Consider the following 72089-nt stretch of genomic DNA (forward strand, 5'->3'; position numbering starts at 1 on the left):
GAGATCATCCATTCGTTTTCGGCACTGGATGCCTGTTCTCCTCTGGGCGGAGTTGGTGCTCACTGCTGTGGATGGTTCCTCCCAAGGCGGGTTGGTGACCTTGATGGACCCCATCCAGCCATTGTGAGGGTAGGGTAGGTCACATGGTCCTCGACAGCATCCAGAATGTGAGCCAGTGACGTGTCAGTAAACTTGGGCCCGGCATGCTTCTTTGCTTTGGGGGCCATCTCTCGCCTGGAGCAGTCTTGGGCTGCAGACATTGAGAAAGCTGTGGGTGGGTGCAGTTTAAATATGGTGAACAGAGTGCAGATCCACTGAGGTCATGGTGGGGCAGGCAAATCACAGCCCACCCGCTCACGAGATGACGTGTTTCCTGGTAATGCATATTTAATGAGGCGAAAGGCAGGCATTCAGATGCGAAAACCCGCCATTGCGACTGGAGGGAAAAATGCTGCTTTTCCTGCCTGCCATTGCACTTAGTCCAGGAGGGGAAAACTGTTTCATTTTCCATCTGTAGAAATGGTAAGTGATAACTGTTCAGACGTATGGATGATAATCCAGGAACTATTGTCATCTTTCCTGGTCCTGTGACAGCTGGCATTAAAAACTGTTGGCTGTGTCTGGTTCAATTATTTCTGGATTTATTAGTAAATTGAAGGAAGCGGATAAGGGGCCCATGTTGAGTGAGATGTGACCGGCAATGTAGGCGCTGATAAGTAAAACTACAATCAGTTATAAGAACTTAAGTTTCCAAGTCATGTTTCCTTAGTCATAGGATGGTTCCAAGTGAGGTAATATGTTGATCAGCATAACCGTCAGCTAGTCCTTGCCTTCCAAAGACAGGTCAGCATGAATTCATGGAATTGGACTATTACATCAGTAATTGTATGATAGTTTGTCTTTTATCACTGAATCCACATTATTGTGAAGGTAGCTAAGCTCCAACTTGTCTTTTGTAAGCTGTTTTTAGACTCTTGTTAAAAAGAAATTATATCTTTTGTGAGTTTACAGGGAAATAACTCTTTTAACCTAATATTCCTGCATTATTATCTTATCTTTTTACTCTTATTCTTTCACAGCTCGTCATTCCTTTTTAAATCTAAGTCTACAGTCAAATTGAGTCTTTGATTGGTGAGCTCTGTTTCAAGATAATACTGAGAAATTATGCAGTGGAAAGTTAAATTTTCATCAATCCTGTATCTATTAAATCCATGAAAGTCATGCTAGGTTAATTCTGAAATATGTTGCCATCATGTCATCATCACTCAGACAAAATCCTGCAACTACCTACCAAACAGAACTGTGAGAGTACCTTCACCAAACAGACTGTAGCAGCTCAAATAGACGGTTCACCATCGCCATCTTCTCAATGATAGTTAGGGATGGGCAATAAATGCAATAAATCTTACAAACGATGCCCACATCTTGTTATAATTTTTTTAAAATGAACATCCCATCCCTTTCTCTTTCTTTCTTTGAAGTGGTGTCCTGGCAATATGGGAACCTTAAAATTCAATACAGCCTGTTAGTGGGCACGTGGATCATGATGAGTGATAACTCCACACCTGATGGACATGATAAAGGAAGCACACAAACTTCTGCTTCAACATTTGCTTATGTCCATGATTGCAGCCTGCAGCCCAACGCTAGACACAACCCTGAGCATGAAGCCAGTCAGCAGGGAGCTCAGGTTCAGCTGAGGCTAATACAATTAAAGCCAACTTGCTCTTTTTAAAGGGGTTTGTATTCCAGCTGTAGTAGGTGTTGCAATGTTTGTAAAAGTATTTCTCACAAGGAGGAAAGAGGAGCAATGGAGCATCAAGCCAAAGAGAGGGCTTCCAGGTTCTCTGATGCAGTCTTTTGGAGCAGAAGGTGAACGGTGGAGAGAGTTCAGTTTTACACAGGAAGCCCTTCAGACTTACACTTCGAAGGAAATGGGGGAAAGATAAAAACAGAGTTCAAAGTGAGGATTCTGGCCCTGAAGACCTGGCTGCAGTACTGCAAAAAAGTTCAATGACCTTACACAAGTTGTCAAGGTCAATGAATGAATCTTCAAATGCCATCTCCTGCCCGTTGCATCACTAAGCTCTCAATCTGCCACACCCCCATTGCTCAACAATCAGAAAATGCTAGCAATCAGGGCTCATGCCCAACATTCATATCCTCCACCTCACTCTCACATACTTACCAAATCTACAAGCCTCACATCCATATTTTGCAGCTTCCACATATTTCTATCTATTCAGCTTTGACAGGCACATCACCCAATCTTGTGGCAAATGCTGAGCTACTCAAATCTCAAAGGGAAACTTGAAACAACTGCCACAACTGTTTTGCAATTTGTATAAATTTCGAGATGTGGGTTTGAATTCAGTGGTAATAAGGCCACTGAGTCTTATAGCTTCCTCACAAGACTAAATTAAACCTTTATTAATAGAAGAAATGATTTAAAGCACATACAAAGATCTATAACTTACTACTATGATAACTTCTAAATCCCCTAGTTAATCTAACTCCCAGTTATGCTTTTGTTAAGGCAATGGTAAGACAGATAGATTTTAAAAGACCCAGGCGAAGTAACACAATACCCTGAACAGTCGAATTCAAAGTGAGTTTTCTCAGCTTCAGTTCTTTGTAGACAGCAGCTCAAAGCTTAGATGCTGGAGGCTTTTCACACTTGTGTAAGATCTTTGAATGCCTGCCCTTACACACAGCCTTCTCTCCTTTATACATATTTTCCCCTTTGAATGCAAATTCCCATTGTTTCACTATGTCTTTGGACTTTACCTCTCTAATAATAATAATCTCTCATAGTACCAATTTTACCAGTAATCTTTGGGAAAAATAAACATACTGTTTCTTAACTTCTCCTGGCTACGTGAAACATTTTCACCACCACCCTCACCACCCCACCACCCTGCTGCCCCCCCACGACACCACCACCCCACCTTTTGAATTCAAGCTAGTCTGGTTTATTTAAAAATGCAAATGTGCCCTTTACACCTTACATTCTAAAACTTCCTCCATGTTTACATACTTAACATCTCAAATCTAGCTTATCTTCTGATACATCAAAGCCTTCAGACCAGCTGCCTTTAAGTCAAGTAAGTCACATGTGCAGACATGGGTGCAGGCCGCTCTATTACTATACAAAAAATTCCAATAACTTTATGAAAATTATTCTATCTTCCTGACATCCCCCTCCTTATTAAAAAATGAACCGTCATAATTTAAAAAGACGGTTGCATTTTCTGAACCCATCTTACATTACCTCCTATACTCATTACTCTATTACATTTCCAGATGCATGTGTTTACATAACAATCTTGATACAAATCCTTGGTGTCGACAGGAGTCATTCCAGTCCAGTATCTAGGTTTTAAATGTCCAATTTTTCTTTTAAGCTTCAAACTCTTGATAATGCATCTGATTTTCTCACCCCACCACATGTATAATCTATAGATTAAAATTTTGCATTAATAAATTCCACCTGAATAGCCTTGCACTTCTGTATCAATATTTGTCCAGAAACTTCAAAGTATTGTGGTCTGTATAAACAATTGTTTCTGCAACATAAATCTCAAAAGGCTGCAACGCTAACACCAAACCCAAAGTATCTTTTTCGATCGTTGAATATCTTCTCTGTTGTACATTCAACTTCCGTGAAAAATACCCTATCAGTTTTTCAATTCCACTGTCATTGTCTTGTGACAGTACAGCCCCAATGCCTATATCATATGCGTCAATGGCCAACTTGAATTGCTTGATATAATTGGGTACTGCCAAAACTGGTATATAGTTTATACAGTTTTCAAACTATCAAATGCCTTCTGACACTCCTGTGTCCATTGAAACTTCTTGTTCTTTTTTAATATTTCAGTCAGTGGAGCAACCACACAGCTAAAATTTGGTAGAAATTTCCGATAGAACCTACTCATGCCCAGAAATCTCAAAGCCTCTCATTTTGTTGTAGGCACTGGGAAATCCACAATAGCCATTACTTTCACATCTCTCAGGGCCATGTCTAATGGTATGGCGCTTTTGCAAATTCACTTTTAGCCAAGTTCACCACCAAATTAGCTTCTTGTAATCAAGTAAATAATTCTTCAAGATGTTGTAAATGCTGCTTCCATGTCTGACTGAAAACTATCAAATCATCAATACACAGAGCACAATTGCCCACACCTGCAATTACTTTTTTTGTCAGTCTTTGAAATGTTGCAGGTACATTTTTCATACCAAACAGCATGACTTTAAACTGATATAGTCTATCTGGCGTCACAAAAGCCATTATTTCCTTTGCTCTCTCCGACAATGGTACTTGCCAATATCATTTTAACAAGTCAATCTTTGTGATAAATTTTGATTGTCCCACTTTCTCAATACAATCTTCCAACCATGGTATAGGATATGAATCTGCTTTTGTCACTGCATTCACTTTTCAATAGTCCACATATAGTCTTTGGCCTGGATTTTCCGGCCCCATCACGGGGGGGACCACTGCGGGTGAGGTGGCACCCTAGCCAGAAGTCCATTGACTTGCAGCGGGACTGGGAGATTGCAGCAGCAGGCGGTTGCAGAAAATCCGGCCATTTGTGTTCCATCCAGTCTTGCTACCAGCACATTAGGTGAACACCAACCATTGCAGCTAGACTCAATAATCTCATTTTGAAACATGAATTCGATTTTTTTCTGTACCTGTGATAACTTTGCCAGATTTAATCTTTTAGGATTTTGCATTAGCAAAGATGAAACTTCTACACATACATCATGTATAGCTAAATTTGTCCTCCCCAGCTTATTTCCACAAATGGATTTGTGTGACTGCAATAGCTTCTCCAAATCACTTTGACACTTGTCTGGAAGGTAACTCAATAATACATTTAAATTTTCAAGTGCCCCCTCATTATTCACTTTGATTAGAGGAAAATCAATTTCAGAACCCTGCATTTCTACTTATTTCTCATTATCTACTACCATTAATGCCTCCTTTTAGTCCTCTTCCCTGTCAATGTACCTTTTAAGCACAGTTACTTGACACACCCTCTGATTCTTTCTTCTATCTGGAATATTTATTAAATAATTTACTTCATTCAGTTTCTTTTCAATCCTGTAAAGTCCACTAAACTTTGCCTTTAATGAGTCACCCAGTATAGGTAACAGAACTAACACTTTCTCCCCAGCAACAAAACTATGAGCTATAGCTTTCCTTTCTGCCTTCACTTTTATCACTTGCTGTAATATATTTAAATGTTTCCTAGCCAAGAGATGGATGCTATATCCAATCTCTCTCTGAAATTTGATACATAATCCAGGAGAGTAGTTCCTGAATTTTGACCCAATAATTTCTCTTGAATTAATTTCAGAGGTCCCCTTACCTCATGACCATAAACTAGTTCAAAAGTATTATAACCAACAGGTGCATTAGGAGCATCTCTAATAGCAAGTAACAAGAATGGAACTCCCCTATCCCAATCCTGTGGATAATCCTGACTGTGCCATAGCTTTTAGAGTTTGATGCCCTCTTTCCAAAGCTCCTTGTGACTTAGGATGGTAAACTGTTGACTTAAATTGTTTTATCCCCAAACTGTTCATTACTTCCTTATGCAGCTGTGACGCGAAATTTGAAAACTGATCTGATTGTATTTCTTTAGGTAAACCATATCTTGTAAAACATGTAATTAACTCTTCCACAATTTTCTTCGTTATAATATTTCACAAAGGTATTGCTTTAAGAAACCTGGTGACACATCCATTATTGTCAGCAAGTGCTGATTTCCACTTTTATTCTTAGGGAGAGGTCCTACACAATCAATCACACCCTAATAAAAGGTTCTTCAAGTGTTGGAATTGGAATTAAAGGTGCTGGCTTAATCACTGCCTGTAGTTTTCCTATCATCTGACATGTGTGATATGTTCTATAAAATTTGACTACATCCCTATGCAATCCAGGCCAATAAAAATTGTTTTTGTGTTTTCGCCTATGTCTTTCTAATTCATAAATGCCCCCTCACTGGAATTTCATGAGCTATTCTCAGAACCTCATTTCTATATCCAAATGGTATTACAATCTGATGCACATCTCTCCAGCTTTAATTTGCTGAAGCATGATAAGGCCTCCATTTTCTCATTAAAACATTACGCTTAAGGTAATAACATTCTGGAATACACTTTGCCTCCATTTCTGAGTAAGCTGCCTATTTAATTTGCAAATCCTTTTTCGGTAACTGCACTAAATATCTTGTGTTAAACATCTCAGCTACATTGTCTTCCAGTCTTTCTTCCTGAACAACCTTATCAAACACAGTGCCGGCTGATTGGACTTCCACACCCTCTTCCTGCCTTTCAACTTCCTGTTGATCTTGTTTCAACCTATGAGCCTGTGATCTTGTTATCACACAATCTAGAAACAATCTAGGAAGCTCCCTCTGCAACACTTCTGTTGAAAACAACTCTACAGGCTGTTCAATTACCATAGGCATCACCCACATCTGTGACCCAGCTATATTATTACTCAAAATAAATTGAACCCCTAACAATGGGCAATGTTTCCACTATTCCAACAATCACCTCACCTGTTTTCCAGTTACTCTTTAAATTTCCTTCCACAATGGAATAGATTTAGCATCTCCATGAATCCCACTTATTATTACCTGTTCCTGCAATACTCCCTCTGCACAACAAATGTCACTACCCACAACATTAAGGATTGACTAGCCCCTGTGTCTCTTAACATTTTAACATCTTTACCTACTCCACCCTGAACACATGGAAAGACTTGCCTTTCACATGTAAAATCTTTAAATATTTCTGCAACGTTGCTCCTCAGAATTCTCCTGGGTAAATTGTGAACTCATTCCCGCTTCTTTACCTATGACTGATTATTCCTGTTTTACCTGCACACAAACCATTGGCTTTTCCTGTGCCTGAACCTCAGAACCCACAGTACTTTTACTTCCAGAACTTTTCTGCACCTCTATAATTCCAACAGATTTTCCCTGTAATTTCCAACACTAACTTCATGTGTCCAACTTTATTACAACAAAAACACTTCAATTTTCGATGTCACTTCTACCCTCAGAACCTTCCTTTTATTCTGAGAAAAATCTTCCTGTGAAGTTATGCTCCTTCTCTTCCCTGACTGCCCACCTTCCTTTACCTTCCCACTTTCTATCCTTTTCTGATTTAAAAGGGTGGTGAAAGAAAGATTTACCTCTATGGACTAACTCATAATCATCAGCTATCTCTGCGCCTGTCTCACCATTTGATACCTCTGTTCCTCCACATGAGTTCTCACTACCAAAGGAATTGAATCTTTAAATTCTTCCAAAAGAATTACCTCTCTCAGAGCTGAATATGCATATGTCATCTCTATCTTTAATGCCCATATCCACTGGTCAAAATCACTTTGTTTTACTCTTTCAGACTCAATATAAGTTTGCCCAAGCTGTTTTCTCTTTTTCCTAAATTTCCGCCTGTATGCCTCAGGAACCAACTCATATGCACTTCAAATAGCCTTTTTTTTATCACATCATAGTTCACCAACATTTCTTCTGACAGTGAAGCATAAATCTCTTGTGTTCTACCCACCAACCTGGATTGTAACAACAATGGCCAGTTTTCCTGCAGCCATTTCATCTGTTTAGCTATCTTCTCAGATTAAATAAAAAATGCTTCAACATCTCTTTCCTCAAACTTTGGAAGAACTTGTACAGATTTAAACATCTCCCCACTGGGTTTTAGGTTAAAAGGTTTTCTCATCGTCAGAACTTTCCACAGCATCTGATGTCTCCTTTTTAAACTCCCACGTTTTAAGCCAATACTCTCTGTCTCTTTCCTGCATTCTCTCTTCCATTGCTAACTTTTCACTCTGGAGATCAAGTTTTCACATTTCCATTTCTTTTTGAAATAATCTCTCTTTTTCCTTTCTTTTTCTGCTGTCTCTAGATCCAGTTTGTTTCATTTCCAATTCTTTTTCCTTTTTGTTTGCCTCCAAGTGAAGGTTTCTCAGTTCCTTTGTTTCAAATTCAAGCCTCTTCATTTGCAACTGAAGTCTCACAACCTCCAGCTGTGTCAGGTATTACTTCCAACTTTAAATGCTGTGATATACCTTCAATTATGTCTGCTTTTCTTACCCCTGCCATTGTAATTTAACTCCAATTCCATTGATTTAACTTTAGTTACCTTTTTGTAAACCAGCCAAAGTTATAACTTCAACTCCCAGAAAAGTCTTAGCAACTGCCAAAGCCATATTGCGGTCTCACCTTTTAAAAATACCTCACACCAACTCTTGAATTCAAAGTGCTTCTCGTACTCATAACCTTAAGATTCACCAACACCAAACCCATCAAGGAAACTCAAATATATCCCGCAAAGAGTACGGAGCTTTATTATGGCACAGCCGATGGTAAATGCTGAGCTACTCAAATCCCAAAGGGAAAATTGAAACAACTGCCACATAGATTTTGAAAGACCCAGTCAAAGTAACACACAATACCCTGAACAGTCGAATTCAAAGCGAGTTTTCTCAGCTTCAGTTCTTTGTAGACAGCAGCTTGAGGCTTAGGTGCTGGAGGCTTTTCACAGTTGTGTTAGATCTTAGAATGCCTGCCCTTATACACAGCCTTCTCTCCTTTATACATATTTTCCCCTTTGAATGCAAATTCCCATTGTTTCACTATGTCTTTGGACTTTACCTCTCTAATAATAAAAATCTCTCATAGTACCAATTTTACTAATAATCTTTGGGAAAAATAAACATACTGTTTCTTAACTTCTCCTGGCTATGTGAAACATTTCACCACCAACCCCCCAACACCTCCTACTCCCCGCCCCGCCTTTTGAATTCAAGCTAGCCTGGTTTATTTAAAAATGCAAATGTTCCCTTTACACCTTACATTCTAAAACTTCCCCCATGTTTACATACTTAACATTTCAAACCTAGCTTATCTTCTGATACATCAAAGCCTTCAGACCAGCTGCCTTTAATTTAATTAAATCGCACATGCAGACATAGACATAGACCCCACTATTACTCTATAATACATTCCAATAACATTATGGAAATTATTATATCTTCCTGACACCCAAAAAAATTGCAACACACTCACTAATGTTGGTCCTTCTGTCTTGCAGGATAAGGCGGCACAAAATTCAATAATTCAAAATGATAATTTGGGACAAAATTAAGGCCCAAATCTTCCAGTATACAGAGCAGCAAAACCTAGGATTACATCTGCGTTGCATGTTGGGGCCCTGTGAACATACAAATGTTCATACAAACATACAAATTAGAAGCAGGGATAGGCCTGATTGTGGCCTCTACTCCACTTTCCTTCCTACCCCCTATATCCTTTGACTTCCTTGTCAACCAAACATCTATCTAACCCAGCCTTAAAACTATTCAATGATCCTGCCTCACCCATTCTTTCTGGGGAAGAAAGTTCCAAGGACTCATGACTCTCTGAGAGAAAATAATTTCTCCTCATCTCCATCTTAAATGGGAGATCCCTTATTTTTAAACTGTGTCCCCTAGTTCTGGTTTCTCCCCTAAGGGGAAACATCCTCTCAGCATCCACCCTATCAAGTCCCCTGAGGATCTTTTATGTTTCAATAAGATCACCTCTCATTCTTCTAAACTCCAAAGGTTACAGGCCCAACCTATCCAAACTTTCCTCATTGGATGACCTCCTCATTCCAGGAATCATTCCAGTGAATGTTCTCTGAACTGCTTCTAATGCAATTATGTCCTTTATCAATAAAGAGACCAAAACTGTACACAGTACTCTAGATGTGGTCTCAAAGGTACCCTATACAACTGTAGCAAAGCATCCCTACTTTTATATTCCATTTCCCTTGCAATTAACAACATTCCATTTGCTTTCCTAATCACTTACTGTACATTCATAATAACTTTTTGTGATTCATGTACCAGGACACCTAGATTCCTTTGTATCTGAGTCCCGCAATCTCCCTCTATTTAAATAATATGCTGCTTTTTAATTCTTCCTGTCAACATGGACAAGTTCACATTTTCCCACATTATACTCCATCTGCCAAATTTTTGCTCACTCACTTTATCTATCCGTATTCCTTCACAGACTCCTTATGTCCTCATCACAGAATTGGTATGGTGCAGGAGGAGGCCATTTGGCCCGCTGTGTCTGTACAGCTCTCCGAATGACCAACTTACCAAGTTCCATTCTCCCACCTTCTCCCCTTTACCCTGCACATTCTTCCCTTTCAAATAACAGTCTAATTCCCTTTTGAAAGCTTCAGTTGAACTTGCCTCCACCACACTCTCCGGCAGAGTATTCCAGACCCTAACCACCCACTGCGTGAATAAGTCTCTCCTCATTTCACTATTGCTCTTCTACTAATTACTTTAAACCTGTGACCTCTCGTTCTCGATCCTTTTTGAGTGGAAACAGTTTATCCCTATCTACTCTGTCAGACCCCTCATTATTTTTAATACCTCCATCAAATCCCCTCTCAGCCTTCTTTTCTCAAAGAGAAAACAATCCTAACTTCTCCAATCTATCCTCATAACTGAACTTCCTCATCCTAGAAACCATTCTCGTGAATCTTTTCTGCAATCTCTCCAATACCTTCACATCCTTTCTAAAGTGCAGCACCCAGAACTGGTTGCAATACTCCAGTTGAGGCCAATCTAGTGACTTACACAAGTTCAACATAACCTTCTTGCTCTTGTATTTTATGGCATTATTAATTAAATGCAGGGTACCATATGCTTTATTAACCACTCTCTCAATTTGTCCTGCCACTTGCAAAGAATATGCACATATATACCCAGGTCCCTCTGCTCCTGCACTCACTTTAGAGTTGCACCTCCTATTTTATACTGTCTTTCCATATTATTTCTACCAAAATGAATCACTTCATATTTCCTTGTATTGAACTTCATCTGCCACTTGTCCAGCCATTCAACCAATTTGTCTATGTCCTTTTGAAGTTCTACACTATTCTCCTCATAGTTCACAATGTTCCGAATTTTGTATCACCTGCAAACTTTGAAATTGGGCCCTGTACACCAAGGTCTAGATCAGTAATATATATATCAGGGGAAGAATTTTCTCCCAGTCGGGTGGGCCAGTTGGGAACAGGCGCAGGCGAGTGTGTAGCTGATTACTGCCCGCGATCGGCTGCGCGCTGCCATTTTACGTGGGCAGGCCAATTAAGGCCCGCCCAGTGTGAGACGTGCCCAGTACTGCTCAGCGCTACCTCTGCAGGCAGGGGAGGAGGGTGAGTCAGGACTTGCGCTCTTTCGCAAAAGAGCGCTGAAATCTCCCTGAGGCACTGAGCTGCCTCAGGGAGATTAAGTTCAGTTTTAAAGATGGAAATTTAAAAAAAACAATATTCAGACATGTCCCCTCATGTGACAGTGTCAAATGAGCTGGGATATGTTTCTGAATTTTCATAAATTTTTTTATTTAATTCATAAACTCTTCATGAAACCTCATCCAGCCCGTGGATGAGTTTTCATGAAAAATGCGAAGGTCACCTGGGCTCTTCGCCTGTCCACCAACCTTAAGGTTGGACAGGCAGCCCTGACAATTGCTTTAATTAGTTTATTAATGACCTTAACAGCGCTTTGACAGTTCGGCGGGCCGCAGCCGACTCTGGTGCGCACCAGCCGAACGAAAGATCGGAATGAGGCGTGGTGATGTCAGGATGCACGCCTGATGTCACTGTGTGTCATTTTACACACTGGCACATATGCCGAACAGAAAATGCTGGCCCTGGAAAAGCATGAGTCTCAACACTGACCCCTGGGGAACTCCACTACAAACTTCCTCCAACCTAAAAACATCCATTAATTACTACTCTCTGTTTCTTGCCAAAACATATTTCTCTTCACAACATATTTTCCTATCTATCTTTGTATCATCAGCACATTTAGCAATTCAATCCCATTATCCAAGTCATTCATATAAATTGTAAATTGCTGAGGCTCCAGCACTGATCCCTGCTGCACGCCACTCATTACATGTTGCCAACTCAAAAATGACCCGTTTATGCCTACTCTCTGTCTCCTGTGAACTAACCAATCCTCTTTCCATACTAATATGTTACCCCCTACACCATCAGCTCTTATTTTGTGTAGTAACCTTTGGTATGGCGCCTTGTCAAATGCCTTCTGGAAATATAAATACACAACATCCACAAGTTTCCTCTTTACCCACGTTGCTTGTCACTTTCTCAAAGAACTCTAACCTATTAGTCAAACTAAATTTCCCTTTCACAATACCATGTTGACTCTGCCTGATTGCATTGAGATTTTCTAAGTGCCCTTCTATAACCTCCTTAATAATAAATTCCAGCATTTTCCCTATTAAAAATGTTAAGTTTGAGTTTTTTTTGATGAGGTAACAGAGAAGGTTAATGAGGGTCATGCCTTTGATGTGTACATGGACTTCCAAAAGGCATTTGATAAAATGCTGCATAACAGGCTATTTAGCACAGTTGAAGCCCATGGAATAAAAGGGAGGTAGCGTGAATATGAAATAGGCTGATTGACAAAAAACAAAGAGTATGCAAACGGTAGTTTTTCAGACAGGAGGAAGCTTTACAGTGGGGTTCCGCAGGGGTCAGTATTCAAACCACTGTTTTGCTTCATCTATATTAATGACTCATAGACTCATAGATGTTTACAGCACAGAAGGAGACCATTCGGCCCATCGTGTCCACACCAGTCAACAAAGATCTGAATACACTAAACTCATTTTCCAGTGGTTGGCCTATAGCCCTGGAGGTTATGTTATAGCATGTTATGGCAATGTAAGTGAATATCTAATTACATCCTAAATGTTACGAGAGTTTCTGACTCAGCCACCGTTACAGGCAGTGAGTTCCTGACTCCTACCACCCTCTTGGTGGAAAAATTTCTCCTCAACTCCCCTTCTTAATCTTCTACCTCCTCCCTTAAATCTCTGCCCCCTGGTTGACTCCTCTACTATTTAAAAAAGTGCCTTTCTATCCAACCTAACTATGCCCCTGATAATCTTATACACCTCTATCAGGTCGCCTCTCAACCTTCACTACTCCAAGGAACAACTCCAGCCTATCCAATCTTTCCTCATAGCTCAGACCCTCCAGCCCAGGCAGCATCCTGGTGAATCTCCTCTGCACCCTCTCCAGTACAATCACATTCTTCCTTTAATGTGGTGACCAGATCTGTGGTGACCTAGACCTTGGTGTACATGGCACAATTTCAAAATTTGCAGTTAACACAAAACTTGGAAGTATTGTGAACTAGGAGGATAGTTTAGATTTCAAAAGGACAGGCAGGCTGGTGGAATGGATGGACAAGTGGCTGATGAAATTTAGTGCAGAGAAGTCTGAAGTGATTCATTTTGATGGGAAGAACGAGGCGAGACAATATAAAAGAAAGAATGCAGTTCTAAAGGGGATGCAGGAGCAGAGGGATCTGGGGGTATATGTGCACAAAGCATTGAAGGTGACAGGGTTGAGAAAGGGATTAATAAAGCATATGGTATCCTGGGATTTTTAAATAGGAGCATAGAGTACAAAAGCAAGGAAGTTATGATGCACCTGCATAAAACCCTGGTTCAGTCTCAATTGGAGTAGTGTCCAATTCTGGGCACCACACTTTAGGAAGGATGTGAAGTTGTTAGAGAGATTGCAGAAAAGATTCAAGAGAATGGTTTCAGGATTGCGTCACTTCAGCTAAGTGTATATATTAGAGAAGCTGGGGGCTGTTCTCCTTGGAGAAAAGATGATTAAGCTTGGATCGAGATTTTCAAAATGGTAATGGGTCTGGGACAGAGTAGATAGGGGGACATAGGGAATTGTGGCCGAGGTCAGGTTTCTGACCCAACTGGTAAAATCCAACCCGTTAACTGTGAACTGGATCCACAAATGTTGCTAGACCTACTGAGCATTTTCATCCTTTTTGTTTCAATTTCAGATTTCCAGTATTTTGTTTTGCATTTGTGGCAACTTTCTGGAATTGTCAAAGATTTATTTTTAAACTTTGTGCTGGTTTCCAGGGGTGTCCATCGGCGTTTGGAAGAATTGACCTCTTCACCCTGTTAGCACTGAAGCAGCAACATGAACAGATCTCCCGATGGGACTGGGCTGCCCCAGAGTCACAAACAAGAATTAGCACAAGTCCGAGGACCTAAACACTCCTTTCAAGTGAAGCAGCATTTCACTTGCATTTCCCCCAACTTAGTCTATTGCATTCGTTGCTCCCAATGTGGTCTCCTCTACATTGGAGAGACCAAACGTAAACTGGGCGACCGCTTTGCAGAACACCTGCGGTCTGTCCGCAAGAATGACCCAAACCTCCCTGTCGCTTGCCATTTTAACACTCCACCCTGCTCTCTTGCCCACATGTCTGTCCTTGGCTTGCTGCATTGCTCCAGTGAAGCCCAACGCAAACTGGAGGAACAACACCTCATCTTCCGACTAGGGACTTTACAGCCTTCCGGACTGAATATTGAATTCAACAACTTTAGGTCGTGAGCTCCCTCCCCCATCCCCACCCCCTTTCTGTTTCCCCCTTCCTTTTTTTCCAATAAATTATAAAGATTTTTCTTTTCCCACCTATTTCCATTATATAAAAAAAAACCCCCACTAGAGCTATACCTTGAGTGCCCTACCATCCATTCTTAATTAGCACATTCGTTTAGATAATATCACCAACTTTAACTTTAACACCTATGTGTTCTATTGTACTATTGTCGTTGACATCTTTTGATGATCTGCTTCTATCACTGCTTGTTTGTCCCTACAACCACACCCCCACTCCACCTCTCTGTCTCTCTATCTCTCCGCCCCCCCCCCCCCCCACACACACACACCTTAAACCAGCTTATATTTCAACTCTTTCTTGGACTCGAACTCAAGTTCTGTCGAAGGGTCATGAGGACTCGAAACGTCAACTCTTTTCTTCTCCGCCGATGCTGCCAGACCTGCTGAGTTTTTCCAGGTAATTCTGTTTTTGTTTTGGATTTCCAGCATCTGCAGTTTTTTTGTTTTTAATTAGCACAAGTAGCTTAGAACTGTTGTGACCTGAATAAAACCATTGTGGGATATAAACAGGAAATGTTGGAGAATACACAGCAGGTAGGATTGTTGTGTGAAATGCAGAGTATTTTGTTCCAAAACACTTTTACAAATAAGAGCAGCTGCTACATGTGGATTTTATCAGTAGCCACTGAGAAGGCGCCAGAGTGAATGAAGCGGGAGCGGGCGGTGCCATGGCGAGTGGGGGGGTTAGGGGGGGCCATGGTGGGAGGCAGGGGCAGTCCTAGGCAACGGGCGCGCGGCTAATTGGGGAGGGGGCGTGGCCAGCCTGTGAGGGGCGGGTCATGGTGGAAGTGGGCGGAACAGAGTGGGAGGAGGTAAAAGCAAAATGCTGCGGATGCTGGAAAGCTGAAATAAAAATAGAAAATGCTGGAAAATCTCAGCAGGTCTGAGGAGCGAGAAACGTCAGAGGGGTGTGGGCGGGACAAGTGTGGGAGGTGTGGGCGGGGCCACGAAGGATGGGCGAGACCAGAGTGGGAGAAGTGGGCGGGGTCAGCAGCCCAAGCGCTTGCGCGGCGGCCTCACCACCCGCCCCTCCCCCACCCCTCTCCTCCCTCCATCACTTGATACGATCATGGCGGTGGAGCCGGTGAGGCATACGGATACCGCCACCTCCTCCAGCTTCCAACACTTTCGGGTCCGGCATTTCCACCTGGAGCTGCGGGTGGATTTCGACTGGCGGCAGCTGGAGGGTCGTGAGGTGTTGGAGCTGAGCTGCGTGCGACCCGATGGAGGCGGCGGGGAGCAGGAGCTCCGCCTGGACGCTCACCCCAGCCTCCGTGTCCAGTCGGTGTCGGCGCGTTGTGGCGGCGGAGATGCCCAGTCGGTGCCCCTGCGCTTCGAAATCCAGCCCTTCACCAGCTATGGCTGCACCCTGGTGCTCACCTTAGCCGCTCCATGTCGATATGGCGACCAGCTGCAAGTGGTCATCGACTACATGGCAACCGATGGACCCGGGGTGAGTGGATGCTGCTGCAGGTTGGGAGTTACCCCAAAGTTAAAAAATCGCCAAGCTGAGATTGATAGGTTTTTCTTGTTAAGAGGTGTGGGGGTAGCTGGAGTTAAGATATAATCTGGAGAGGCTGAATGGGCTCTTCCTGTGAATCAGCAACTTTCATTTATGGAGCACCCATTTAACTTATTAAACAAAATCCCTTCACATTGGTCTGAAGGGAAGAAAAGCGGGGGTTGAGTTAAGGAGAGAAATTGGTACGGGCAGGTTTGTTTCGTGATTGGACTTTAATGAGGGTTGTTTCTGGGAGGGAGAAGAAGGTGTGAGGGCCTCACATGATAGGGTCCCCCTTGTCCTCAATTATCACCCCACCAGCCTCCGCATTCAAAGGATCATCCTCCTCCATTTTGCCAACTCCAGTATGATGCCACCACCTAACACATCTTCCCTTCGCCCCCCCCTCGGCGACATTCCACAGGGATCATTCCCTCCGGAACACCATGGTCCACTCCTCCATCACCCTCTACACCTCAATCCCCTCCCACGGTATCTTCCCATGCAACCGCAGAAGGTGCAACACCCGCCCCTTTACTTCCCCTCTCCTCACCATCCAAGGGCCCAAACACCTTTCAAATGAAGCAGCATTTCACTTGCACTTCCCTCAATTTAGTCTACTGCGTTCGTTGCTCCCAATGTGGATTCCTCTACATTGGAGAGACCAAACGCAGACTGGGTGACCGCTTTGCAGTACAGCTTCGGTCTGTCCGCAAGCAATACCCAGACCTCCCTGTCACTTGCCATTTCAACACTCCACCCTGCTCTCGTGCCCACGTGTCCGTCCTTGGCTTGCTGCATTGTTCCAGTGAAGCTCAACGCAAACTGGAGGAACAGCACCTCATCTTCCAACCAGGCACTTTACAGCCTTCCGGTCTGAATATTGAGTTCAACAATTTTAGATCATGAACTCTCTCCTCCATCCCCACCCTCTTTCCGATTTTCCCCCTCCTTTTTGTTTTTTCCAATAATTTATATAGATTTTTCTTTTCCCACCTATTTCCATTATTTTTAATGTATTTCCATCCGTTGTTTTATCTCTATCTTTTAGCCTTTTTCGATTCCTTCACCCCACCCCACCCCATCCCCACTAGGGCTCTCTGTACCTTGCTCATCCTGCTTTCTACCCTTAATCAGCACATTCCTTTAGATAATATCACCATCTTCAACACCTCTTTGTCCTTTTGTCTGTGACATCTTTTGGTTATCTCCACCTATCCAGCTCTTGTCTCCCCACCCGCCCCAAAAACCAGCTTATATTTCACCTCTTTTCTATTTTTCCTTAGTTCTGTTGAAGAGTCATACAGACTCAAAATGTTAACTGTGCTCCTCTCCGCAGATGCTGCCAGACCTGCTGAGTTTTTCCTGGTGTTTTTGTTTTGGATTTCCAGCATCTACAGTTTTTTGCTTTTATCTTAGTTATGGGTGGTGTTTCAATCACAGTAATGCTGCACACCAGGCAACCTGTTGATGTTCCAATTCAGGCAAGCTGGTGGGGTGGGAACATTGAAACACTCAGTAGCTATGCAGTGAATACGTATGTGGTGGAAGGTTACACTTGAAACAGTGCCAGTCTTCTGAACAGGAGCCACAGAGCCTAACCTTACAGCAGTAAGAGCAGGGAGGTGTGTGATGAAAATTGAGCAGGGAGGTTGCTGAACCTCTCAGCTGAATGAAAGAATCGTTTTCACTTCAGCAGTCACATCAATGTTTACTAAAACATGGGCCTTTAACAAGACACTGATTAATTTTACATTCAGAAATGTAAATGTGCAAGAATTTCACTATCATTTAGATCAGGATCTGTGATTACCAAACAATTTGAAAAGTTGTCCTTCAACCAAGTTTCAGAACCACTGGCCTAGATGACAATAGTTTATGCAAAATCTATAGGTCGTAATGACTGAATTTGAACCGGCTGTTTTAGCTTACTGATTCAGTAAGACTTTGTTTCAGCCCTGCCTTCATAGAACTGATGCATTCTTTCCAGATCCACTGAATGGCACCTGTGATGGGGGCTTTAAAGATACAATGCGGAAATTAAACCATCGAGTGCCCCTGGTTTGCACGTTATGTTGGCAGTGATACAGTAACTGATTTTCCATTATGTATCAGTCTCTGATACATGTGTTTCACTTAACACTATCCATTGTGCAGCAGAGAAGGTTGAGGCAATTTAATTGAAACTTAAATATTGAGGTGTTTCTATAGGTTGATTGGAGATAGGTAGTTTCTTCTTGGGGAGTCGATGAGGAATTATCCACTTAAGATTGTCGCTAAGATTAAATTGAGAATACATTTCTTTGTGTATCATGGGTGTCTGGTCAAATGGTGTTTAAGGCTGACACTATTTTAAGGCAAAATTGGATAAATATTTGAAACAGGAAGGTGCATTGGGAAAGAGCAGGGCAGTGGCATTAGTTTTGAATTGCTCTAACAATGAGCTGGCACAGATTCAAAGGGCTGAACAGCCTCATCCTGTGCTGTGAACATTTATCCTTCTGATGGTGTACATAAATTATTTAGAACCATGTTTTAAAATTATTTTGTGATGTTATTTAGACAGATTTCAGACAGTTTTGGTGTGGAGTAATATATTCATTGTGGTGTGGATGATTTGTCAGCATTAGATTTTTTTAAAGTTTCATTGTCATGTGCCTTGCGCAAGATGCTGATGTGTTTCCTTTTAAAAATCCTTTGGTTCGGGTACAGAAACTGCTGTTGTAAGGCATCACTGATAAATATTACATCTTTGTAATCCTTCCCAAAACTAAAAATATTTACCCTATGCTAGGAATTCATCTTCTCAAACCAAACTCTCACTTTCCGATCGTTGAATACAGGTGCCAGTCGGCATGGTGTTCTGGTTATTGTATTTAAAAACTGAAATGTATCTATCAAGTTTAATTTGATTTAAAATTCATGTATCAAGTAACATGTTGCCTTTTTTGATACTTTGTCTAGTTGCTAAAAGTGTAGTAAGATAATTTTCCCCAACTTCAAACTTATTGTATATAGTAATGATTCATAACTGTTGTAGCAGTTGTAATATTTGTATTCGGTCTAATTGAATCAGGAAGTATTAACATTCTGAGTATAGAAAATGTGAAAACAAATGAATAGTTTTAAAATAAAAATACCAGGAAAAACTCAGCAGGTCTGGCAGCATCTGCGGAGAGGAACACAGTTAACGTTTCAAGTCGGTATGACTCTTGAACAGAACTAAGTAAAAATAGAAAAGAGGTGAAATATAAGCCGGTTTGGGGTGGGGGGGGGGATGAGAAAAGGAACACTCAATTCAGCACATCTGCTCCTTCTCCAAACCTTGTACTATTTATTGTGTCGTGGTCTCTACTTCACCTATTTAATCTCTTGAGAGGAAAAGTTATATACTACTTTTGAGAATTGTAAGTGAAAACTCCAGAACTCCTGTTCATTTACACTTCTCCATTATTCAGCTTTGGCCTTCACGGAGAACCAGACAACTACACCAACCACCAGCACCACCACCACCACCACCACCACCCCCCCCCCCCAAATCTGGTTCTTATCACTCTAACCTTTGAACCAATATTCATAAACTTTGGTACTGAAATTACACCACTGATTACTAAATCACTGAATATATTTGTCAGAATTTCCATCCTCCACTACTTTAGTGGAGGCATTAATCAATTTGTTTTAAATGGTTTAATGCAATCAAAGGGAGAAAAATTTCAAAAATTGTTAAATATTTGTATGCAAGTAATATAATGGTACAACAATGGGGCCTTTTTATTAAGTATTTATTTAAATTTTAGCCTAGACAATATTGAAAATTTTATGGTGCTGATATGCTTTTGTATTTTAATGATTAGCTAAATTAATTTGGTTTATGACACAGTTTCTGGTGGTTATGCCTGCAGCAGCTACCTAGAAGGACAGAGAGCACAAGAGACCCAATTCCTCTGATGACATGAAAACTATATGCAGTTCACAGATCTCTCATGATATTAAATGGAGTGGATTTCCTAATTGAACTGAATTTAATTGCCTTGGAAGCACTGTATTGTAAATGTCAAGAATCTACTGGATGCCCGCTTAAAGCAGTTTTGTTTTGTGGGTTGTTACTGGAGCCCAAAGGGAAGTGAACTGATTTTAAATACAATATCACTTTAATAAGGATCAATGTGATGAGCTGTTTTTAATGTCCATTTGGAGTAGATTTGCAGTATTGGTTCAGGCCTTGAAGTTAACGCTGATCCATCAAACTGGATTTTAATTGGTGGTTGAGTGATCTTGGAGATGTTTGGCAACCTGGCAGTCTTTGATTGGGGAAAAGAATCTGTAGGGTACAATAGGCCAAATGTGATCATTTTGAAAAAATAGCGGAAATTTAAAAAGGAGAGGGAAAGGACTTGGAATTATACAGCATCTTTCAAAACCATAGGATCTCCCAAAGCACTTAAAAGCCAATTGGTACTTTTTGCAGTGTAGCCATTATGCAGTTATTTTAGTTGTTGCTATACACATTTACCATGAACATTGTTGCTAAACCATCTTTAAAATCATGAAGGTTGTATACATGAAAAACTGTTGCCTGTTCTTAAATCTGTCATGATCCGCTATAGGGTACAACTCAGTTTGAGAACCGGTTGGATACTGTGCATTTTGCTTATTACTAGAGCTGCACAGTGTCAGTCAAATGTGATGAGGCACGGAGTGAGTGGGTGTAGATAACAGAATAAAAAGATGCTTTCCCCATTGGGTTTTCATTCCCTGCCAGCCTCGTTTCTCCCTATCCCCACAAAAACTGAACCTTATATTCCTTGCTATTTTGCTAATATTTTTTTCAATGTAAAATTTAATATATTGCTTTGCCTTTTGCTACTCCAGATTTCCTGGCTTCATCCAGCACAGACTGCCAATAAAGAGAAGCCTTTTCTGTATACATCTGGCTTTCCTGTGCTCAATAGGTCTTTCTTCCCCTCCTTCCACACTCCAGGCAGGAAGAGCATGTACTCTGCTGCTGTGCAGGTAAAATGCCTCAACTCTGCATGAATACGGCTTGTCAGTGTTTTCTTTTTGTTAGGTTGTTTGGCTGAACCCTGAACAGACGGCAGGAAAAGTAAAGCCATACCTCTTCACCCAAGGTCAAGCTGTCTTGAACAGATCCTTCTTCCCTTGTTTTGATACTCCTGCAGTTAAGAGTACTTACTCTGCCTCCATTAAGGTAAGGCCTATGATTATTTTCCTCTGTAAATTTAATGTAACTGAGGTGATGAGGGTTGAAAACTGCAGACACTGCACAGAATAATCATAGATCGTTTTGAATTTATTCTGAGGCTATGTGCATGATCTTCAAATGAAAAAGAATATTGAACAATTCTACTTTAGAGATGTTCAATTTGTCTGCTTAAGGATTGATAATCCTTTAAATCCCTGTTCCTTTTAATATTTTCAGGTGAGTTTATTTATCTAAATTGTTACGTGATTCTAAATGTTTTAAACTGGGATTTGTTTGCTCATCACTTTTTAATTGACAGTTTTAATGCTGCGAAGCTGAGGTCTGAGGCACACTTTGAGCAAATGATCTGTGCAGTGTTCCCTCTTTCAGTGGTGTCATGAAAGTGGTGCCATGAATTGGAATATGGACCCATTGCCCTCCATCCCCACCTTCATTCTTACTGGAGCAGGCTCATGACATTGAATGCAAGAGTCCACGCAAAGTGCCTGCCTCCAGAACTCATCTGCAAAGCAGTTTTAAGACAATGACAATGGGAAATGATAAACCAACTACAGCTATGGTTATTAAATATTTAAATTTTGTCAATTGCTACACCAGATGTGAATTTTGTAAAATGAGGTAAAATGATGTTGGAATAAAAACATTTCATGTGCTCCTGATCCAGGGGAATATATGAATTAAGAAAGTAGTCTGGGCTGAACAAAGATGTATTTGGCTGTGTCTGTCACTGGAATTTACAATCCAGCAATTTTCAGACAAAACCAAATTTCAATTGTCTTTACAGACTGAATATTCAGCACTGGTCATTTCAAAAGCAAAAGACAATTGGACAATGGCTTTCAAGTTCCACATTGAGGGAAATCCAAGTATCCTCTCCCTAGCAAACAGGTAACCAAAATTAGTTTGTCTTGGCAGAATATTTCTTTGGATTTATTAATTCTATATAAAACATTAAAAATACCAACTGCAACATCAGAAATCAGACACTGCTCACAAATGCCAGATCCCATGCTCTGGTGGCTCCTCTAGCCCAGCTGCTCCAGCACAGCAATGACACTATGATCTGCCTGACAATCTGACCAGTTACCAGGTATATGTTCTTCTCCACAAAAAAAAAGACACATCAACCCTTGATTTTTGCTTCAACGTGGATATAAACTGAAAGTATTTCTCTTAGACAAAGAAGTGTGGAATTTTAAATGTTAACTATTATTTGTCTTTTTAGGTTCCCGAAGGATTTGCAGCAGTTATGAGTGCAACTAATTGGGAGCATGATGAAAAGGAAAACATATTCCACTTCAAAATGGATCACCCAATTCCTTCATATCTGGTTGCTTTAGCAGTTGGTGACATTATCTCTGCAGAAGTTGGACCAAGGTGAGTTCTTTCTCTTTGTCTAGCTACCTTAAAGTGATTTGACTTTAAAAGCACCGACAAGTCATTTTTCTGTTTTTGCCAGCATGCTATTTCACCATTACTCAATTCCTATTGATTAAAAAATGAAAATTCTTTATGGTTTCAGCAAGTCCCTTGGGTAGTTATCTTGTTCAGAGGTTTAGAACATTTCTGCATTAAAATGAGTAAATTGTCAGATTACAATTGGGCATATATTTGAAGAATTAAGTGAATCTTGATTGTTTTCATTCGTAGTTATGTTATATGGTTACTTTTATGTGAGATGATGCACAGTGTATTGCTGTAGGATGTTTTTCAGGTATGATTCTCCAGTTGGGGAGTATGCAGTTGTGGAAGCCTGCAGATGTCACCAGATTCAGCAATGTCATCTAATTTAGCTATCTGTATCTATACTTTCCACGTGCACAGAGGCTATTATGGCAGCAAAAATAGAAAATGCTGGAACTGTTTTTGTTTCAGATTTCCAGCATCCGCAATATTGTGCGTTTATCTATTATGGCAGTAGGTGGGTGGAGAATGAGAAATGCAGCACTTCTGAAAGGATTGCTGTTCATTTTTCTGGCACACGAGTCTGGGGTGAAAACAGCTGGAGTAGCTGATTTTTACTGGGATAAGGAGAACCCTCCACCTTTATAGAAAGAGGATGTTACCTGAGTAAGTGTACGTCCCATGGTGCTCATTAGACTGAAGAAAAGTTTTATGGTAAAGTTGGCAAAAGTTTATCTGCACAGGATAGGAATGTATTTACTATGTTTGCACCAAGCACCTAGCCCACCACAATGAGATATCAAAGTGAAGTGTCAAAGCACTCAATTTGCATATCTCAAAGGTGCCACTTACAAGGGAGCATGAGACCAGGTACTTGGCAACACATACACTCCACACTGTTATCAAACTCCAGCAACAGAGAAGGAAACATTGAAGAAGGGACATTGAGTAGGTCAATAAACTGGATTCACCTTCTGTGGAACTTTTGGTTTATGTTAGATTTATTGTTAAAAAGGATGCATGAATGTTACAGGTGGCAGGAATCAAAGCGTTGACAGTAAAGCTCATGGTAATTAGAGCATATTGTTAAGGGATCTGTGTAGTAAAATGAGGGCTGTTAATGTAGGGAAACTGTAGTTTCTCCAAAAGGTTCTGTTTGTGATTGTGCAACTTGTCCAGTAGTTCAGTGAATCTTCCTTTCGTACATACTACAGGGTTGTTTATATGGGTGTCAATGGTCAAGTATTTGCCATCATCAAGGCTCTGCACTTCGCGGATGCTATACGCCTGTTGAGTAGCCTCTCCTGCTTTTCATGGGAAAAGTAGCAAATATATTTTTTGACATGGGGAATCTTTGACCTGATTCCAGTGGTGAATTGAAAGGTTCCAGTAGAATAACATTTCTGGTGGCTTTTTAGCAATGCTAAATGCTGTTCATGTGCTAGATCTTGAGCAAATTGGGCTGCAAGGGATGACAAAAATTAGGAGAATAACACCACCTACAAGTTCCCCTCCAAGCCACATACCATTCTGACTTGGAACTATATTGCTGATTACACACTGTCGCTGGAGCAACTCCCTCCTGAGCGGTACTGTGGGTGTACCTACACCACATGGATTGCTGCGGTTCAAGATGGTGGCTCACCACCACCACCTCTGGCAGTTAGGGATGGACAGCAAATGCTTGCCTTGTTAGTGATGCTCAGATTCCATGAAGGAATGAATAAAACAAATCACCAACCTATATATCACATTGTAGAGACAGTGATGGCTAGTTCCCCTGATATGGCCAAGATGTGTTCTGTGTCTAAAAGCAAAGCTCCTGGGCTAATTGAGTGGGAAATAGTTGTCTAAGGCAGACTTGCTTTATTGTCCTCTATATATGAACATTCGTTCCTGCTCCAAATCCATGCTTGCCTGCTTAGTTCTACACTACGAACACATTGCCTCCTGTGTGCGACAGTAGGAATTCAGTCTTTGTAGAATTTGGAGTTTGGTTCTTTCTCTTGTGCTTCTTTCTCTCTCACCTTTTCATTCCTCCTTGCTTGTTGTCTTTCATTTGCACTTTTTCTTTCATATACTCTGTTTCACTTTTGCTCTCATCTTTTACTTTTTTCTTCTTTCAGAAAAAGTGCTTTATGACATTAGTACAACTGAGTTAGTCTGGATGGTCCCCTATCTGGTTATTATTTGAATCATTTCCACAATGGATCTCAGTTGCTGACTTAGTAATGTGGCAAAGTATAATTAAACAGGTACTATTACTTCATGTTAATCTGCACATAACTTGAATGAATGCTCTCAACTGACTAGAATCACAGTATGTAGTAAAAGAGGCAATAATTGGATATAGTTGCCACTAGTCCTGTCTTCTGGAGGAATGGTAATATTAAGCTCATTCTGCTGTGCTAAATAGGTGTTACTTTAAGAATGATAAAGTCTGTCACTGAGTAGTGAAATTACATTGACTAAAGTGCATGGTTTTCATTGTTCCATTCTTACTGTTTGAATATTAAGAGAGTAATCTTATTTCTGGAACAGGAGTCGTGTCTGGACTGAACCCAGTCTGTTGAGAGCTGCTAAAGAGGAATATGATGGTGTGATTGAAGAGTTCTTAAAAGTTGGTGAGAAGCTGTTTGGGCCATATGTGTGGGGAAGGTAAATTTGTCTTTCTGCTATCTGATTTGATAAAACAATCTTATTTAGCTCCTGCCCATACACCTTGCTTCACATTCTTTTACATCAACACTTAATGTTGGAACTGCCTACATTAACGTTGTGTAATGGCCTTTCCCATGTAAACAAATTGCTTGTCACAGATTGTTCATGAATCAACTGAAACGCAAAGAAAATAATTTTTAACTGAAATTTCTAACGTCTAAAATAAGGCGAGCTGCCTTTCTTTCCTCTGCATGAGCATACTTTCCTCTTTCAAACCCATGCCTATTTGCCAATTCCAAGCTGCTTATACATTGACTGTTGTGCGGATCAGCCCTTCTGCGTGCCAGTTTGTTAATTTCACCATTTCCTCAGGCATTTTTCTGTCTCTCTTGCACACACTTTCTTACATGCCTCCTCCTTTGTCATCCTTCTCTTGTCCCACAAAATCTTCTAATTGTGACCCCTTTCAATCTCACTCTCTTGTCTTTCATTTTCTTTTTCCTTTTTGTCTTTTTTTTAAAGGTGCTTTGTAGCATTCATAGTACAACTATAAGCTAATCTGGCCCCCTCACTGACAGACTTTTTAAAATAAATGCATGCTTCACGATGAAACTGAAATTTAATCATTGAATCTGCCTTTTGTTTTTGTATATCTTCATAAAGTTCTTATTCAAACCTCCAATCTGTCTCATCAGTCTGGACTTTGGATATATTTAGCATAGAATAATAGGACAGAGTTTGGGTCACACCTCTACATTCTAAGCAAGTTTTGTAGCAAACATAGTAAATCAATGTCCATTGCCATCAATGTTTGGCATAATGCCCTGATGTTATAAAATCTTCAACTCATTGTGATTAATGGTTGTATCTAGAATAATGGGTGCCAAGGAAAGATACAGAATTTAATCGAAGGGGACTATGGTTATCATAAACCACTGATGATTAGATTGTAGGTTTAAACTTACTCTGTTATCTGCTATTTTCTATGACATTGTTCATTGATTAATGATTTAACATCTTGCTGTTCTGAAGAAAAACTTGTTTGTCTTCAGTTTACTGTGATATGAAAGCAACATCTCTGCTACATGCAAAGTCAGTAGATTAATTATCCTGTCTGTTCATTTCATACATACACGTGGTGTTCATATTAGCTGCAGCTGACAGCCTCCACTACACCGTTGACAAAGAACCTGATATAGTAATATGTAAACTTTTTACTCCAATATTACATTTTTATAATGTAGTTAATAATTATGATTTCAGTCATTGGCCCTGGGCCAACTGAATTGGAAGGCAATGTTGCACAAAAAATGAAAGGAATAGGAACTATATGAGGTAATAAGTCTATCTGTTTGACGAGATCTTGAGTTTATTAAAGCTTCTTTTCTGAAAACAAAGTTCACTTTATTTTCAGGGTTCTTGCATGTGTTCTAGAGTCTGTGTACTGGGCAGCACTTCTGGGTTTAATCCCCATTATAGATTTAAGCTTGCATACTAGGTTACCCCTTCAATGGAGTCTGGAGTACTGTGGGCAAGCTGCATTGACAGAGGCGCAATCTTTCTGATGAGATGTTAAATAGCAGCTGGCCCTATCTGTCCCCTCAGGTGAATATAATGGCATGAATTGGACAACATTTGAAAGTTTTCCTGATGCCATATTTGCATGTCAAAGGTAATTCATTGTTTACTGCGTGCTCTACAAGCCCTGAGAACATGATAAGCTGCATATCAACGCGTGTTTTTTCTTAATAAAAAACAATGATTTTCTTAATGCTGATTTTATATGTTCATTGTACATCAGCTGGTACTAGTGAAAGTACGAGTCTGTGGTGACATGTTTATATTTCTCTGCTACTAGCTAGATTCCAACTGATTGCACAGAGCTCTCAGCCTGAGTTGTGTAAAAGTCAAATTTAAAATAGGAGTACATTTAGTGTAAGTCAAAACTTTCAACCAGGATGAACAGTTCCTAGCAAAAATGTACCCAAAAGATTGCACGTCTTTGCAGTTACAAAGTGAAATGTTATGGAGTGAATTATTTTGTCATGGTGAGCTCTTTGATTTTGTTACTATGCTGGGCTAACTTTTGGGAATTGTTCTAGCCTGACGGGGCTGATCGGTAAGTGTTTTTTTTTGGAAGTTGGTGAGTTATTTTGGAAGGCAAGGGTGGAGCAAAACTGAATTAGGTTCCAGAAGGCGAAGATGAAACCACACAATGCAGTACAGAAAGTAAAAGCAAAATTCTGAAGATGCTGGAATTCTGAAATAAAAGCAAAATGTTGAAAACACACTCAGCAGGTTGGTCAGCATCTGTGGAAAGAGAGAAACTGAGATAATGAGTCCTGATGAAAGGTAAATAGTCTGAAATGTCAACTCTTTTTCTCTCCACAGATGCTGCCTGACCTGAGTGTTTCTAGCATTTTTATGTTTCTTCCTGTTAGCGCAGAAAGTAAACTGGGAGTGACCCTGAATAGGCAGGACAACTATTTCACCAGCACTGTCATTAAAATAGATTTTAGTAAGCAATCGCATTGCATTTTTTTTAACTTGCATGTCCTGTTGGATTAACAAATAGATTAAAAGGAGTTTACATGTTTTGAGACAGAACCAAATCACAGTGACTGCCCCGAGTCTCTGCCTGCAGAACTAATAGTTTTGGATTAGTGATGTATGCCACAATGAGTGAGGAGGAAGCAAAAACATGTGTGTTGAGTCGTGATATAGTTTGAGAAGACTGTGACTATACAGGTGGGATGGTGTTTTTATACGTTTTTTTAAAAATGTCTTGATAACTCTAGGTTTCTTGTAATATTCTAAGGTATGACCTCCTCTTCATGCCTCCATCTTTCCCATTTGGTGGGATGGAGAATCCCTGCCTTACGTTTGTTACTCCATGTCTGCTGGCAGGAGATCGGTCACTGGCTGACGTCATCATCCATGAGATTTCTCACAGCTGGTTTGGGAACTTGGTCACAAATGCCAACTGGGGAGACTTCTGGCTTAATGAAGGCTTTACAATGTATGCTCAGCGAAGAATTTCAACAGAACTTTACGGTATGCCTCTCTTGAGATTGTACATTATAATGATTCAGAATGCCAATCTCCCAATTCTCATTTCTGAAAATGTGATAAGTTGCTCACTAAGATGTTCTTTAGTGCATACCATTCAGCTATACTTCCCAGTAAGGTATTAAGCCTTAGCACAGCTTTTTTAAAGGTTTTTTTTAAATAATGCATTTCATATGGTTTCAAATATAAGTCTTTAAGTGTTATGTTATTTTGTTAGTGTCATACATGATTTTTGGTAAACGCTTTTTTTTGAACAAAGCCAATGAAGGGGATTGTTTGCCACAAGAAGGAGATTTTTGTATGTGAGATGTTGATCCAGAACAGACCCACAGGAAGAAACTGACTAGAAATTAGTCATACCTCCACCTTGCAAAGTAGCTGAGAGGAGTTACCACTCTGTCTCATAGCAGGTCATAGGACAGAGGCGTGTCTGAACAGGTTTGTCTGCTTTTTTAGTATTGTTAAGGTGTAGAAAACAAGGTTATTGGTAGTTAAAGCCTATTAAAAGTAGGATAGGACTAATCATGAACATACTTATTGTCATTGCCTGTGGCATTCCAGGAGACCTTGATGGAAGGCAAGCTCACCACTAAGCAAAAAGGTTGTTGTCTATTCCCTCTTCTTCTCTTGCCCCCTAAATCTGCCTCCCCTGACAAACTGGTGAATTGTCTGCTTTTAAAAATCCCAGTTTACTGTTTCGTCACAGATGGCTTTTATTCATAGGCAAGCTTTGTCATCTTGTGGCACAGATACTGTTACCAGAGTGCCTCTTGATCTATAATTTTACTTGGTAATGTTTATTTCTCAGGTGCAGCATATACTTGTCTTGAGGCTGCTACAGGGAGAGCCTTGCTTCGGCAACACATGGATAACACAGGGGAGGACCATCCACTCAACAAACTGAAGGTCAAAATTGAACCAGGTGAGAGCTTAGACTCTAGATCTGTAAACCTGATTTGGATTCACTTTAAATAAATCTTGGTACAGGATTGATTTCAGGTATCCCTCTCATTAGGAGAGCCTATTCTTCTATAATTTTTACAATTAATAAGTACATCTGAATCCACTTAAATGAATATTTCTACTAAGTGAACAGAAATGAAGGATTGTAAGCGATTAACTATTTGTTGTATTCCTATATGCTAACAAGTACTGTTTTGCTTAAATTCATGTTTATATGGTCATTACATAAATAACACAATTACATAAATAATATTTCTCACTTTCATAGCCTGTTTCTCGTCCTCAAAATTTTTAGTTTATTTCAGTTCTGTTTCAATTTCAACTGCTTTATTAATCACTAGTTTCGAACTTAGACTTTGCCAGTTCCTCCTCCTCCTCTAGTATATTAACTTAATTCCTTCCCTCCTACTCTAGTTACATCATCCACAAGGATGTGTGTAATTTTGATTCAGGTGAAAGGTTCTCTTTGAGCTACTCATCCCTTGTTCTAGAATTCACTCCAATGCAATGAAAATGTGAACTCTTTGTGCCAGCCCTGCATGTTGAGCTTTCCAATATATCGTTCCCTAAACCCGACACAGTTTCGGTATCCTTCACCGTATACTAGGGAAACATTTCATTCAGAGCTCCTAATACTTTATACAAAATAGGCTGTCTGTACCCTTGATTATACTTCCATGGTCATGGCCTTTATATTCTTGTAATTTACCTGCCTGTCACTCTCCTGGGTAGTCTCTTGTTCTCTGGTGCCATAATGTTCCTCAGGGCTACCTACCACTGAGTCGATGCCGCTGTTCACCTCATACTCGACACATTGCAGAATGCTTTGACTGTTTTCCCACAAAAGGATTGGTAAAATTGCTTTTAAATACTTAACGTTAAGAGTAAATGTGTGTTCTCAAGTTTTGTTTTAATAAAGGCACCTAGATGAAAGATGATTTAATGTGTTGTATGCAAGCTTTTTCCAGGAGCTAAACAAGTAGCAATTTACTAACCTGCCTGGGTTGTCAAAAAATACTTCACATCCATTATGTTGGAAAGCCCACCCCTCTTCCCCTTGTGTATGAAAGCAGGTATAAAACGGGGGATTGGCAATGGGCTGAGAGATGCTTTTGTAAAATCGAGAAAGCTGCAAATACTGGAGGCTTTCAAGCAGCAAGAAGGATGCATTGCAGGAGAGAGAAGTTAGAAAATTAATTTTAAATTAAGCAAAATGATTCATTGAAATGAGGTAACATAGCCTATTCATTATAATTGTATTATATGCATTGGAAATAAGTGAGCCTAATCAAGATTGGTACATTCTGCTGGAAAATAAAACTTGTGAATAATTCATGTTGAGTCTTGCCTAACCAAATGCTCGTTTGATCTATCTTGGGAGTGGTGTCAGCTGTGGTTTTGTGGTAGCATTGTTGTCTCTGAAGTAGGAAGTCATGTGATTAAACCCTACTCAAGGTACTGGGCGCTTTAGTGCAGTTGCTGAGAGTGTGTTGCACTCTTAAATTTAGCTAGTTTTATCCTGAACACTCGATAGCACAGAACTTTCTATTAACTTGGACTCTGCTTGCTCACTTCCAAGTATTAATTACAGTAAGTCCTCACTTTAAAGTTGTGGTTGTGTTCCTGAAAATCGCGACTTTTAAGTGAAACAACTTAAGTGAATCATGGGTTCCCATTGGAATCGATGTTAAAGCAGGAGTTCAGTTCCTTTGGGTATTTCTTGCCTGCAAAACCAATGTGCAAATTGAAATACTATATTGTATGTGCAGGACTGTGCATTCCTAGCTGAAATATCTAGTAAAATAAATAAGTCACTGAATATAACAGAAAAACTGTATAAGTCCACATTAGATAACACTAAATCACCCAACAAGCCTTGAGTAGCACAGCCTCTGTCTCACCCACACCACTCCTGAAACTCAGCTCTCTCTCTCTCTCTCTCCAGAGCCTGGACCCCTTCCTGATGGTCTGCAGAAGCAGAGACCCTGTACCAGGGAGTGCTGGAGATGGAGTTGGATTGGGTTGAGGGGGGTGGGAAAGGAGGAAACTGAAGGGGGTGATGGAGCTGGAGGGTTACGGAAGAAGCCGCACGGTGCCTGCTCTCTGCCCCTCCTGCACTGGATTACCCACAGTTCATTATCTGATTGGTGGCTGCAGCTCACTGTCCCTGCCCTGCATTCCTGCTCCCAGGATCTCGGGCCTCGCTCTCTCCCCACAACCTAGGCCTCTGGTGATTGCTCCAGCATCAGAACATGGTGGCAGGTGGCCCAGAATGCAGCATGGGTCTGTCTGCTCACTTGTCTATTTCAACTGCTGTCTGGCTTACATATTTACATTCAACCAGATGAGTGCTTCCTAATCCCCCATCCCTTGTACATCCCAATCTGCCTGCTCTGGCACCTGCCCCAAGTGTATTTTATTTTTGACTGACTTCCTGAAGCATGAACGAGAAGTACCATAGATACTGAGCAATTGATACTTTAAGGAAGAGAGTGGGACATTAAGAAGGACAGTGAAAAACAGGAACTTGGATCTATATAGGGCCTTTCACAACCTCGGGACAGCCCAAAGTGCTTTACAAATGGGTATATTTTTTGAAGTGTAGTCAGTTGTAATGTAGGATGAAGGGAAAGGCACAATCTTCAATGCTTCAGTGGCAATTTACATATTCCACCTGACCGTTGCTCTCAAATGTTCCAGGTTTGCTCTCTTCCCAAATATGAGTCCACTTTTATGGGAAATTATTTAATTCATTGTAACTGTTTCTTTTAGGAATTGATCCTGATGATACATATAATGAAACTCCCTATGAGAAAGGCTACTGCTTTGTATCATATTTAGCTCACCTTGTGGGTGATCAGAACAAATTTGATGCTTTCCTTCGGGTAAGAACCCTTTACTATCAGTAAATTTTTTTAAAAAATTGTGATGAACTGGTTAATAGTCATTTGCATGCCTGGTCCATTTTAGACAAATTTTAAGGGAATCAGACATGAAGTTGCAGCAGTGCTCCAAGGCACCCTTTATTTTGTGATGCTCAAGCTTAATTCAGGTTGCTTTTACTTTTTGATTCCAACTAAAAAGTCTTAAAATGTTGGCTTGCTCCCAGTAATTTTTTTTCTACTTTCATTAAAAGAAGTTGCCTCCATTGACAAGTCCACATTTTCTGTTCTGTCTTTTCAGCTTTCACCTAAATATTTGGCTGTGATCTGTGCTAAAGACCACTCCTAAATGTGAGCCCCTGCTTGCCACAAAGCAGAGTCTGAATTTATACCTGCAAATCTGATAATACAGTAATTCCTAGGTAATGCAACAATAACTTAGTAGATTTGAGACAAACCCTTGAACAATGTCCTTGGCTTCTGAACGAGGAACAATAAATGCTATTTAGAATGTAATTTATGATTTAAACTATATAACAGGTTAATTAAAACTAACAGATACATGGTAACAGCAGCTTACATTAGTTTTATTGTGCATTCTCCTCCACTATCTGACACTTCATTAACTCAATTGATATTACTAAACTTGGATTGGAGTTTTTACTGTAATTTATATACATGGCTGTTTGTAATGGCCTGTGGAACTTCCTGAGGACACCTCCATCCAAGCTATGATGCCGCTCTGGTAAACTGGAAACATGCTGCCTGGTATCACTCATTGTGCCCTTTTAATTTGATAACTGGAACAGAAGAAAATAAATTTCCTTCCATAGTCAAGATTATCAAATTAACATGATGGCTTTCTAAACTCCATCAGCAACTTATCTATCTTTGTCCTGAAATCAATCAAATTAAGCAATACTGTGCTTCGTGATTTCCACTAATTTTATGAAGTTTATTTGGATAGGAATAATGCCTTTCAACTAATATTTTATGTACCCCCAGACAATAATGTGTATCCATTCCAGTCAGGGGAAGGCAAGTTTGTGGTAATCAAATCTAATTATCTGAAACTTAACCTTATGTGTTTTAATATATGGAAAATATTGTGCCAGAGGGGAAACAATCCTCTCTTTCATTGCAAACTTGTTATTCGGTAGTATGTAGGATCCCACTATATTTCACAACACTTAGGATAACATCAGACATGCCTGACACTTCTTGAAACAGGCTTCAGTAGTTTCATGTATTCAAAATCATTAATTTATTTACAGAAACAAATGATTGAAGTACGATATTGAATAGTTCAATAGAGTAGTGGAAGTGTGGGGACTAAGCAAAGAAGAGCCCTTGGACTCTTGCAAAACCTAAGATGAAATGCAACTGAAAGAAATAAGTGATGAAAGCACAATATAATCTTTACATATTAATTGAACTACAGGCAAAACTGCTAATATATAAATGTGTTTTTTTTCTTTGTCATTCCTTTAAAGAAAAAGCACTAGCTTTGATTGTTGGCTTGGTAAACCGGGAATGCGCTGGCATAACTTCTGAAGAAGAGTCATACAGACTCAAAACGTTAACTCTGTTTTTCTCTCCACAGATGCTGTTAGACCTGCTGAGTTTTTCAAGCATTTTCTGTTTTTGTTTCAGATTTCCAGCATCCGCAGCATTTTGCTTTTAGCATATTTATTAAGTTACCTTCCAAGCTAATGGAGCCTGACCAATAACTCTTCTATGGTGGTCATAGTTATGGATAGTGTAACGTGGATTAAATTCTGTGGCAAGCAGGTTGCAGATATACTGTATAAAAAAAAAAAAATCGTGTCAAAATCCTAACGGACGTAGATTCTGCTAGATGAAGGAATCACATGGTGTAAACAGTAGCATGCGTGCAATACTTCACAGTGGAGTTGGAATGTTTGTCCCATGTATGAGTGCATTGCTAGTTTCTTGATGAAAACAAGTCATATGTAGTTTTTTATTCTTTCATGGGATGTGGACATCGCTGGCTAGGCCAGCATTTATTACCCAATCCTAATTGCCCTGTGAAAGTAGTGGTGTTCTGCCTTGAGTACTTCTGGTGCAGGTACATCCACAATGCTGTTAGGGAGTTGCATGATTTTGTTCAGCGAAAGTGAAGGAACGGCGATGTAGTTCCAAATCAGGATGGTGTGTGGCTTGGAGGGGAACTGGCAGGTGGTGGTGTTCCCACCTGCTCAGCATTCAGTTTTTGGCATTTGTTTTTATTCGAACAAACTCTTGACTTTCATGCATTCTTGTTTGGTTGCAGGCCTATGTGGACAAATTCAAGTTTCAAAGTATTGTAGCAGAAGATACCTTGAATTTTTATTTAGACTATTTCCCAGAACTCAAGGAAAAGGATGTTGAAAAAATGCCAGGTAATGCAGTTTAATTGAATGTTTATTGAATGCACACCTAAATAGAGGGAGGAAAACTCTTGCCATTGAAGTGCTATTATTTAGAATTCATCTTTCTGTTGTTACCAATGGGTCAATAACTTATGGTGACTAGTTAGTCAAGATATCGCTGCATGGTCTTATACTTGGAGACCAACCTGACCTTCATATAGATTTTCTTTTAAAAATAGTGGACAGGTTGTGATGCATTTAAGGGATTCTGATAACCTCAGATCTGGTTAGTTCTAAGCTTCATTTGACATCTTGCCATTTCATAATAACCGATAATTCCTTGGTACATAAACAATTTCCTCCATATCAGCAGATCATTAAAAATATACATTTCACAATCACAATTTTAATTGCACAGGAGGAGGCCATTCGGCCCATCGTGTCTGCACCAGCTCTCCAAATGAACATTATGACCTAGTGCCATTGCCCTGAATTTTTCCCCTAACTGTGCAAATTGTTTCTATTCAAATAATCATCTAATGCCCTCTTGAATGCCTCAATTGAACCGGCCTTCACCACACTTCCAGGCAGTACATTCTGACCCGAACCACTCGTGTGAAAAAGTTTTTTCTCACATCACATTTGCTTCTTTTGCAAATCACTTTAAATCTGTGCCATCTCGTTCTTGATCCTTTTGCAAGCGAGAAGAGCTTCTCCCCCTATAGTCTGTCCAGTCCCCTCATGATTTTGAACATCTCTATCAAATCTCCTGTTCAAGGGTTTGTCTCAAATCTAAGTTATTGTTGCATTACCTAGGAATTACTGTATTATCAGATATTGCAGGTATAAAGTCAGATTCTGCTTTGTGGAAAGCAGGGGCTTACATTTAGGAGGGGTCTTTAGCACAGATCACAGCCAAATATTTAGGTGAAAGCCTAAAAGACAAAACAGAAAATGTGGACTTGTCAATGGAGGCAACTTCTTTTAATGAAAGCAGAAAAAAAAATTACCGGGAGCAAGCCAACATTTTAAGCATTACAGAGGAATTGATTCATGGGATGGAGCAGAAGGGCCTCATTACAGAGCAGTGTATTATGTGGGTCTACAAAATACAAGAGGTGTTCCTGAAGGAGGCCCACATATTTGAAACAACTTAAGCTGCAGGACGTGTTTAAAAGTATGACGGACCTCAACATTCAACTTCCTCGGCCTGTGTTTGTACACCAGCTACCACCCAAGACGTTCCCTCTGATGAGTCTTAGGTTGAGATATAATTTAAGAAAATGAAAAAGTAAAATAATAAAACAGCAAAAGTAAATAAACCCCTTTTATTCTTTATTTCTCATAATTTATTTCATGTATTATAAATGCACTGTCCATGGACCCAAAATCCCCAAGTCCAGCATGTCTGGCCCTGAGTTTTGCTAACTGTATTATAATAAACTGTGAATATCAAAAACAGCATTCTAGCAACATTGAGTGCAGCAGAATCAAACAACAGTCAAGGTTGAGACAAAAACTCATACCAAACAGTCCTGGTCTAACATTCTAGTACACTAGCTGAACTATCTAATTTTCTTTTTGTTAAGGGTTTGAATTTGATTTTTGGTTGAACACACCTGGATGGCCACCTTACCTACCAGACCTTTCATCTGGTGATACCCTCATGAAACCTGCAGAAGACTTGGCAACTCTGTGGCTAGCTGCAGATCTAAACATGGATGCTATCAAAAGCATTGATATGTCCTCATGGAAAACCTACCAGATTGTGCACTTCCTTGATAAACTCCTGGAAAAATCACCTTTGCCTCAAGGTAACGGCGCATGATAATTATATGCATCACAAAGCTTAATATTTCTTAGTTACTTATAGCAACGCATGAAATGTACTCCACTTAGACAACATTTAGACTGGTATCCTTTAACATTAAAAATGTTTCCTTTCAGGAATTTAATCTTTTAAAATTGTGTATTAATAGCTTTGTTTCAGTAAGTCGAAACACTGCATCTAAAGTAAGTGCACATTACTTAAAAAGAAACATGTTAAACCCATGACCCTTGAGTTCAAAATGGTTCAGGTTCCTAGGAGCAGGAGTAGCCTATACGAACAAATGAATTAGGAGCAGGACTAAGCCACTCGGCCATTTGAGCTTGCTGCTCCATTCAAGGACATCATGGCTGATCTGACTGTAACCTCAACTCCACATTCCTGCCTACCCCCCATATCTTTCACCCCCTTGCTCATCAAGAATCTATCGATCTCTGCCTTAAAAGTATTCAAGGACACCTCTGCTTCCACTGCCTTTTGGAGGAAGAGTGTTCCAAAGACTCTTAACCCGCTGAGAGAATATCTCCTCGTATCTGGAGGCCCCTTATTTTTAAATAGTGGTCTCTAGTTCTAGGTTCTCCCACAAGAGGAAGCATCCTCTCCACATCAACCCTGTCAAGACCCCTCAGGATCTTATGTTTCAATCAAGTCACCGCTTACTCTTAACTACAGCGATACAAGCCAGTCCAACCTTTCCTCAGAAGACAACCCACCCAATCTAGGTATTAGTTCCCTAAACCTTCTGAACCAGCCTTTTGTGATTCATGCACTAGGACCCCATAATCCCTCTGCATCTCAGAACTCTGTAATCTCTCATTATTTAGATAATATGCTTTGTTTTTTACCTTTCCTGCCAAGATGGAAAATTACATACTTTTCAACAGCCCCTCGAGCCTGTCCTGCCATTCAGAGAGATCATGGCTGATCTGAATCCTAACTCGATCCACCCAACCTTGGCCCCATTTCCTTTAATACTCCTGGCTAGCAAAAATTTATCGACAGAGTGCAACTTGTACGGAGCGGAATTACTGCGAGTTTGGTAAGTAAGGGAGCACAGTGAGGAAGGGAGGTGCTTTTTTCTTTCTCTATCTTTCTAAACTTCCAGGAGATGAAACGTTGCACAAGAGGGCTGAGTTTGAAAACATCCAAGAGTGACACCACAGCAGTTACACAAGTTCATTGGTTGGTGAGAAACTGCTGTTAGGGAGGATCTTCAAGTAGCTGAAAATGAGAAAAACGCATTCTTTTTAAAAGAAGTAGTTACTTAGATTTAGGCAAGAAACACAAAAAGCAGGGAAGTAAAGTTAAGTCATGGCCAGGTAAAATAAAGTTGTATAAGTAAACCAGACTAAAATAAAGTTAACATAAGGGAAATAAATTGAAGCCATGGCAAGACAGCTTGGTCGTGTGGAGTGCTTGCCCTGTAATATGTGGGAAGTCGTGGACGCTACCGGTGTCCTGGATGATCACACGTGCAGGAATTGTCACTAGCTGCAGAAACTTGAGCTCCAGGTTTCAAAGCTCAATCAGCGGCTGGAGTCACTGTGGCGCTTCTGCGAGGCTGAGAGCTACATGAATAGCAGATTCAGAGAGTTGGTCACACCATAGCTTAGGAGTCTGAAGGCAGAAAGGGAATGGGTGACTGCTAGGTCAACCAAGAGAACTAGGCAGGTTTTGCAGGAGTTCCCTGTGGTCCTGCTTGCCAATAGATTTTCCATTTTGGATACTGGTACGGTGTTGATTACTTGGAGGAGTGCAGTCAGAGCCTGGTTTGTGGCGCCACAGGCGGCTCTGCAGTACAGGATGGGAGGAGGAAGAAAGGAAGACTAGTAGTGTTAGTGGATTCGTTAGTTAGAGGAATAGACGGGCGTTTCTGTGGCCATAGACGTGACTCCAGGATGGTATGTTGCCTCCTTGGTGCCAGGGTCAAGGATGTCACAGACCAGCTGCAGAACATTCTTCTGGGGGAGGGTGAACAGCCAGAAATCGTGATCCACCTTGGTACCAATGACTTGAGTCTGAAAGGGGATGAGGTCCTGAAAGCAGATTTCAGGGAGCTAGGAAGGAGGTTGAAAAGCAGGACCTCTAAAGCAGTAATCTCAGGATTACTCCCAGTCCCACATGCTAGTGAGTAAAGAAATAGAATTGAGTGATTAAGCATGTGGCTAGAAAGCTGGTGCAGGAGGGAGGGCATCAGATTTTTGAGGTTTTGGGACGGTGGTGCCTGTACCAGCTGGACGGTCTACACCTGAACAGGAGTGGGACAAATATCCTTGCAGGGAGATTTGCTAGTGCTGTTGGGGAGGGTTTAAATTAGATTAGCAGGAGGATGGGAGCCTGAGGCCAAATTCGAACAGGGAAAGAGGGATGGAGAATCAGTGAGTGACCCTGAAAGGCAGAAGCAGCACAGGTTAAAAAATGTACAGCTCAGGAATTTGGCAGCCTTAAAAGGCATATATGTAAAGTCAGGTATAGCAAATAAAGCTGAGGGCACAGACACGTGGCAGCATGATATCATCGCTATAACAGAAACTTGACTTAAAAAGGGGCAAAAATGGCAGCTCAATATCCCTGGATATAGTGTTTATAGGCAGGATAGAGAGGCAGATAAAAAAAAAAGGTGGGGGTATAGCATTATTGGTTAAAGAATCAATTGCAGTGTAAGGAGGGATGATACATTAAATGAAGCATCAAATGAGGCAATATGGGCTGAGTTCAGAAATTAAAAAATGGGGCAGCCACACTGCTAGGAGTGTACTATAGATCCCCAAATAGTGGAAGGGAGTTAGAGCAAATATGTAGATAATTTTGAGCATAAAAACAATAGGGCAGTAACAGTTGGGGACTTCAACTATTCTAATATCAGTTGGGTTACGAACAGTGTGAAGGGCACAAAAATTCTTGAACTGCATTCAGGAGAACATTTTTAGCCAGCATGTAACAAGCCCGACGAGAAGAGGAGAGTTCTAGATTTAGTCTTAGGAAATGAAGCTGGGCAAGTGGATGAAGTAGTGGAAGCCGATTTTTGCTGTTAGTGACTATAATAGTTTAGATTTAGCATCATTATGGAAAAGGACAAAGATAAAAAAGGAGTAAAAGTTCTAAATTGGGGCAAGATAAATTTTACAAAGCTGAGAAGTGAGCTGGTGAAAGTGGACTGGATACAGTTGCTAGAAGGGAAAACAGTGTCAAATTAGCAGGAGGCATTTGAAAATGAGATTCTATGGGCACAGTGTAAACATGTCCCCACAAAAAAAAAGAATCGTACTGCCAAATCTAGCGGCCCCTGGTTATCCAGAAGCATACAGGGTAAGATAAAGCACAAAAGAAAGCTAATGACAGTCACAAAAAGCTTAATACTGTAGAAATCCTAGAGGAGTATAGAAAGTACAGGGGTAAAGTAAAAAAGGAAATTGGGAAAGCAAAGGGAATACGAAAAAATATTGGCAGGTAAAATCAAAGAAAATCCAAAGATGTTTTACCAGTACATTAAGAGCAAGAGAATACTTTGGGAAAGGGTACAGCCTATCCGAGATGTACATGGTAACTTGTGCGCTGATCTTGAAGACATGGGCAGGGTTCTCAATGAGTACTTTGTCTCTGTCTTCACTAAGGAAAGGGATGATGCAGATATTCTAGTTAAAAGAGGAGTGTCAAATATTAGATACAATAAACATAGTGAGAGAGGAAGTACAGGAGGAACTGACATCCTTGAAGGTAGATAAGTCACCAGGGCTGGATGAAATGTATTCCAGGCTGTTAAAGGAAACCAGGGAGGGAGTAGCCGATGCTCTGACTATGATTTTCGAATCCTCACTTAAATACAGGCGAGGTACCAGAGGATTGGAGGTCTGCAAATGTACTGTTATTTAAAAAGGATGCGAGGATTAGGCCAGAAAATTATTAGGCGGGTCAGACTGACTTCGGTGGTGGGCAAATTATTGGAATCACTTCTGAGGCAGGATAAACCGTCACTTAGGCATGGATTGATCAGGAATGGTCAGAATGATTTTTGTTAGGGGAAGATTGTATCTTACTAATTTGATCAAATTTTTTGAGGAAGCAACAAACAGGATTGATGAGGGTAGTACAGTGGATGTTGTCTACATGGATTTTAGTAAGGCATTTGACAAGGTCCCACATGGCAGACTGGTTAGAAAAGTAAGATCCCATGGAAAATGGGAGAAGGTGCCAGGTTGGATCCAAAATTGGCTCAGTGACAGGAAATAAAGGTAATGGTCAATGGATGATTTTGCAAATGGAAAGCAGTTTCCAGTGGTGTTCCACAGGGCTCAGTGTTGGGGCTCTTGCTGTTTGTCATATATATTAATGATTTGGACTTAAATGTTGGAGACATCATTGGGAAATTCACAGATGACACAAAAATTGGCCGTGTAATTGACAGTAAATTGAATAGCTGTTGTCTCCAGAATGATATTAATGGTTTGATTGAGTGGGTGGAAAAGTGGCAAATGGAATTCAGTCTGGAAAAGTGTGAGGTAATGTATTTGGGGAGGGCTAATAAAGCAAGGCTATGTGCAATAAATGGAGGATATTGAGAGGGTTTGAGGAAGTGAGACACCTTGGAATGCATGTCCACAGGTCCCTGAAAGTGGAAGGACAGATGGATAAGGTGGTAAAGAAAGCTTATGGGATGCTTTCCTTTATTGGATAGGATATTGAATACAAAAGCAGAGATGTGATGATGGAACTGTATAAAACACTGGTTAGGCCACAACTGGAATTTTGTATACAGTTCTGATCACTGCGATATAAGATGGATATAATTGCTCTGGAGAAAGTATAGAGGAGATTTACAAGAATGTTGCCATGGCTTAAAAATTGCTGCTATGAAGAAAGATTGGATAGGCTAGAGTTGTTTTCCTTAGAACAGAGGAGGCTGAGGGTTGACCTAATTGAGAGGCCTAGAAAGGGTAGACCTGTATCCCCTAGCTGACAGGTCAATTACTAGGGGGCATAGATTTAAGGTGACTGAAAGGAGGATTGAAGGGGACGTGAGGAAAAACCTTTTCTGGTGGGTGTCTGGAATTCACTACCTAAATTGGTGGTTGAGGCTGAAACGCTCAACTCATTTAAAAGGTACCTGGATCTGCACCTGAAGTGCAGTAACCTGCAAGACTATGGACCAGGTGCCGGAAAGCAGGATTAAAATAAGCGCTAGTTTCTTTCCTCTTTCCTTTTGGCCGGCGCAGACACAATGGGCTGAATGGCCTCTTTGTGTCATAACTTTTCCATGGTTCTATGGATTTTAGATTTTAAATTATTAATTGTTAACATGTACTTCCTTCTTTGGGAGAATTCCCCACACTTAATGCCAAGGATAGAAGTATTGCCTTGAGAAGTGTATAGGTACTAAACCTAATGATCAATTCATAGTGAAGATTAAAGGTACAGATAATCTGTGATTGTACACTTTGTTTATCCTTAGCTCAATGGTAACACTTTTACTTGAGTTATGGGTTGTGCATTCAAGTCACATTCCAGATACATAAGCACATAATCTAAGGTGACTCTGGAATAAAATTTGAAACCTGCTGGTTTTCTGTAGGTAATATTGCAAAGCTGGGTAAAATGTACCTAAACATAGCCAAAGCTAAGAATGCTAAACCATGTTTTCACTGGGTGCAGATTGTGAAAAATAACTAAGGACCACTTTTCAGTGCAAAACTGAGGGAGCACTGCACTGTCAGATGTGCCATCTTTTGGACAGCATATTAAATTGAAGCCCCATATTCCCTCAGGTATATGTAAAATACTTATTGGTACCCTCAAAGAAGAGTAGGGGAGGTCATCTGATGTCCTGTCCAACATTTATCCTTTAACTAATGCATTAAAGTTAGTCAACTCTCTGCTATTTGGTGGGACCTTGTGTGCAAATTGGCTGTCGTTTCCCTACATTATAAAAGTGAAATACACTTCATCAGTACTTAGACTGAATTATGCTATATAAGTGCAATTCTTTTTTCCTCCCGTCCTTTGCTGCAGGCGTGCAGTTCCATGCCACCAGCAGCTGTCTGAAACCTGCATAAGCCAGGTGGTGAGTGTTGGCAGGTGATTCAGCTATCATAGTTAAACCATTCGTACCTTAACTTGATGTCCATACATATGCAATTGCTAAAACCATTTCAGGAGCGGATAACTTTGATCTTAAGTACGTTGCTTTTTATGTCTTAGAACTACAATGATAGTCACAACATTGTGTTCAGGAGTGAGAGCATTGACTCTTCACCGCATCCCACCCCCCTAACCAGTTCTACCTTCCAAACTTTCAGCCAGACCAGTTGTGACATCCTGCTGTTAGCTCGCTAACTGCAGTCCAAGAATTGGACTTGAGATTTTGCTGATCTGGATGGTTCAGAAATTTACTGATTAAACAGGAAACATTGAAGAAATTTCACTTCAGTGATTTCCCAAGGTGGTGGCAGTATTTGCAACCCATTATGACCAAATAAAAGTATCAAGTGTGTTCAGAAAAAATTATAGATAAAATATTAATTGCATCATAACTATAATATCTGGAATAAAATATAAAACCTGCTGGTTTTCTGTAGGTAATATTGCAAAGCTGGCTGAAATGTACCCAAAGATATCCAAGGCTAAGAATGCTGAACTGCGTTTTCGCTGGGTGCAGATTGTTGTGAAAAATAACTATGAGGATGCATTTGATGAACTCAGGAATTTCCTCCATAGTCAGGTATGTAAATGAGTATACTACACAGATTGAGGGGAGAGAGAGACTGGGCCACATAGGTTGGGATCACCGCAGCAAGAATAAGATTCAAGAGACACTGTGGTTTATGAAGACAGCGAGTGTGTACTGGGAACAAAGTCATTGCAGAGACAAAAATAAGTTGAGAAACAGACAGCTTAGAGGTGCAAACAGCAAACAAGATTGTTGCACAGAGTAAAAGAAATAGAGACTGGTGAAAGTCAAAAAGATTGACAGACGAAGAAAGGTTAACATTTCTGCTAATTACCAGGTTGTCCTGTCCTATTACTTCAGTATAGTACAAAAATGTTCATCATAACAAAAAAGTTGTTATACCACTGGAATCCTTTTTTAGCAGAAATGGTTTCCAGGATAGCCATGAGCTGAAGAAGATCACTGCTTCACTAGTTAATCTGTCTCTAAACCTAATGTTAGTTCTGAGCCCTGCAAAATGTTTAAAATACTAATGCTTCCCTCAAGACTAAAAATTGTTTTGTCATTTTTGTCCTCTTCATAGGGAAAACAAAAGTATACTGTTCCTGTTTATCGAGCCATGTGGTCTGAAACTGAAGGGACACGTAAACTGGCACAGGAGATTTTTGCAGCCACGGGGAACCAGCTCCACAAAAATGTTCAAAATTATGTGAAGAAAATCTTTGTCTGAAACTATTATGATTCATCCAATAATTCTTGAACAAATTACTTAACTATTTCAGAAAATACAATTTTTTACTTTCCAGCAGAATATTTTTACTTCAGAAATGTACGGCTGTGTTATAAACATGATTGCTGCCTTTCAATTTGTGTTTATAAAATCAGGAAAATCATTCAATGTTTTTGAATCTCTTGTCTCCATATGTGAATGTAGTAGACATCTCCGTGCTTCAGCAAGGAATTATACAATGCTCACTTCTTGGGTATTTTCCAAAATAGGTCTGTGTCAAATCTAATAAATTCAACTGCTTGTGACAAACAGATCCCACAGAATCATTTGTAATCACTTGATATTTTTCCAAGTTAAAAGATAAATATAAATGTCAAAGTGTAACCAAGATTGACATGCTCCTGGATCTCAGCTATTATAGCCTCTTTAGCAGTGTATTTATTTAGAATATTCCTATTTTTTAAAATCGAACCACCTGGCTGCAATTGAGTTTCGACAGTGGTGTTAAACTGCCTTTGACAGCTGTCTTTATTGTGATAGCTAAAGCATGTTGGGAGAATCATAGCAAAACCTTAACTGCTATGATAGATGCATTTCCTACACAGCTAGATTTCTGCAGCATTCAAGGTTCAGCTCAAGTCCAGACACATTCCTAAAGCTATAGAAATTTCTTAATTTTACAGGGAAGCCATTACATTCAAAAATACAACCAAGTTAGCAAATTATTCAGAGACCTTTCATATGAAGGAATGAACATCCTACCAAAAACTTATGATGCAAGTTTTTCTGATAACTCACCAGCATGAATTGTCTTAATGATTGCTGTTCATTATATTGCAAGTGTGCATCTAATTTGCTGGCAAACATTGATCAAAAATAATTGTTTGCAATAGTACCTGAATTTTTTTTATTCTCAAGTTGTGGGCTAAGATACATGATCTCAGATATATCTATGGATCTAGGACAGCCCTGATCTCATTGAATGTTAAGAGCTTAAAGGCCTGTTCCTATGTTAGAGGTAGGTAACCTACAGCTCATGGGGCACATCTGGCCCTCACTCTGCAGCATATTGCACCTTTTACATCGCAGCTTATTTCCAAAAGATTTTCACGCACTTGCTTTTCAGCTCATCTATGGTGCAAAGTTGACTTCTGACAGCGATGCCTCCACAAAATCCAGCAAATTCAATAGCAGGGTAGGCACTCCAATATCAGCATCCTTTCTCAGGCCAACCTTTGGTTAAGGTTCATCAGCTACGTTGAGTGGGCCATATCGTCCACACACCTGACACGACTCCCAAAACAAGCTCTCTACAGCAAGTGATTACCAGGAGGGCAGAGGAAATGTTTCAGGTCCTCAAAGCCTCCCTGAAAAAATGTAACATCCCCACTGATATGTGGGAATTTCTTGCTTGAGACCACCCAAACTGGAAAAGCAGCATCTGTGAAGGTGACAACCGTTTTGAACATCTCTGGCAGGCCAAGGACTAAAAGTCTAATCTTCAATTTTAGCAACTAACTAGAAGTTGCCCTTTGGGTTGGGAGGTGAATTTTAGTCCAGCTTTAAAACAGGGGTTACACAGGCTCTGCTTGCAGCTGCAGCTAGTAAATTAGTTAACTGGCTTAAACAGATTTTCAGAAACTAGATTCAGACAGCATAAAAGCAAACCATCTACAGTGCTGCTTTGGGCTTCAGTGGGAGCTTGGCGAGAGAGGGAGTTCACTGAAGAGGGGGAGGTGATCCTTTCATTTTCTACCTTTCCACAGTAAGAGCAGCAGCCTTGGTAAGTATTTCTTCTGTCCTTAATATCCTCTAAACTAGAAGTAAAAGTAAAGGGAGTAATGTCAAGTGCAATACTACTGCGATGTGGGAAGTCAGGGTCACTTCCAATGTCCAGGGTGACCATGTGTGCAGGAAGTGTCTCCAAATGCAGCTACTTGAGATCAGTGCTTTAGAGCTGAAGGCGTGCTTGGAGTCACTGTGGAGCATCCACAACGATGAGATCTTCAATGGATAGCATGTATAGTGAGGTGGTCACACCACAGGTAAAGAGTGAACAGGCAGAAAGGGAATGGGTGACCGCCAGACAGAGTAAATGCACCAGGCAGATGGAGCCAGGGCACTCCTGCACTATCTCACTCTCAGATTGTGTGTTCTGGATACTTCCGGGGGAGATGGCTCTTGCTGCATTCCCTTGAGAAACCAAATCCGTGGCACCACGAGTGGTTCAGTTGCTCAGAGGGGCACGGTGGGGTTTGGAGGAAAGAGAGAGAGAGCAATAGTGATAGGTGATTCTATTGTAAGGAGAACAGATAGATGTTTCCGTGCCGGCAGACATGACACCAGGGTGGTATGTTGCCTGCCTGGTGCCAGGATCCAGGATGTCTCAGTGGATGCAGAATATTCTGAAGGGTGAGGGTGAACAGCCAGAGGTTGTGGTCCATATTGGTACCAATGACACAGGTAAAAAGGGATGAGGTCCTGAAAGCAGAATATAGGGAGTTAGGAAATAAACTGAAAAGCAGGACCTCAAAGATTGGAATCTCAGGATTACTCCCAGCGCCATGTGCCAGCGAGATCAGGAATAGGAAAATAGACCAGATTGTGTGGCTGGAGATGGTGGAGGAGGGAGGGATTTAGATTCCTGGGGAAAAGGAGACCTGTACAAGCTGGATGGCTTGTACCTCAGCAGGATTGGACCAAAATCCTCAATTGCTAGTACTGTGGGGGAGGGTTCAAACTAGATTGGCAGGGGGATGGGAACCTGAGCAAGGAGGCACAAGAGAGGGAAACAAAGATAGGAATGAAAGACAGAAAAGTAGAAAGCAAAAGTGGAAGGCAGGTGAAACAAGGGCTAGCAGCAAATAGGGCCATAGTACAAAAATGATGTGTAAAAATGTTAAAACGACAAGTCTAAAGGCACTATCCAAATGCACAGAGCATTTGCAATAAGGTAGACTAATTAACAGCGCAAATAGATGTAAATGGGTATAATATGATTGCGATTACAGATCCATGGCTGCAGGGTGACCAAGGCTGGGAACTGAATATCCATGGGTACTCGATATTTAGGATAGACAGGCAAAGAGGAAAAGATGGTGGTGTGGCATTGTTAATTAAGGATGAAATCAGTGCGATAGGATATTGGCTCAGAAAATCTAGGCGTAGAATTAGTCTGGGTGGAGCTAAGAAACAACAAAAGGGTGGAAAACACTAGTGGGAGTTGTCTATAAGCCTCCAAATAGTAATAAGGTTGGGGAGATGGCATTAAAGAAAATTAGAGATGCATGTAACAAGGGTGCTATAGTAATTATGGGTGACTTTGATCTACACATAGACCAGGCAAACCAAATTAGCAATAATACAGTGGTGAATTAATTTTTGGACAATGTACGGGATGGTTCCTTGGCATACTGGTCTACAAAACCAACTAGGGAATAAGCTCATGAGGACTCGAAACGTCAACTCTTTCCTTCTCCGCCGATGCTGCCAGACCTGCTGAGTTTTTCCAGGTAATTCTGTTTTTGTTGTGGGGAATAAGCTTTCCTAGATTTAGTATTATGCAATTAATAATCTTGTGTGGGGTCCTTAAGGGAACAGTGACCATAACATGATAGAATTAATTTGGATGGAAAGTGAAGTAGACTGATCTGAAACTAGGGTCCTAAATCTTAAAGGAAACTATAAAGGTATGAGATTTGAGTTGGCAAAGATAGATTGGGGAACTTCATTAAAAGGCATGACGGTGGATATACAATGGCTAACATTTAAGGAACGAATGTATGCATTGCAACAGTTATACATTCCTTTCTAGTGGGGAAACGCAACAGGAAAAGTAGCACAACCATGGCTAACAAAAGAAATTAAGTATAGTATTAGATCTAAAGAGGAGACATACAAAGTTGGTAGAAAAAGCAACAAGCCTGAGCATTGGGAGCAGTTTAGAATTCAGCAAAGGACCAAAAGATTGATTAAGACAGGGAAAATAGAGTATGGGAGTAAACTTGCAAGGAACATAAAAGCTTTTACAGTCTGCTTTTGCGTATGTAAAAAGAAAAAGATTAGTGAATACAAATGTAGGTCCCTTGGTCTGAAACAGGAGAATTTATAATAGAAAACAAGGAAATGGCAAGGCAATTAAACAACTACCTTAGTTCTGTCTTCACAGAAGAAGACACAAATAACAGAAATACTGGGGAACCATGGGTCTAGTAAGGAGGAATTGAAGGAAATTGGTATAAAAAAAAATAGAGCTAGAGAAATTAATGGAACTGAAAATTGATAACTCCCAGGGCCTGAATCTACATCCCAGGGTACTAAAGGAAGTGACAATGGAAATAATTGACGCGTTGAGTTATCATCTTCCAAAGTTCTGTAGCTTCTGGAACAGTCCCAGCAGATTGGTAGGTGGCAAACATAACCCCGCTATTTAAAAAGAGGGAGAAAACAGTAAATTACAGACCAGTTATCCCAACATCAGTAGTAGGGAAAATGCTAGAGTTTATTATAAAGGATATGATAACAGGACACTTAGAAAATATCAACAAGATTAGAAGACATCAACATGGATTTATGAAAATGAATTTATGAAAATGAAACCATGTTTGACAAAGCTACTTGAGTTTGAGGATGTAACTAGCAGAATAGATAAGGGAGAACCAGTGGTTGTGTATTTGGATTTTCAGAAAGCTTTAGATAAAGTCCCACATAAGAGGTTAGTGTGTAGAATTAAAGCACATAGGATTGGAGGTAATATAATTGGCATGGAATGAGAATTGGTTAGCAGAGAGGAAACAGTAGAATAAACGTGTCTTTTTTGGAGTGGCAGGGGGTGACTATTGGGGTACCACAGGGATCAGTGCTTGAGCCCCAGCTATTCAGAATATATATGTCAATGGCTTGGATGAAGGAACCAAATGTAATATTTTCAAGTTTGCTGATAACATGAAACTGGTAGGAACGTGAGCGGTGAGGAGGGTGTTAAGAGGCTTCAAGGTGATTTGGACAGATGAGTGAATGGACAAATAGATGCACTATAATGTGGATAACTGTGAAGTTAACCACTTTGGTAGGAAAAACAATGGCAGAGTGCTTTTAAATGGTGATAGATTGGGAAATGTTGATGTATGAAGGGACCTGGGTGTCCTTGTACACCAATCACAAAGCAAGCATGCAGGTGCAGCATGCAGTTAAGGCAAATGATATGTTGGCCTTCGTTGCAAGATGACTTGAGTAGAGGAGCAAGGATGTCTTATTGCAGCCGTACAGGCCTCTGGCTGGGGGGGCCTAAAACAAGGGGTCACAGTCTCAGGATACAGGACTGAGATGAGAAGAAACTTCCTCACTCAGGAGGGTGGTGAACCTATGGAATTCTCTATCACAGAAGGCTGTGGAGGCCAAGTCACTGAATATATGTGAGGGAATAGATAGGTTTCTGGACTCTAAAGACGTCAAGGGGTATGGGGAGTACACAGGAATATGGCATTGAGACAGAGGATCAGCCATGATCATACTGACTGGCAGAGCAGGCTCGAATGATCTATTCCTGCTCATATTTTGTTTCTAAGATGGAGGTCAAGTTCAAACAGCAGAAGAAGCGCATCAAACTCATCATCCCAACCACCCATCTCATCAAACACTACCTGCCCCACCTGTGGTGGAGTGTACAGATCCAGCATTGGACTTTTCAGTTACCTCAGGACCCATAGCCCCAGAGTAGAAGAAAGTCATCCTCGGTCCCGAGGGACTGCCTAAGATACATCTCTCACCAGCGTTCCAATGTCCAAACACAAGGGGACTTTTAGGAAAGAACATGACTTGAAACCATTTACAGTTTCTTTGCATTTTAGGCTTCGTTATGAAATGGGATAGTTGAGGTCAGACTTCTATCAGCTGTCAGGTTCTCCTGTAAATAGTTAATTTATTTTCAAATAACCCAACTGAATTAATTTTGATTCAGCAGAGATGAGTACTCACAGTATTGGAGGCTAAAAGAGAGATTGCACAGGAACACTTCAATTGCATCTCCTTGCAGCTGATTGCAAATCAGCTGTTGGCTGGATTATCCCGGCCATAATAAATTCTAGGAATGAGGTGTTAGGGGAAAACTGAACCAATAGTTCCATACTATGACAAATATTTATTGCAGATATACACTTTCAGTCTGATAGAACATTTATTATTCAATGAGTGACAAAACACAAGATCTTCTCATCACATACTGGTATTCTTCACTGCTGCCACTGTAACTCCTAATGGAAACTTGGTTAGGTACAATCAAGTGACAAGTTGCTTCATGCACAATTCAACACAAGATGTTGAAGGAGAGCACCAAAGCGACATTTATAAGTAAACATTAGATTTGAAAACCCAATCATTCTAGGTCGAAATAAGGGTTTTCTTACAAATATTGGTGTCTCAATTCCTATCCTTTACTTGTTAACATAAAGGAGTAGTTTCTCCCCTGCTCAAATTCAACCATAAATAAAGTAGCTCAAATAGTTATCACAATTTATATTAACCACTTTAATTTCCAATTAGGATGCCTGGAGTCTTAGCAAAACACATTCAGCTCACAGCAAGTGTATTCGTAAATCTGGCACCCAAAGTAATAAATAAACTAAACCCTTAAAATTCCTACCAAGATGACAATTTGGCTGTAATTTTTTAATGTAATGAGATGAAACAACAACTTCTCTCACAATAATGTTTTGTGCCTTTACTAGTTAAAATCAATGTCTGAAAAATGTCCTTCTAAAGAGGAGGCTGGACGCTGTGATTTATTTTGTTGGATTTGAAATGCTAAAAGGGACACAATGTCAATAGATTATTTTACCATACAGTTTACAAATATATTCACCAGAGAACTCTATAAAACTCAGGCACAAAATAATCTTGGATTTAATAACAGTTCTGATACAAGGGCCTTCATATCAAGGTAAAATATGGTAGAAACCATATATACATATATTCCAAGGCCACTAGCAGAAAGTTGTTTTATACATTAAATTTCCTACAATGGCCTTTTCTAACTGCACCAGCCCTGCAATAATTCACACCAGCCACCTTAAAAAAATGGTTACGTACGACTACATAGATGACAGTGTGCTCTTCACAGGATGTCTGGAGTGACTTTTTTGTTCCCTTAATAACACTATTAGTCCTTCAGCATCCATAAAGTTAGAGGTATTGCAATTGATTTGTCACTGATATTGTCTATATTCACCAAATGATGGAGTTTGTAGTTGAGTTGGGTCATCTGCAAACTGTGGACCTATAAGGGGAAAAATATACTTAAGTTTAAAAAATACTTTCATATATTCTCCTGCAATTGCACGACAATCTGATAACTGGTTTTAGTTCAATTCTCCCAAATTAATTCTTTACACTTTTAATATGTTCCAATGCCACTGAAAGTAGGTCACTTTCTTGCAGTTGTTTTTAACTTTAGAATTTTGAGAATTAGCGCATTACCAAACTTTATTGCACATGGTGCCTTATAGAGCTCCTGTCAGTCTTTCCAAATCACTTTTTACGTAGCAACCAGTTTTACATTTAAAAATTAACATACAATAATTGGGGTTGTTATTTTATTCTTCACTTTTTAATATAGTGGTTAATTTTCACATAATGAATCATCTAAATCTGGCCCACAAAGCTCTGTGTAATTCTTTTGATCTTTTATTTCTATTTTTGTTAGCATCTAATCTTTCCTGGCCTGGATCAATCAGGAATTGTTCATTTTTACTTGACTAGGGCAGTTTAAAGAACCATGGTGGAAATTTCTGACCAATAGTTTCTGCTTTGGGTGTAATTGGTGATCTGGGCTCAAATTGCACTTGTTTTCAGAAGTAGGGTTTTTTTTCCCTCAAGTTTCCGCTCAACTTCATTAACGTATTGATAAAAGCAAAATACTGCGGGTGCTAGAAATCTGAAATAAAAACAGAAAATGCTGGAAAAACACAGAGGCCTGACAACTCTGTTTCTCTCTCCACAGATGCTAACATTTTGAGTCTAAATGATCCTTCTTCAGAGCTAAAGAGAAGTAGAAATATGATGAAATGTGGAGGCTGGTGGGGTGAAAAGGGAGGACAAGGGGGACCCTATCATGATTCTGGGTATGGGGGAGGGAGTGTGAGGGCAAAGGCACGGGAGATGGGTCAGACACAATTGAGGGCCCTGTCAACCACTGAGTGGGAAACCTCGGTTAAAGAAGAAGGAAGACACGTCAGAAGTGCTCTTTCGGAAAGTGGCATCATCGGAACAGATGTGATGGAGGCGAAGGAACTGAAAGAATGGGATGGAGTCCTTACAGGAAGTAGGGTGTGAGGAGCTGTAGTCGAGGAAGCTATGGGAGTCGGTGGGCTTGTAATGAATATTGGTGGACAGTCTACCACCAGTGTTAAGGAACGCAAGCTCCAACAACTTATTGATACCAATGCCCATCCAGGTCCTCCTTCCCATCCCTCCGACCCAATCCCTTCTTCTAACCCCACTTCTTGCCATGTATTCACCACACACTCTGACCTTTCCCTCTCTGATTCTGAACATTCTGTACTCAGCAAAGGACTCAGTTTCATACCCTTACGCCTTCACCACAATGAATTTTGGGCTCGGTACGATGCTGAACTCCTCTTCCACCGTCTTCATCCCCATGCTCACTTCTTTGGGCAGGAGTCCTTCCCCCAGTTCAATGGATCCTTTCACCCACCTCCAGTATTCACCCTCCACATGGACCCCTCCCTCTGGCCTGCTCTTGATCTTTTCATTGAGAACTGTTGGCGTGACATCAGCTGTCTCAATTTCTCTGCTCCTCTCACCCACTCCAAACTTTCTCCTTCTGAACTTGCTGCACTCTGTTCTCTTAGGTCCAACCCTGACTTTGTTATCAAACCTGCCGACAAGGGTGGAGCTGTTGTTGTCTGGCGTACTGACCTCTATCTCGCAGAGGCTGAGCGCCAACTCTCAGACACTTCTTCCCTGGACCATGACACCACCACCAAACATCAAGCCATTGTTTCCAGGACCGTCACTGACCTCATCTCCTCTGGAGGTCTTCCCTCCACAGCTTCCAACCTCAGTCTCCCAAACCCGAATACCCGCTTCTACCTCCTTCCCAAAATCCACAAACAGGACTGTCCCGGTAGACCCATCATGTCAGCTTGTTCCTGCCCCACGGAACTCATTTCTTCCTATCTTGACTCCGTTCTCTATCCCCTTGTCCAGTCTCTTCCCACCTACATCCACGGTTCCTCTGATGTCCTACGTCATATCAACAAGTTCCAGTTTTCTGGCCCTAACCGCCTCCACTTCATCACAGATGTCCAATCCTTCTACACCTCCATCCCCCACCAGGATGGTCTGAGGGCTCTCCGCTTCTTCCCTGAACAGAAGCCAGAACAACCCCCATCCACCACCACCACTCTCCTCCGTCTGAACCTGTCCTCTCACTGAACAATTTCTCCTTAAATTTGTCTCATTTCCTCCAAATAAAAAGTGTAGTAATGGGTACCCAATTATGCCTGTCTCTTTGTGGGCTATGTGGAACATTCCAGTCCTACTCAGGCCCCCTCCCACAACTCTTTCTTCGATACATCAACAATTGTTTCGGTGCTGCTTCATGCTCTCATCTGGACCTGGAAAAATCTATCAATTTTGTTTCTAATTTTCACCCCTCTATCACCTTCACATGGCCCAATCCAACACTTCTCTTCACTTCCTTGACCTCTCTGTCTCCATTTCTGGTGATAGTCTGTCCAATATTCATTACAAACCCACCGACTCCCACAGCTACCTCGACTACAGCTCCTCATATCCTGTAGGGATTCCATCCCATTCTCTCAGTTCCTTCGCCTCCATCGCATCTGTTCCAATGATGCCACTTTCCAAAAGGGCGCTTCTGACATCTCTTCCTTATTCCTTAACCAAGGTGTCCCCCCCCCCACCAACAAACTGTGGTTGACCCGGCCCTCAACAGTGTCCAACCCATCTCCCGCACCTCTGCCCTCACACCTGCCCCTCCTCCCAGAACCATGATAGGACCCTCTTGTCTTCACTTTTCACCCCACCAGCCTCTGCATTCAAAGGATCATCCTCCACCTTTTCCACCAACCTCAGCATGAAGCCACCACCGAACACATCTTGCCTCAACCCCTGTCAGCATTCCTTGGGGTCCATTCCCTCAAGACACCCTGGTCCACTCCTCCATCATTCCCAACACCTCATCCCCTTTCCACAGCACCTTCCCATGCAATCATGGAAGGTGCAACACCTGCCCCTTTACCTCCTCACCATCCAAGGACCCAAAGACTCCTTACAGGTGAAGCAGCACTTCACTTGCACCTCCGTCAATTTGGTCTACTGCATTCGCTGCTTCCAATGTGGTCTCCTGCACACTGGGGAGACCAAACGCACGTTGGGTGATTGCTCTGCGGAACACCTTTGCTCAATCCGAAAGCATAACTCAGACATTCCTGTTGCTTGCCATTTCAACATATCATCCTGCTCTCATGCCCACATGTCTGTCCTTGCTCTGTTGCAATGTTCCATGTAAACCCAACGCAAACTGGAGGAAGAGCACTTCATTTTCCAATTAGGCACTTTACAGCCTTCCGGGCTTAACAGTGAGTTCAACAGCTTCAGACTGTGAACTCTCTCCTCTATCTTCACCCCCTTTTCAACACCCCTTTTTAGAATGTATTTTCATTCATTGGTTTATCCCCTTTTTCCAACCTTTTTCCCCAACCCCACCCCCAAAAGGGCCATTTGTTACTTGTTCCATGTTGTTCTTTCAGAGTGCTGACTCTTGTTCTGCTATTCACACATTCTGCTTTACCTTTATGCCACTATCAGCACCCTTCCCACTACCATTAATACTCACTTTGTCTTTTTGTCCATGACATCTTTGTCAATCTTTCCCTTAGCCCACATCTATCGCTGGCCTTCTATCGAGCTTCACCTGCTCCACCCACCTTAAACAGTATAAATTTCATCACATTTCTACTTCTCTTTAGCTCTGAAGAAGGATCATACAGACTCGAAATGTTAACTCTGTTCCTCTCTCCACAGATGCTATCAGACCTGCTGAGTTTTTCCAGCATTTCCTGTTTTTATTTCATTAACATAGTGTTGATTGGAAAAACTTCAATGAACCTGCACAACTGAATAGTGTTTTAGAACTTAGTTATTTTTAAAAATTGCTTTAAAAAATATTCCTTGATAAATTTAGGAGTAGTAATCTGGTGCAGTTTTATTTATACAGCTAGAAACGAGCTTAGCACAAAAATAGCGTTTTTAATCTGTGTCAAGATCACCACTTGTGAATAGCCCAAACTTTAGTGGAAACAGACTTAAAACTTCAGGACCAATTACTGGTAACATTGATGTACCACAGCCAGTTTCTCAGCATGTTAAAATTTATATTACAAGCTTTCAAAGCATGTCTATTAGTGTTCTTCCAACTAATAACAAACTTCAAAAGCCTCTTTGAAAGCCCGTAACTGATGCAGTTAGCAAAAATTCACAGTGGTGATTAATTTGATCTGGGGGTAGGACAGTTTTGTGGCGGGACTGGGGACTGGCTTCTAACATTAAGTACTTTGAGCTAATGTGACACATCATGGAAACCTGATTTGCATTGGACATTTTTGGTGCCCGAAATTCCTTGCTCTTTTGTGCTTGTTTGATGGATTTCAGGCAACTTGCGCTAAAAAAAAAGCACAGCCTAGCAAAAACTCCAGTTCCATGTGTTCGAGGGTTCTGGTGGTGGGGAAGAGCGCTTCTCAATTTTTGTTTATAGATCGTATGTGGTGCAATCTGTCGCACGTATTTCTGAACACCAGCTGTAAAAGTTTGGACATCCCTGACCTACAGCTGTTTAATTTTAGTTAATTCTTTTGTCAGTAGAAATATAACAGAAAAAGTGAAAATTTACAGAAGTCCAACCAAAGTGATTCCATTAAAAATACTAACTACATAATTATTTTTGTTTTCTAGATAGTATAAAACCTATTGAAAATTTCGGCTACAATTATTCTAACAAACCTATATAGAAAATGCCATATAATACAGGGTTATTAGATATAAACTAACATTAACTTATTTTTAAAAATGTACTCTTGTGCATTTGTGTACAAAAAGTTTGTTTCCAAGTTCTTTTATACTTCAGAAAGCAAACATCTGTTATTACATTTGCAATAATATTGAAATTTGTGTACAAAGAAACTTTTTCATCACCCCAATCTTAATGAAGTGATAACAAGGCATAACTCAAATGAGGAAGCTGCACAAATGTCAACCAGATCACCTGCAAGAGGAATGGAAAACTGCCTGAGGGAAGAACCTGGGTCCCCTTCTAGTGGGCTCACTAGGGTACTTATCTCTGGAAATTAACCATCCGTCCAGGCAAAACAAAATGCTGTTACACTTAAGCATACACATATGTATATTATATTAATAATACTTTTATATATTTGTTCTCGGGTAAATGTGCAATGCTGGCAATACTGTATCTGTATTCACAATTTACCTGTTGGGAATTGGGTTGAAGCAAATCGTGTCAACATTATTCCAGCTCCTTCAATCAAGGCTAGAAGTATACCTCCCATTGCAGCTGATCCCACCATTGCCATTGGACCATCTAAATGAAAGTGCCCACACAGTTAATGAATTATAATAAATGCTTTAGAACACAGTGAGAATATATCAAAGCAGATTATACTGATGTTTTAAAACGGATTTCCTTTCTTAAAGTGAAGGAAAAAAAACTGGCATTCTTGTTTTGGTAATTGAGGGAAATGCAGTGGATATGATGCACATGGACTTTAAGAGAACCTTTGATAAAGTACCACATAGAAATTATTGGAAAACGATTAAGGAGTATGAAGTTAGAACAGTAGTAAATTGGACGAAAAGCTGATTAGAAGGGAGGAATCAGAGTACAAGTCGAGTAGTTTCTCAATGGTTGGAAGTAGATACTCACGTCCTACAAAATTTTGTTCTAGGATTACTATTGTTCATTATATATATCAATGATTTGAATAAAGGGCTAGGGAACTAGTGTTCAAATTTGCAGATAATACTAAAATATAATACATACAAATGAATCCGAGGACCAAAGGAGGCTTCATGGGCAATAATGATCAAATGATTCAATGGACCAAAACATGGGAAATGGATTTCAATGTCAGCAAGTAAGAGGTAGTACATTTTGACTTTAAAAAAAACTTCAATTAAATTGGAGATTCATGGATGATGTGGCAAGAGGGGGATCTGGGGGTTCAGATTCTCAAAACATTTAAAGCCGCAAGTGGATAAAGCCATAATAGGCCAACGGAATATAGTTTTATGGCAAGAGCTATAGAATATAAAAATCAAGATTCAATGGTGAACCTATATAAAATCATAGATGACTTAAGTTGGAGTCCTATGTCCAGTTTTTGTATCCAAACCATTGGAAGGATGCCAAGGTAGTATAGGAGGATAAAACTTAGACCCACTGGGATGTTTCCTGTTATGAGGAAATATAATTACAAAGGAAGACACGTAAAATTAAGTCTAATGGAAAGAATAGAATGATTTTATAGAAGTGTTTAAAATGGTGAAGGAATAGAAGAGAGCAAACAGAAATATAATGTTTCCAGGGTTAAATGGGTCAACTACAAGGGATAGGGTTACAAGATTAAAAATTTAGGCCAAAGAACAAAAGAAATTTGTAAGGCTATAGAATGCATAATTTAAATTACTGATTGAGCCTTTGACCATGCCGGTTTTTGATAGGTAGGTGGATGAAGCAAAGTGGGATAAAGGCTAGTGGGAATGCAGCATTTTCATGTGATATTTCCAACATCACAGTATTTTGCTGCTGTAAAACAGATGGAACAAGATTAAAGAAGGGGCATAAGGAGACAGCATTTTTATTAGTTTCCTGTCGTTTGTCCCCGAGAAGAGTACATGAAATCAAGATTCCAGGGGAGTTAAAAATAAATGGATGTTGTTGTAATATCATCTTCAATAAATGCTTCCCATTATGACCATCTCCTAGAGCATTCGTATAAACTTATACATCTGACAAATTTAATTTTAAAGCAGTAAAATAGAAACTTTGGCTTCCACAGCTTTTAGGCATATTCAAACATTTTAAAATCTACATGTTTGTCTAAAGGGATCAAAACAATGGAAATCTATACTTCAGATGCCAACTCATACTATAAATAAGGTGCTACAAGACAAATTCAGAATCAAGGATCAGAATGTAATCCCTCCCAAACTGCATCTCACTAATGTGCAATTAAAAGCATTCTAAGAGAATTCTTTGTGCACTTTGGAATCATACGCGACTGTAACTGAAAGCCAAACTAGTATAACTGAAAATTCAGTGATGCTGGAAAGATGATTGGCAGCCAGATTATGGCATTGTTAAACCAGGAATCAATGACAATTTTTTTGGGGAGTGGGGAGGGGGGGATTGGAGGGTCCACTTGCAATATTAGGCAGATTTCAGAGTCAAATGCTATAATCCACTCAAAACCCATTCACAGTGGAGAACAGGAACATTTATTTACCAGTTTCCAATTTGGATAATAGAAAGGTAAGGGGTGGGTTTACAGCCTACATCCACATTACAATAGGAAGTGTGCACACACTTTTGGACTGCAATCAACAGGTTTCCAAAAGATAGTATTCATTAGATTGTGTTACCTTTGTATCTCCATGAACAATGTCTCTGGAAGATACATATTTTGAATGTGAAAAGTTGTCTGCAGATTCAATAGATCAATCACATTTCAAATTCTGGATTGTGTAAAATGTTCTTTTAAAACAAGGGTGACAGCTTCAAAAACTTCCTGCAGCATATAAGCAACAATATTTTTGGATGCTAGTATGTTTTGTCTTCTTGGATTTGTTATAGCTTTGAAATGTTTGTATAAAAACACAGCTAAGTAAAATGATCCTGGTTAACATAAAATAGGTTCACGATTTTTACTATAACCGTCATGATAGGGGTAAATGGTTTTGACAGAATGCAGCAATATGTGCAAAGAGTACTACAACAGCAATTTGCAAAATTCAAGTTGCCCTACTGACGTGTATCCCAAATTCAGGGCAGCAAAAAAAACAAGATTCAAAATTGCAGACTTCTGAGAAGTCAAGGTATTTATATTTAAAAGTCAGCTATTTAGCAAAATATGAAGGAACATCTGTGAATCTAAAGCCTCTTAAGATTTCTATTATTTTCTAGCACTATCATTACCTTGTTGCATGCCAAGTTGAGACATCACACTGATTCACTGTTACAAAAATTCAGACTTTCACTTACTTCGTGCAGCTAATATGGCTCCTGTTAAGGCTCCACTGGTTATAGAATTCCATGGATCTTCTTTCCCTCTGACCTTCACTAAGCCACAGTCAATCATTGAAAACAGCCCACCCCAAATAGCAAAGCTTCCTAAAACCATAAAATAATGAATGTGAGACTGTTAGATGTCTAAAATAAACTGGTCTAAATTATCATAAACATTTTGCAGCAGAAAGCTGAAAAATTCTTAAGTATGTTACTTAATCAAAATGTACAGTGAGTACTTATGCCCCTGAGTGCGGGAAGTTCCATCCCAATAGTGAAATAGAAGCATTATATTTTGAAAATTAATAATCACATGAAACCCTCGATATACTTCTGCCTGGTCTCAATGGAATAGGAGCTAGGAATTCATTACAATAATTTATAACACTAATTTATTTTAATAGTTTGGTTATATTGTTAAGCAGTGAAACTGCCTCAACAGAGGTCATTTTTTCTTTCAATCAGGTATTCGTTTTCCTCCTGAGTTTTTCATGACGCTTGGCAGGCAATAGTAGTACCTAAAAAGTAATATCTGAAATATTCCAATCAAATAATAGTAAATTATATAATTAAAGTTGTCTCGTCCAGGTCAGCTTAGAAAAGCAACAGTAGTTGCGTTAGTTGGTCATGATAAGGATTACCAGCAATAATAAATATAGTATTCCTATAGCACAGAATAATGACAGCTCTAGATGTTGGCAACAAAAACTTTGTAGAAGAATAGTCCTTCTAGGTGTTTCATTCAAAATTTGACTTTTATTGTTAAAAGAGGCAAACATACAGTGCAGGCAATAGATTGGCCACTTTGCAGAGCTCTGCAAAACATTTCACAAGCAATTAAATATTTTGGAAGTACAGTGAGTTGCCACAGAGGCAAATGCAGTTTCTAATTTTCGCACTGATGTAAGGAATGTTAAGGAAATAGGATGAATAAAATAGTCAATCCATTTTAGTGGCGTTGAGTGAGAAGAATGTTAGCTAGAACACTAGATGATCTCCCTACTTTTCTTCCAAGTTCTTCCTCTTTATGTCAACCTGAAAAGGTAGGTGATGCAATGATGCCTCTGTTTAACTTCTCACCCAAAAAGTGGCATCTCTGACAACACAGCACTCCCTCAGAAGGCGTCATCCTAGATTATGTGCCCAAAACCTAAAGTGGGCCCTAAACTCAACACAGGTGAAAGTATTGTGAATTAAGCACGCCAAAAAAGGATAGCTCTGTTGGTATAATTTATTAAGTGGTCTGTACTCCCAAAACATGGTAAAATAATTTAACAGAATGACTTTTAGAAAACCTTACAGAATCCATTTTTTAAAAACAAACTTTGCCACTACAGATAAAATGTCATCAGAAACTGCGCATTTGCTAGAAAGACTGTAAAATTAGGCCACCATTGTTTGACTTGTGGGATTTAGATGAGTTTGTTTCCCTGCGCTCAAAGTGTCTCAGTGCCCATCATGCTACTCCAATTAAGCAAGTGTGCTCTGCCTAGGATGTTTCATGTCTGAACAGCCTGGAAGTGTACCAGCAAAGAAAGCCTTCTTTACACTATGTTTATACAGTTCAGTATTCAGCTATAATTGAAACAGGTTTGCCATTTGCTCATCATGCATTGACTACTTCTGTCTTGTGAGAACCAACATGATTCAAATCAAACTTTTATAGTCATCTCATTAATTTTAGGAACAAAATGCAACTTATATTGTTGTATAAATATAACTAACATACCTCCTAATTGTGGAGCTCTGGTCTTAACTGCTGTCAGACTTCCACGAAGTCTGTGACTCATTCCCTGTTTTTAACCAACAAAAAGGTAAGTTAATAACAACTGAAAGCAGTGCAAAAGGCTTAAAGAAATGCAAGCAAATACGAAATGCAAAAGTACTTGTATTATTACAATACCTGTACTAATAATACAGGTACTTAAAAAAGACACTGTGTTATAACAATGCGACTCACCTAATACCAAAGTAAGTTAGAATAGATATATATGTGGGTCACTCTTCACTTATGTGCTTGTACGCATATTTGTGGAAGGCTTAAACCAAATTGAAGACTACAAGCGTAATTCACACAATCTGTAGGGAATCAATTGTTTCACAGCCGCCGACATTGGCACTGCATACCAAAAATACTATTCTCATTATTTCTATAAAAATAGTGGATTATGAAATTGATGTTTTGACATATAAAAGCAAAAACTTTTATATGTCAAAATATAAAATACACTGAAGATGAAATACACGCACAATAACAACTTCGATACATATAGCATTTTTAACACATAAAAAACACGTCCCAAGGTTTTTCAGAGGCACGAGAAAAACCAGATGTTGAACCAAGGAAGAATTGGTAGGTCTCAAAGGAGGAAAATTCAGTGGAAGGAGCGTAGGAAGGGAGTTCAAGAGGATGGGGCTTCAGCATCTGAAGATATTGTTGTCAATGCTGCAAAAGAGAAAGTTATGTCAGAATCAAAAAGGAACAACATGTTCAGGGATAGAGGGATAGATAGAGCCAGAGAGGATTACAGAAATAGGGAGAAATGCAACCATTGAGGGATTTATAACACAAAAATTCAAGAAGGAAAAAGAAAGAGAAACCAAGTACCTGCAGATCTGACATTTTATAAAAAACGAGTTATTAAAATCTATTAATTGAACAAATATCAGTTAATAAAACAGACAGTATGAATTTGTAAAGAGTAGGTTATGTCTGACTAGATTATTTTTTTTTGAAGAGCAATCACCTAGTGGATGGGGGATTTTTTTACGGATGTTGTTTAAATTACCTTCCAGAAGACAGTTGATAAGGTTCACATTATGACATGGATTGGCAATTGATTGGCAGTCAAGGGCAGATTAGGGATAACTGGAAAGGTCACCAATTGCCAGAATGCAACAACTGGTGCCTCAGCTTTTTACCTTGATGAGTTTCTGCAGTGCATCTTGTAGATCGTACACACTGCTGCCATTGTGCATCAGTGGTGGAGGGAGTGAATGTTTGCGATGGGGTGTCAATCAAGCAGCTGTTTTGTCCTGGATGACGTCAAGCTTCTTGAGTGTCGTTGGAGCTGCACTCATCCAGGCAAGTGGAGAATATTCTGTCACATTCCTGACTTGTACCTTGTAGATGATGGACAGGCTTTGAGGAGTCAGGAGGCGAGTTACTCACTGCATAATTCCTAGCCTCTGACCTACTCTTGTGGCCACAGTCTTTATATGCTAGTCCAGTTCAGTTTCTGGTCAGTTGTTACCCCCAGGATGTTGATAGTGGGGGATTCAGTGATGGTAATGCCATTGAATGTCAAGAGGTGATAGTTGGATTCTCTCTTGTTGGAGATGGTCATTACCTGGCACTTGTGTGGCACGAATGTCATTTGCCACTTGTCAAGCCGAAGCCTGGATATTGCCCAGGTCTAGCTGCATTTGAACATAGACTGCTTCAGTATCTGAGGAATCGCAAATGGTGCTGAACATTGTGCTATCATCAACATCCCCATTTCTGACCTTATGATGGAAGGAACACTGTCTTAAATGGCTAGAGCTGTGGAGGAGCAAAGAAATTTAGGACTCTATATACAAAAATCACTTTAAGGTAGAACAAGTAATGGAATATTGGTCTTTATCCCAAGGAAGCTGGTATTCAAAAGTGAGGAAGTGATGCTTTAGTTGTACAAGAGCTTTGATCAGAGTGCAGCTAAGTATGATGTTCAGATCTGGGCACTGAACCTCAGAAAAGGGAAGAAAGGTGTAATGCAAATTCAACAGAATTGTACAAAAGCTTAAAGGATTAGAATTGGGTCAAAATCCTGGAACTCCCTTCCGAACAGCACTGTGTGTACCTACACCATATGGACTACAGCAGTTCTAGGCAGCAGCTCACCACCACCTTCTCAAGGACAATTAGGGATGGTCTTTAAATGCTGACCTAACCAGTGATGCCCACATCCCATTAATGAAAAAAATGAGGAGAGTTTGCATAACTTTGGTCTGTATTACCTTAAATTTTAGAACATTAAGGAGTGATGTGAGGTTTTTAAAAAGAGAAAGGGAATTGATAGGATAAATACAGAGTAACAACAACAGCCCACATTTATGTAGCAACATTTACTAGTAAAAACATCCAAAGGTACCTTACAGGAGGGTTAGAAAAACAAACTTGACACAGTCACATAATGAGATTATAGGATAGATAACCAAAAGCTTGGTCAAGGAGGTAGGTTTTAAAGGCTGTCTCAAAGGACAAAGAAGTAGAGAGGTGGAGAGATTTCGAGGAAAAATTCCAGAGCTTAGGACAAGGCAACTAAAGGCACAGCCTTCATGGTGGAACAATTAAAATAGGAATTGGTAAGAAGTCTAAATTGGATATGCACAGAGATTTGAGGGCTGTAGGTAGTTACAGAAAGAGAGGGGCGAGGGCATAGAGAATTTCAAAACAATGATGAGAATTTTAAAACTGAGTCATTACTTAATGGAGAGACAATGTAGGTGAGCAAGCAAAGGGGTGGTAAGTGAACAGGACTTGGTGCAAGTGAGGATATGAGCAGCAGAGCTGAGCTCATTTATGAAGGGTGAAAGATAGGAGGCCAGGCAGGGGAGTATTGGAATAGTCTAGAGGTAACAAAGGCATGGATGAGGGTTTCAGCAGCAGATGAGCTGCAACACGCGTTGTGTTGGGTGATGTTACAGGGGTATGTGGTCATGGCGATGGAATGGATATGTGGTTGGAAGTTCATTTCTGGGCCAAACATGACAAGATTTTGAGCAATCTGGTTTAGCCTCAGACTGTCATCAGGGAGAAAGATTGGATCAGCAGCTAGGGAACAGAATTTGTAGTGGGAATTGAAGACAATGGCTTCAGTCTTCCCAATATTTAGTTGAAGGAAATTGCTGCACACCCAGTAGGCCAATTAGCCTAACAAATCAGAGAAAGAGAAGGGTTTGAGAGAGTTGATGATGGCGATGTAGAGCTGTCACCAGCATTCATATTGAATCCAATGTGTCTTTGGACAAAGGCACTGAGGTGCAGCATGCAAATGAGAAAAAGGAGTGGGGAGGAGGCAAGAATAGATCCTTGGGATAACAGTACAGGAATGGAAAGAGAAAACATTGCAAGTGGCTCTATTTAGGGATATTCAGATAGAATGTATAATCTTAAAATTAGAGTCAGGCCATTTTGGAGCAAAATAAGGGAACATTTGTCATGCCATGAGTAGTGGAAATCTGGAATACTCTCCCCAAAAAGGTTGTGGAACTAGAGTCAACTGAAATTTTTAAGACCGAGTTCGATAGTGTAGCGTAATGAAAACATGTTTTATATTCATTCATGATTCTTCAATCACTGGTTGGAAACCTAAACTGAACTTTTTAAAACAGAAACTGAAATGTGACTTGAGATCGCAATCAAGGATGGCTATACAATTTGCATTACTGTACCTTCCACATGATAACCCATTGATATGAAGACCCCATGTCTGCAAAGACCCAAAGACAATGGCTTCAGGGGAATAAGAGAACCACATATCCTGCCCCCATTAGCAAAGAGTCAAAACAAGCACCTGGGGTACTCAACTGGATTGAGGCGAACTAGGGTACTCAACTGGGTAGAGGCAAGCTAGTAAACCTAATCACTTGGACAAAAGCAAAATACTGCGGATGCTGGAAATCTGAAACAAAAACAAGAATAGCTGGAAAAACTCCGCAGGTCTGACAGCATCTGTGGAGAGGAAGACTAGAGTTAACGTTTCGAGTCCGTATTACTCTTCATCAGAACAGCAGGTTGGACAATGCGACCCTGGCTGAGAAAGGGAGTCCCAGACATGAACTAATCAAGTTACAATGAGAATACACTAGTCATAAACAGGTTTGAATCACTGGGAGAGAGTCATCTGACATGCCCATTCTGTGTTTAAGCATCTGCCTTCGCTGCAGTACAGGACAAGCAGCCAGGGCACTGAAGGACAATGACCTGAATAGGGACCCCTCCTTTCTCTTGCTCTCCAACATGTAAGTTTTCAAACTGTTTTCTGATTGTAACTAACCAGGTATTGCAAACAGAGACTTCAAAGGAACTCAACCCTACACTATCATCTCCAGAAGAACAGACAAATCATCCGTCTACATTTTTAAATTGTCTGAACGAGGAAAGCAACAGGACCACCTTATTCAGCCTGAAGCCAGCCAAGTCACCAACCTCCACTGACTCTAGCTTGCTTAATCTCTCTTTCCCTGCTCTTACCTTTTTGTGTGTGAATTTCCAACTGTGTGAGAGCGAAAGTCAAAGCGTATTTTATTATTTTTAACTTAGGTTAAGTACAATAAAAGCTCTCCTCTTTTCCTTGTTAAAACTCAAGAAAATCTGCCTGAGTGTATCTTTTACGATCATAGTGTGCAAACAGTTAAACACTCACTGAATTTGCAAGTGCATACTTTTCAAAACTTGTTGTGGTCAAACAAGGAGTGGGAAAAGAGGGGAACCACTCAAGTCTTCCTCACCTGATTATAACAATAGATTGTCAAATAAGGGGATTAGGCATATGGAACAACTGAGGTATAGCTCAGCTATCTTAACTGGATGACAGAACAGGTTCAAGGAACTATACTGCTTACTCCTGTTCTATGTGATAGGCAAGCTGGACTCAGCTTAGGGCATCAGCATTTTGGATGAGTTGAAAGTTATAGAAGGTGGATGGTGGAAGGTCAATATTGGAGTAAACACAGCTACTGGCAATGAAGCGATACTAGGGAAAGTGAAGAGAATTATAGAAACTGTTCCCTTCATCAGCTCAAGATACATTTCACATTGAAATTAACAACCTGACATTACAAGTCATCCAGCAGGAGCAAAACAAATGATGGCCATTGAATTATACGAAACAACTGAACATTTTTAAGTCACAAAAATCAACACATCTAAATTTTATCAGGGCTGTGAAATGACTTACCACTGGAGCATTTCTGAAGCCTTTAATAGACTGAAAAATTCCACCACCAATGGCGCCCATTGTAAAGGCACCACCACAATCATCAACTATCCTCCATGGACTAAAAGAAAAGAATGAAAACATTACTCAGATGCTGCACATTAGAAATTATAACTTGACCCATGTTAGCCATCCAACCAAGGAGGAAAGGCAAAAGCACAGATTGACATGGCTATTCACCATTACCTCCTAATGGCCAATTTCACGGCTGCTATAATTGTAGCCATGCAGAGTCATCCTCAGTTCAGTTTAGAATAACCACAATGGACTGTACTTTTTTAAAAAAGCTCTCCACAAAGTTTACTCATAATGTTACAGTAAACTATCAATGAAGTCAATCTTCTTGGAAACTTATTCCACAGGGAAAATGGCAAAACAATTACAAAGTCTGTTGTTCTTTATATCCTCAGTCCATTGAGCAGCTTGATATTTTTCATGCCATAGCTAACCCAACTTCATTTGCACTTCATGCCATGGCAAATCAAAAACTTTATAGGTATTATGACAAAAACAACTGCATTTTTACGTCAAAAGTTTCAGTAAATTTGCGCAATTACTAAAGTAGTTCTGGAAACTCTAAGGATTAGGGACGTCCACTTTAACAGGTTCCATGAATTTTGTATAATCAACAAGGCCCTGTGAAATCAAATCCACAAAAAATCTTTTAAACAAAAATCGGCAGCAGCTTCAATAGATGCCCCACCACCACCACCACCACCAGATCATTCAGACACATCTTTTGCAAAGGATAAAATCGCTTGTCTCAGAAACATCTCAAATATAAATTACTTCTGAAACGCACGGAGCAAATGGCATAGTAATTTTGCATACAGCAAAGTCCCACAAACATCAATATCTGGTTAATCTAATTTTGGTAGCACAGGTTGAAAGAGGAATATTGGTCAGGACACATTACTCTTCCATCAATATCACCATGCACTCTTAAAATATCCATCTGAATCAGTGGAATAAGCTAAAGGGACATCAGTTTAACATCATATACTAAGGAGAGCAACTCTTAAGGATGCAACACTCCCTCAGCTTGGCACTAGAGTGTCAACCAAGGGTACATGCTCAAATTTTGAAGTGGGTTCAAACCCACAACCTTCCAAAACGCTGACAATTCAAATTCAGAATTCTCTCCAGACCAAGGGCGACTTAGGGTGTGCAAAAAAAAAATCTGTTGTAGCCAGGCAAAGGTCATACATAGACTATCATAAAACCATACAATAGTTGACCAGGTTCAGCCGCAGCAATCAGTCCAACACCAGCACACCAAAATAATGGAACCTGAGCAGGCCTAAATTACCTGGGCAACACCTGCATTCCTACTGATCAACCCCTCCTCCCCATCCCCCAGCAGCAACAGCCCCCCTAGCACCATAGAAAAATCCGTCAAGGACCTTCCATCCTCAAGCAAAACAGGCTCCTCCACAGACCATCCACCCCCTTCCCACAGGGTCAGAACACTCTCCCCACTCCATCTTCCTCTAAAGGCCAGAAATAACCTTTAGATCATCACCAGGCCCAGGCCTAGGCCCAGGCCCAGACCCCACTGGAAGCCCCAAGGCCGAGGACTCGCGCCCCTACAGCTTCATCGCCCCAGCCCCCCTTACAGGCCCTGGCTGTACCACCCGGAAGGTCACAAGCACGGGCGCTAAGCCCGGGGTCTACAATGGAAGCTTCTGGATCCCCTGCTCCCACCAGCTCCTCGCCTTTCTAGGCACCCCCCCCAGTCCCTAACTGTAAACCTGAGCCTTGACCTGGACTCTTTCCAACCCCCACCCCCGAGACCAGCTTACCAGGGCTCGCGTGCGTATTCCTCCATCTTCTTCTATGACGTGTCTCCCTCTCCACCGGGGAGCATGCGCCGCGTCATTGGTCATTAGGGCGCATGTGCAGGAGTGTAGCGATACAACCTGAAAGTGCGTTTTGTTTCGAGTCCACTGGGCATTTGCAAGTTCTCTCATTTAATTTTTCTCAGTCAAAGCAAGATTTTGAAAAACAAAAGATGACAATTATATGCTTCAGAAATAAGTTAAAAGTCAAAGGATTCTTAGGAGCAGGAAAATACTCAGAGGTTTGAAGCAGCCCTTTCTTTCCCTATTGGTCCAATGAGCCAACGTTTCCCTCTGTCCCTATATAAATGCTGTCCCTTAATGGGTTATCTACAGGTTAGCTCTCATAAGTATACAGCCAACAACCAGCTCTCTTCGATCTTTTAATTCTTTGTTAGTGCCAGGCTCCCAACTCCCAGGCTGACAGCAAATAATAGATGAACAGAACTTCCTACAGAAACATGGATGCTGCCTTCTTCCGTTCTCGCTAAAACCCTTACAAGCCAGATCTAAATTTGATCTATAGTTCTAAATCGCTAAGGCTAAGTCTGATGAGAGTAAAATCTTTTTGACTCAGAGCTGCAACTCAGGATCTGCATCCAGTTCACCATCAAGTCTGTCTATTTAAATTAAAACAAGAACTTGCATTTACATAGCACATTTAATGATGAAAAGTGTCTAAAGAGGCTTCATAGACGTGTGATCAAGACTGATCGCGACACTGTGCTAAAGGAGGAGATGTTAGGAGGGGTAATTAAAAGCTTTGACAAAGTGGGCTCTAAGGAAGATCTTAAAGGAAGGAGGTGGTGAGTGAGAGGAGTTTAAAGGAATTCCAGTGCTAATAGCCTAGACGGCTGAACATGTCGGCAATAGTGGGGCAAAAGATTTTCCGGAGGAAGCCAACATTGGAGCAAGCAAAATTTTGGTGGGCTGGAGAAGGCTATACGGAGAAGCAGACAATGAAGTGATTTGAAGACAATAATGAAAATGTTAAATTTGAGGCATTGGAGAACCTGCAGCCAACGTAGGTCAGCGCACAGGGATTATGGGTGAAAATGACCTGGTGTGAGATGGTATACGGGCTGCAGAGTTTTGGATGAGCTAAAGTTTATGGAGAGTGAACGATGGGGGCCAGCTCAGAGGGCATTGTAATAGTTGATTCTAAAGGTATCAAAGGAATGGGTGAGAGGTTTCAGCAGTATATCAGCTGAAGCAGGGTGGAGATGGACAATGTTACAGTGGAGAAATAATGATGGTCACTGTGATGAAGAGGATATGGATTAGGAGCTGAGCTCTTGGTGAAATAGGGTACCTGATGTTGCAGTCAGGTTCAGCTTAGGCAGTGGCTGGACAACAAGATGAAATCGGTGGTAAGAATACAAGTTTTATGGGTTCAGTCAGAAGATGATGGCCGAGTGTCCCGATGTTTAACTGGAAGAGATTGTGGATGTCGGACAAGCAGCCTGACAACACAGAGGTAATGGAAATGTCAAGAAGGTAGTGGAGAGACAGCAGTAAGCGACCTCATGTCTTTAGATGATGTTGCCAAGGGGCAGCATGTAGATGAGGAAATGGAGTTGGCTAAGGAAAACAAGTAACTATGTGGGGACTGGAAGAGCAATCATTGCTACCAAACTGTTTCCACCCCTACTTCAAACTTATTCCTGTTCCAGTGCATCAGGTAGATGTTAAAGAGCTTAAAATCTTTAATCAAAGGCCATGGGGTTCTCCCAGTCCCCTCATGGTCAATATGTTTTCTTCAAACAACACAACCAAGAGCTTACATCACATCCAGCTTAACTCCTCCAACACTTTCCTCAGTAGCTTACTAAAGCTCCACTATACACAAAACTGCAGCATATGCAGAACACCTCCAGTTTCATCCACTCTTTACCAAGTTCCACTCACCTATTATCCCTTGTTGAACTTGCTTTCAGTTATTTCCACTAACTTGTCTTTGAGTTCCAGATTAATGTTCAAATTTCCTTTTCTCCTTCACACGAAGCAGCTTGAGATATTTTGTTACATTACATGTGCTACATAAGTGTAAATTGGTTTTTCTAGACTCTATTAAACTTTGGGTAAAAAAGGAGTTACACCTAGTTCCTTTCATAATCTTGAAGCTTCAACTAGATCACCCTGAAGTTTCTTCCTAAGGAAGAAAACACAGCTTCCTTAATCTTCCCTCATAACTTAAATTCTTCATGCTTGGCATCATATTTGTTGCTTTGCTCTATAACGTTCAACCTCCTTTCTAAAATTAACTGACCACAAAAAACCCCAGTTGAGGTCTGATTCAATGCCTTGTATAGCAACAAATACAGCTGCTTTGGATTTGTACTGTGTTCCTTTGTCAAAACAACAGCTGATAGGAATTCACTTTCTTCTGCCAGCATTATGAGAGCAACTCTGCCTTTGAACTCCTGACTTCAGCTTCAACTCTGACCACTGATTTAAGGTTGGAGACAGCCCGTCAAGGTAGAGAAGAGATTTAAAATTGGCATTTAAAACCTAAACTGAAACCAGGAGGTAAAGTTGCAGTTTACATATCACATCTATTAGAGCAATGAAACAAGAATATTCTGTTCTGGTGAAAGGTCTGTTTCTCTGTCCACAGATGCTGCCAGACCTGCTGTGTATTTCCAGCATTTTCTGTTTTTTTAAACAGAAACATTTGCTAGGTTACCTTCTGGGACACAGGCACTGCTGGGAAGAAAAAACACCTTAGTTTCTCTGAACTTAACGTCTTCTGAAGTCCTTAATATACTACCGAATGTGACACTGAAGTCTTTAAAAGTTTCTCCTTACTCAAACAGAAGCCTGAAAAAATATATGAAAAATAAATTAAACTTCAATATTTCCATGGCTTCTTCATGTTCCAGAATCTTTCACAACATTTATTTTTAATGAATGAATATTATGTCTATTTTGTGAATGAAGAGCAACTATAAAAAAACTAAATCAGCCCTGATGATCTTGTAAGATACAGAACAATTTTTAAATGGACTTCTTATACAAAATGCATTGAAGACTATTATTTAGAGATTATCAATATAAGTTCCCCACAATATTCTTCATCTATACACTGATTCTAGCTTGAAATAAAATAACTGTTCAGCTCCATTAATAGCAAAAATAAGAGGCAGTGCAGAGGTAGTTATTATTTTGTAGACATTTCCTACTTATTATTACTTTTACTCCCTAACAGCGCTGTGTGTGTACCTACACCACAAGGACTGCAGCGATTCAAGAAGGTGGCTCACCACCACCTTCTCAAGGGCAATTAGGGGTGGACGATTAAAGGTGGCCTTGCCAGCAATGTCTATATCCCATGAAAGAAAAAAGAAAAAATATATATTTTTAGGTAACAATTTTCTTTATACTGTGAAAAAAATCTTTAGCAAGCCATCTTGGCTCAGTTGGTTGCCTCTGATCTAGAATCTTGCGGGTTCGAGAACATTCAAGAACTTGGATGTATAATTCAGGGTTGCACTTTGATGAAATGTTGGGACATTGCTGCATTTTTGGAGGTACTGCCCTATGGGAAATAAACTAAGTCATCTGTCCTCCTGTAAATCAGATGGAGGTTAAAGATCCCATGGAGTGGTTGAGTAGGAGTTTGAACCTACAAAAAAAACTCCTGAGTCACTGTCAGATTGTTGCAAGCACCCAAGCCCTGCCCCGGAATCACAGATTCCCCCAGATTCCGATTATCACCCAACTCAATGTGGAAGCCAGGTGATTTTCTGCCCTCTCAGAACTGATAGACTGCGCCATATGGCTCAAAGGGAGAAAGAAAATAAGAAATGATCTTTCTGCGCCAGCTGTCAGAGTGTGGGGCAGGTGCACTCTGCCTGCCGGTACTAATTGGTCTTAATCTTGGGTGATGGGCAAGAGTCAATGCATTCAGGAAGAAGATAAAAGTTGGATATGAAATATAAATTGCCACTTAATTATTTGATTCTTCATGATCCTTAATTAATGTTAATTATGAGCAATTATGCAATTTGAATCCTAGCTATTGCCTCAGATTTCCTCAAAAAGGTGCCA

General features: G+C 40.3%; 2 protein-coding genes across 2 annotated transcripts; one reads left to right on the forward strand and one right to left on the reverse strand.

Annotated features, from left to right (window-relative positions):
* The first annotated feature begins 15617 nt into the window (after positions 1-15617).
* On the forward strand, positions 15618-44182 carry LOC121282631 (arginyl aminopeptidase (aminopeptidase B)). The gene is made up of 11 exons (XM_041196438.1): positions 15618-16030; positions 21150-21290; positions 22531-22682; positions 25251-25367; positions 28189-28424; positions 29248-29361; positions 32175-32287; positions 34578-34686; positions 36246-36470; positions 43057-43199; positions 43732-44182. The coding sequence occupies exons 1-11, from the start codon at positions 15647-15649 to the stop codon at positions 43876-43878; spliced, it is 1881 nt and encodes a 626-aa protein (XP_041052372.1). The 5' UTR covers positions 15618-15646; the 3' UTR covers positions 43879-44182.
* Positions 44183-50034: 5852 nt separating this feature from the next.
* timm17a (translocase of inner mitochondrial membrane 17 homolog A (yeast)) lies at positions 50035-68128 on the reverse strand. The gene is made up of 6 exons (XM_041196338.1): positions 68004-68128; positions 66163-66262; positions 60948-61011; positions 59195-59323; positions 56405-56515; positions 50035-51151 (listed from the first exon to the last, which is right to left on the reverse strand). Exons 1-6 carry the CDS (start codon positions 68027-68029, stop codon positions 51081-51083), a joined length of 501 nt encoding a protein of 166 aa, XP_041052272.1. The 5' UTR covers positions 68030-68128; the 3' UTR covers positions 50035-51080.
* Between the last annotated feature and the right edge of the window lie 3961 nt (positions 68129-72089).

This window comes from Carcharodon carcharias, chromosome 9 (genome assembly GCF_017639515.1).
Source record: "Carcharodon carcharias isolate sCarCar2 chromosome 9, sCarCar2.pri, whole genome shotgun sequence".
Taxonomy (NCBI): domain Eukaryota; kingdom Metazoa; phylum Chordata; class Chondrichthyes; order Lamniformes; family Lamnidae; genus Carcharodon; species Carcharodon carcharias.

Excerpts from the sequence above, each read along its gene's own strand:
- LOC121282631 (XM_041196438.1), top strand. The coding sequence starts at position 15,647 with ATGGCGGTGGAGCCGGTGAGGCATACGGATACCGCCACCTCCTCCAGC. Across the intron at positions 28,425-29,247 it reads AATTTCAACAGAACTTTACG|GTGCAGCATATACTTGTCTT; the intron begins GTATGCCTCTCT and ends TTTATTTCTCAG. Across the intron at positions 29,362-32,174 it reads GAAGGTCAAAATTGAACCAG|GAATTGATCCTGATGATACA; the intron begins GTGAGAGCTTAG and ends TGTTTCTTTTAG.
- timm17a (XM_041196338.1), bottom strand. The coding sequence starts at position 68,029 with ATGGAGGAATACGCACGCGAGCCCTG. Across the intron at positions 61,012-66,162 it reads GCTTCAGAAATGCTCCAGTG|GGAATGAGTCACAGACTTCG; the intron begins GTAAGTCATTTC and ends GGTTAAAAACAG. Across the intron at positions 59,324-60,947 it reads CAGAGCTCCACAATTAGGAG|GAAGCTTTGCTATTTGGGGT; the intron begins GTATGTTAGTTA and ends TTATGGTTTTAG.